This window comes from Sapajus apella, unplaced genomic scaffold, assembly GCF_009761245.1.
Source record: "Sapajus apella isolate SASKATOON/1434 unplaced genomic scaffold, GSC_monkey_1.0 scaffold92, whole genome shotgun sequence".
In the NCBI taxonomy this organism is placed as follows: Eukaryota; Metazoa; Chordata; class Mammalia; order Primates; family Cebidae; genus Sapajus; species Sapajus apella.
Genome location: NW_022437032.1, coordinates 5,484,309 through 5,539,865, shown reverse-complemented (window position 1 = coordinate 5,539,865; position 55,557 = coordinate 5,484,309). Strand labels below are relative to the sequence as shown.

The window sequence follows — 55,557 nt, the reverse complement described above, 5'->3', positions numbered from 1 at the left end:
AGACTGTGCCGTCCTTAGGAAGGGGCTCTCAGACTTAGCTGCCCACTAGATTTGCCTGGTAACCCTAAAGATTCCTATGCCCATGCCTACCCCCAAAGCCACTGCAGTGGATACTCTGGGCAAAACCCTGTATTTATTTATTTATTTTTTTAATGAGACAGAGTCTTGCTCTGTCTCCCAGGCTGGAGTGCAGTGCCACAATCTTGGCTCATTGCAACCTCTGCCTCCTGAGTTCAAGTGATTCTCCTGCCTCAGCCTACCAAGTAGCAGGGATCACAGGTGCCCACCACCATGCCCAACTAATTTTTGTAATCATAGTAGAGACAGGGTTTCACCATGTTGGCCAGGCTGGTCTTGAACACTTAACCTTGTGATCCGCCCATCTCAGCCTCCCATAATGCTGGGATTACAGGCGTGAGCCACTGCGCCTAGCCGAGACTCAGTATTTTTAAAATGTGAAGCCTCAGCTGAGAACTGCAGAACAGGGGAGTATGGCGATCTCAATTCTTTGTCCCCAGAGGGGAATTCATCCTGTAATAATGTTACAAGGGTAAACTGAGAACCAACTATATGCCAGGCACTGTGCTCAGAGCTTTACCCACATTACCTCCCTTTAGTCTCAAATACCCTCGTGTGGTGAGTAATTTTATAATCCCTATCCCATAGATGGGGAAACTGAGGCACGGAGTGGTGAAGTCAGTGACCAAGGACTCACAGCTATTCAGTAGCAGAGCAGGCTTGTCCTCAGCACCCAGGGCTGCAAGTCTGACAAAGGAGTCCTTGGCACTGCCCCCCTCATGTGCTTTGGAGTTGCTCTCTCTGACGCCCTTTGACTCACTTGGTTCGGCAACCACAAGGAATTGTTGTTTCCCATAAATTCCTCGTGGTCTTTTTTTTTTAAAACCTCAACACACAGGCAAACCCCACATCATGAAGGCTGATCGGCTTCTGAAGGCGAGACCTTCATTCCAAAGGTCACAGCTGTATGAGCCGTGTTTATTAGAGCTTATTTTAAATTGCTCCCTCAACCCTGTGAAAGGCGGGAAGTCTTAAAATTACTTCTCCCCAAAACTGGCGCCACCCTGCCCTGGAAGTTCTCTGACTCGTTTCATAAGGAATTATTAATTATGATTTGTTTTTATAATTGTCCACTTTGAGTCTTGGATGACACACGCTCAGACTTGCCCATACTTTTTTAAAAGGAGGAATAAAAAGTTCATGGAAATCAGTTATATTTAATGAGTGGAATCACTTGGGCTCAGCCCTTGAATTAGCTGTGTGATCCTGGGCAAACCCCTTTGCTCTCTGAGCCTCTGTTTTTCTAGTTGTAGAAGGAAGAGCGTAGATTAACATCTCTCATAAGATTTAGAATATGTATTTCCCACTGGGCACCGTGGCTCATGCCTGTAATCCCAGCACTTCGGGAGGCCAAGATGGGAGGATCATTTGAGGCCAGGAGTTCAAGACCAGCCTGGCCAACATGGCGAAACCCCGTCTCTACTAAAAATACAAAAATTAGCCAGGTGTGGTGGCACATGCCTATAATCCCAACTACATGGGAGGCTGAGGCACAAAATCATTTGAATCTGGGAGGCAAAAGTTTCAGTGAGCCATGAGCCAAGATTGTGCCACTCTGCTCCAGCCTGGGCAACAAAGCAAGACCTTGCCTCCAAAATATATATGTGTGTGTGTGTGTGTGTGTGTGTGTGTGTGTATTTCCCTACCATGAACATGCCAGGGGCACATGAAAGCGTTATAAGTTGTACATGGACGGATATTTTATAAGCTGTATTTTTTATTTCAATTTTTACAGTTTAGTAGTATTCCAACATTTCATTTGTAAATGCAGGCATTTCTTGTTGTTGGGATGGTCAATGAGGAGGAGGAGTTCTGTCTCATAAAATCAGTCACTCAGGAATCTGACAGATGGGGGCTCAGTCACCTGCAACAGACGCTTCCAAGATCTCCCTGAGGATCAACATCCAGCCAGTCACCAGAAGAGGAGAAGTGGTGGAGGAGAGAAACCTATGCTCAACCAGCTCAGCCAAGAATGACATACACCTCAGTTCCCCTCACATTTCACTGGACAGAATTTATCACATGGTTCCACCTAGACACAAAGTCAGTTGGGAAATGTAGTTCCCTGGCTGGGTGGCCACTTACCTACAACATACAGGAGGAGGAGCATGAGTCTTTGGTGGACCCTCGGTCATCTCTGTCTCACTATTCTCTTTCTATTTTTATTTTATTTTACTTTATTTTATTTATTTATTTTTTTGATACCAAGTCTTGCTGTGTTGCCCAGGCTAGAGTGCATTGGCGTCATCTCAGCTCATTACAAACTTTACCTCCCGGTTCAAGTGATTCCGTGCCTCAAGCTCCTCAGTAGCTGGGATTACAGAGGTGTGCCACTAGCTAATTTTTGTGTTTTTTTAGTTGAGAGAGGGTTTAGCCATGTTGGATAGGCTGGTCTCAAACTCCTGACCTCAAGCGATCCACCCACCTTGGCCTTTCAAAGTGCTGGGATTACAGGCATGAGCCACCACACCTGGCCAGTAAGTTGTCAGCCATGAGATTCGAACCCACGCCTCTGAAGAGATTGGAGGCTTAATCTAGCGCCTTAGACCACTCGGCCATGCTACCTCCATGAAAAACATTATTGTCTCTTTAAACAAATAAATTGATAACAAAGATTTGCCACCCCACTTCTCAAAGAATTAAAATACAATATACAATTTTCTATAGGTGGGAAGACACATTGGATGCAATGCTAAGGTTTACTGTTTAGCTGTGGTAATCAAGACAGTCTGGTTGGCAGAGGGACAGATGCATACAACAGTGGAACAGTGTAGAGAACCTAGGAATAGACACACACAGATGTGCCCAAGTGATTTTTGACAAAGATGCAAATCAATTCAATGGAAGATGAAAAGCCTATTCAACAAATAGTACTGGAACAATCTGACATCCACATGCAAGAAACAAAGCGCATTGACTCGAAGCTCACACGTTACACAAAACTTCCCTCGAAATAGATCACAGACTTAAACATAAAACTATAAAACGTTGAGAAAAAAGCAGGAGAAAATCAGTTTTCAGAATCTAAGGCCAGGCGAAGAATTATCGCATGTGAAAACAAAACCACGATTTATAAAAGGAAAAAATTGATAAATCAGACCTCATCAAAGTTGAAAACTTTGAATCCATGAAAGGCTCTATTCAGAGGATGAAAAGACAAGCTATAGATTAGGAGAAAATATTTACAAACTGCACATCTGACAAAGGACTAGAACCTAGAACCCTCAAAACTCAACGGAGCTCTCAAGAACTCTCAAAAGTCAGTAGTTAAAAAAATCCAAATAGAAAATGAACAAAAGACACAAATAAATATTTCACTGAAAAGAACACGCAGATGGAAATAAGCTCATGAAAAAAATGTTCAACATCATTGGCCATTAGGGGTATGCAAATGAAGACCACAATCGGATATTGCTACACACCTATCAGAATGACCAAAATAAAAATGATGAGAAGTCTACTGTTCCATCACTGGTGAGGAATGGAGACACTAGATCACTCACACATTCCTGGTGGGAATGCAAAACCATACCATATTCAGGAAAACAGTTTTTTAAAAACTGCCTTGTGACTTGGCATTTGCAATCCTGGACATAAAAATGAAAACTTATGTTTGTGCAAAAACTTGTGCTCAAATCTTCATAGCAGCTCTCTTCATAACAGGCAAAAACTGGTAAGCTACCCCAAAGCCTGTCTATGGGTGAATAGTTAAAAAAAAAAACAACAAAAAACCAAAAACTGTGGTATATCCATACTGTGGACTGCTACTTGTAATAAAAAGGAATATTGATAACACGCAATAATTTGAACAAATCTTCAGAGAATTATGCTGCGTGAAAAAAGCCAATCCTCAAAGGTTACATAAACTATATGATTCCATTTATGTAACGTTCTTGAAACCACACAATTACAGAAATGGAGAACAGATTAGCGGTTGCCATGGCTCAGGGGCAGGGTTGGGGGTGGGAAACAGGTTTGGTTATACAAGGGCAATGAGGGATCCTCATGGTGATAGAAATGTTATGTATCTTGACCATATCACTGTCAATATCTTCATTGTGACCATTAGCATTTCGGGGAACTGGAAAGGCTATATGGGATCGCTCTGTTTATTTCTTACAACTGCATGTGAATCTATAATAATCTCAAAAGAATACATTTACAAAAGAATACATTATACAATTTTCTATACCCAGACGCTACTAAATATAATTATATCTTTGGTAACACAGACACTCTGTTCTCAGATATCGGAAGTAGTGTGGCGATTATGTGTGGGCCTGACAACGGGATGGGCTGGCTTCACATCTCCGCTACCAGTCTCTTGGCCTCCTTGGACCTCAGTTTCCACACCTGCAGGTGGCTGAGCAGTGAGAGGACCTGCCTCGTGGGGTTGCTGGGGGGACACGATGACATGATTCGGGAGCCATGTGGAGCACAATGCTCCCTTGCAGTGGCTGCTCAGTAAGCGTAACTGTCACTTCTCAGGGCTGTAGAGAAGGTGACAGGGAGGCAGGCAGAGGATTGAAGCCGAGCGTCCTCTGAGAGGTCTAGATTGGGATCACACCCCGCCAGCCAGGGGGTTTGTTTTGACTCCTTTCTCACAGAGAAGTGTCTGCTGAGTGGTCCGTTCACTCCCCAGAGTCTGGCCTGGTCACGCCTGTCTGCCCACTGGACCCTGGTGCAAACTTCCATGGTTGGCTCTCAACGAAGGAAGAACACCTGGAGCCTGTGTTTGGGACTGCTCAGGTGGGGTCACAGCCCGGTGGGCGATCCTCTGTAAGGCAAAACAGAGCAGGAATGGAACTCATGCCTCCTGACACCTACTGGGTGCCTGTGGTTTGCGTGCTCCAGCTCACAGAATTCTCCCAACAACGTTGAGTGATGGACGCTATGACCACCTCTGGGTGATCCAGAGAAAACTGAGGCACAGGGAGGAGAATGGACTTGTCCACGGTTGTGCAACTAGGAGGTGGCAGAGCTGAGAGCTGAGCCCTGGTCTATCTGATTTCAATCCAGAATCATGTTCACTGTTAATAATAACCTTACCACTTATTAAGTATCTACTAGAATAATTAACACGCTAGCTCTTTCCATTGAGGTATGATCACCCTTCCCTTTTAGAGAAGAGGAAACTGGAATTAGGCGAGGTGCGTCCCCAAGATGGTCAACAGCTCTGAAAAAACAGCCAGCCTTGAAAAACAGCCAACGGGCAGCCTTCTCGTGTGCCCCCCAACCCCACCTGTAGCTCCAGCCCAGCTCAGCCAAGATCACTCAAGCTTTGGGACTTTTAAATGCTGAGTCAGCAAACCGCCACTACCCTGAGACGCGCTGCCTAGGCAGGCTGTGGGCGCTGGCACTTCAGCTTCGGGCGTCCGGGGTCAGCGGGGACAGCAAGAGCTCCCCCTGGGGGCTGATGGGGTCATCGGGAGCCACTGAGAGACCCCTTCCTCTCGGCCTGGCAGACAGAGTGGCAGTTGGAAGAGGCTCGAGGTGGCGGTGGTGGTAATAACTTCCTTCTGAGTAATAACATTTACTGAAAAGCAAGTCTGCTTTTAGCACCAGAAGTTCACCACCCTTGCAAGCAGGCGCCTAATAATACCTTCATTCGACCACAGTTCAGAGATTCACAAACTTCCTTTTGCACTACCTCCAGGAGAGTTTCACATTTGGGGTTGAGGGAAAACCAAATACCACAATTATTGGAGGGGGCGGGAGGGGTGTTGAGAGGGAGGTGACGCAAAGCGGGGCCAGGTGGCATCAAGCACGGCCCCCAAGGGCAGCAGGCAGCCTCCAGGCGCAGCTCAGCCGCTCGCCCTCAGTTACTGGAAAGACAGCGGACGGGCTCAGAGTGAAACTGAGGGGCTGACAATTTCTCTTCCTTTTTACAAGAAAAAGAAAGTGATTGTCCTTCAAACAAGCATGACTTTGGAAGCCAGGGACTTACCCTGGCCACTCTGCAAATTAGAGGCAGAGCCACGCTGCTCTGGAGACCCTAGCCCCTGCCTGTCACCCCCCATTAGTGGGGGAGTTCTTTAGGCTTGTTTTTTTCTACTGCCCCCAAATCCAATCTGCGCTTGGGAGGGGATGGCCTTAACCGCCAGGCACTCACTCCAGGCAGCTGAGGGTGGCTGAGGGCAAGGGAGAAGGCAGGGTGGGGAAGGAGGGGATGTGCCAGGCAGAGCCAGGAGCCTCCGAAAAGCGGTTGTAGAAAGGCTCTCCTCTCCCAGCAATCCAGCCTCCTGACTCACGCCAGACACACAGACAGCTGATGGGATGGAAAGAGGCTGGCTTTGGGAGCCACGGGGATGTGGGAGCCACCTCCAGCTCTGCAACTTGCTGGCTGTGTGACCTTGGGTGTGTAACTTCACCTCTCTGAGACTGTTTCCTCACCTTTTTTTTAATTTTGAAACGGAGTCTCACTCTGTCGCCAGGCTGGAGTGCAGTGGTGCAATCTCGGCTCACTGCAACCTCCATCTCCAGAGTTCAAGCAATTCTCCTGCCTCAGCCTCCTGAATAGCGGGGAGTACAGGCTCTCACCACCAGGCCCAGCTACTGTTTTGTATTTTTAGTAGAGACAGGGTTCCATCATGTTGGCCAGGCTGGTCTCCATCTCTTCGCCTCACGATCCGCCCGCCTTGGCCTCTGAAAGTGCTGGGATTGCAGGCGTGAGCTCCTCGCCTTTAGGATGGCGGTCAGTGTAGAAGGTTAGGGCCTGGCCTTCCTGTGTTCACAACCCTCCCATTGCTCCTGCCTCACTTGGCAGAGAAACCAAAGATCTCTGAGGTCTACCAGCTCCTACAAGATCTTTCTCAAGCTTTCCTTACAACCTCATCTCTCTCTCTTTTTTTTATTTTTTCTTTTTTTGAGGCAGGGTCTGACTTTGTGGCCCGGGCTGGAGTGCAGTGGTGCGAACGCATCTCACTACAGCCTCCACCTCCCAGGCTCAAGCCATCCTCCCACCTCAGTCCCGCAAATTGGTAGGACTGCAGGCAGGTGCTGTCATGCCCGGCTAATTTTTGTATTTTTTGTAGAGACGGGCTTTTGCCACGTTGCCCAGGCTGGTCTTGAACTCCTGAGCTCAAGTTACCCCCCAGCCTCAGCCTTCCAAGGTGCTTGGGATTATAGGCGTGAGCCACCGCACCTGGCCCACCTCCTCTCACTCCCTGGTTCCCTCTCCTCCTGCCACGCTGGGTGCCTCTTTGTTCCTCCAACATGCTAAACACACACCTGCCTCAGGGCCTTTGCACGTGCTGTTTCTGCTGCCTTCAGCATCCTTCCTCCAGAGAGCCACAGGGCTTCTTCCCTCTCCTGACCTGGGCGTCCGCTTAAATGGCCCCATGAGTGCTGCTCTGCCTCCCCTTCCAAATTGCTCCCCTCGCCTTACCCCTTCACCCTGCATGAATGTTTTCCTGTAGCACTGACCACTACTTGACACAATCATTTGGGGACTTGACGACTCCCCATTGGCCAGGCTGTAAGCTCCCTGCAGGCAGAGTCCAGTTCTACATGTTGTCCATCAAATCTTCAGAGCCTGGCACGTCGTGGGCGCTCAGCAAATGTTTGTTGAATGAACAAATGCAGGGTTGTGTGGTGAGGAGGGAAGAAGGACGTGGGTGGCGGATTTAGCGCCAGCCCAGGGTGCGTGCTCACCAACTGTCACTTCCTCTCTCCTCTGCCCAGCACCAGCCCCGTGTCACGTGCCGGTTGAATTCCTACAACGGAAGGATGCATTTGACAGAGACAGAAATGAGGCCGCAGAGCCCAAGTGGCCTGCCTCAGCTTGCAGTGGGGCGAGGCTTTCAATTCTGGTCTGCGGGACTCTTGGCTGCAGGACAATGGTGACAGTGTCCGGTGTGACCTGGGTCTGGGTGAGAGAAACGGCTGGTGGGCCCATCGGACTCTCGAGAAGGGCCCTGGCTTTGAGGATCTCCAGCCCACATCGGGGCTTAGGACTGGGGTTCGTACCATGCTCTCCTGTCCCTCAGTCCCACATTCGCCCCCAAAGCAGAACGCAAGTTCCATCAAGGAGGCTCAGAGTTTCCAGAGAGAGGCTTTCTCGACTTTCTGTTTCTGGAAAGTCCTGTCCCAGCTCCGCTTGAGGAGCCCCCGGAGGGGGCAGAAGCCTCCGAGAATAGGAGACCCCTGGTGTTCTCACTCTCTGGCACCCAGCCAGTTCCTGAATGCGAGGGACTTTCCGGAGAAGTCAGCCTTCTGGCCGCCTCCAAGCCTGCCCAGGGCTGGCAGGCCCAAGTCTCCATGAGGCCCAGCCCTGCCTCAGTTTCCCTGTTTTTAATTTCTTGGAGAGGCCAAGGAGTTTGGAGGTGAACAGCCTTAAACGAGCACTAATTTCCCCCGGGCCTGGTGCATAGGAATTTTGGAGCCATAAACAGGCTTCTCACGGCCCCAGGTTGAGTCCTCCCCACACTGCCATCCCTACCCTGGACTCTGGGTAAGGAGTCCCTGGGCTGAGCTGGGAAAGGAGCTGGTCTGGGGTGGGCTGGCAGTTGCCTGCGGGTACGGCTCAGAGCTGGGGGCGCTACCTCTGCTCTTCTGTCTCCCATCAGAGCTGCCTCAGCTGTATGAGAACCCCTCCCACGACTGCTACAACAAAGGGCACACAGGTGACACCAGGAAGAACTGTTTCAGCTTCGTGATACTCAAAGGTGTTCGTACCCATCGAGCCTCCTAGAGTAGACCTCCGTGACAGCTGCCAGGGGCCAAGTCTATTCTGGAGATATGTTTCGTTTGGCCCTTGAAGTACGTTTTTTTAACGTGAATCAGTTGCCAACATGTGAAATGCCAGGAGATTTCACCTAAAATCCTTTTCTCTGGCTTCTCTTGAAAAATGGGAAGATGTGGCCACACTGGGCTGGGAGTAGGGTCGTGGGTGCCCCTTTCCTAGTGGCGCATAGTAGGTACTTTCCTGTTCACGCAGTCCCTGCGTGGCCCACTTTCCTCATATAATTTCCCTACCAGGGTCTTGAAGTATGAGTAGGAGCGCACCGGAAAGGGGCAGTGGAAACGCATTCCAGCAAAGGGGAGCAGCGCGAGTCGGTGAGATGCACCCGTTCAGGATGTGCTCACAAGTATGTATTGATGCTTACTGTATACACAAGGGCATACAGCAGGAGCCAAACAAATCCAAATACCTGCCCTCTGGCAGCTCATTGTCTCAGCCAGTGGTTCTCAACTAGGAGCGGTTTTGTTCCCCAAGGGACCCTTGGCTACGTCTCGAGATGCCTGTGGTTGTCACGGCTGGGTGGAGGGAGGGCGCTATCGGCATCTAGTGGGCAGAGGCTGAGGAGGATGCTGAACCAATCCTACAAAGCCGGGGCAGCCTGCATGCACAGAATGATCTGGCCCCAAATGTCAGTCAAGCCAAGGTCAAGGGTCTGGGGGCGCAGACAGCAAACTGGGCAAGCCAATGAGCGCGAGCCGTGAAGCCAGCGGCTGATGAGCGTGTTCTGAGGAAATGAGCCAAGCACGGTGAGGGGACGAGGACGGGTGCGGCTGCTCAAGTAGGTGCCATCTGAACAGGGGCAGGTCCTGAGAAGATTGCGGCACCCCTGGCAGGGTGGCCCTGGTGTTCACTGAGCGCCACTCTCTATTTTCACCCTGCCTCATCTTCATCATGGCCTTGCTGTGGAGCAGGGATCTGTGTTCCTGGCCGGGCGTCACAGCCATAAGAGGCTGACCCAGGGCCCTTGAACACTCAGCCAGTGTCCTTGCGCTGCCTGGAGGTAGTGATGGTCTCTGCATTGCCTCCTGTCATTCAGTCAGTCAACAAACATCTAACAGGAGCCCACTGGGGCACACGGGGATGGAGAAACTTTAGGGTGAACTGCTTAGCTTACGACATGCGGTAGGTACACAGGAAAGACTGGCCAAAGGAATGAAAAGAAGGAATAAGTGGATAAATAAGCCTCAGTCCATTCCAATAGTGACCATGGCCAGCACCGATTGAGCACCTACTGTGTGGCAGGCCCACCCTAAGCCCTGCGTGTATGAGTCTCGAAGAAGGAACACTTCTGAAAGGAGGGGTCAGTGACCATCCCCACTTCCAAGGTGAGAAGGCTGAGGGGCAGAGAGGTGATGTCAGCGGCCCGAGGCCTAGTGAGAAAGCCGCAGGGCTGTCGCTGCAGCCTGGGCCTCCCAGATCCCAGGCCGCAGCTGCTGCCCCAGTGTTGTGTATGTTGTGACTCGATTCATTATGCCTCCAGCCCTGTGAGGTAGGTGCTAGCATTACCCCATGTTACAGATGAGGAAACCAAGGCTCAGAGACGGGAAGTGACTTGCCCCAGATCACAGAGCATGTGTGTTTGAATCTAGATTTCACACTTTAAACTGGCAAATCCTGCCCCTCCTAAGCCTCGGCTACCCCGTGAGGAGAGTGTGAAAGTCCCAAGGGGCCGGGGAGGGAAAGTGGGCCAGGGAGCTAGCCCCCCGGGGTCTGCAGGACCAGGCAGGAGGCTCTGGAGGAGGCAGGGTCCCCAGTGGGCAGATGGGAGCAGGTGGGCCTGGGGAGCCGCCAGCCTTCTGCCCCCACGTGCAGGCATGCCCGCCAGGAGGGCTGTGCAGAGGCTGCCCGGTGGTGTGTGCCAGGCTGACAATGGGTCCTTGAGTCTGTGCCGATGGTGGGAAAGGAGAGGTATTGTTTTCCATGACACCTTCCCGCCAAGGCTGGCTGCAGGCAGTCCCTGTCCTAGGACGCTTGGCACAGGCGCTTCCGGGCGCCAGAGGGAAGTGTGTGTGTGCATGTGTGTGGCTGGGTGTTCTGGGCCACGTTGGTGCTGGCCTGCGACTCCCTGGGTATGCCTGTGCATGTGTGTGTGGGAGCGAGGGCACGTGTGTCTGTCTCTGAGTGTGGCCATGCACGTCTTGCACGCCTGTGGCCAGTGTGTCTGAACAGCCTTGTGGCTTGGGGTGTCTGTGCGTCTCCCAGGGTGTGGCTGTGGCTGAGACTGTGTGTCTGGCGCCATGTGTCTCTCTGTACCTCTGGACTGCATGCAGCTCTGAGCAGATCTGGTCTGCGTGCCCATGTGTGTCTTAGCCTGTCCCTGTCTCTGTGGCTCCACCTCCCTAGGGGTCTGTGTGTGGAGCATCTTGATACCAAGGGGACAGGAGAGCCTCTGTCTCGGAGTTCGGCTGAGTTCCGCTCGTGGCTGACAGGTGAGGGTGGGGGCTTCAGGCAGAGGGAATGGCGGGTGCCCAAGCTCGGGGCCAGGACGGAGCTGGCAGATCCGCAGGAGCAGCTAGGAGGCTGGGAGTGAGGGGAGGTGAGAGGACATCAGGGGCCGCCCGCAGGCCAGGGTCGGAGGTGAGGTGCAGCCATGGGGGGATCTGTTGGGACCATGACGTGGTGTGTTTCATGGTGACGCCTTTGGCTGTGGGTGAAAAATGGGTTGGAGGGCAAGCCTGAGAGGTGCTGGGGGTGGCTGTGGCCAGTGTTAGGAAGCAGCTCCACAGCGCCACCTCAAGGAACCCCCACTATGTGCCGGGTGTTGCAACTTCCCCATTTTGCAGAGGTGGAAACTGAGGCTCAGGGAGGAGAAATGCCTCCCATTGCAAGACCTGCAGTCTGGGAGCTGGTCCGATGCTAAAGTGACTGTCAACCTCCTCCACGGCTGCCTGCCCCTCTGCAAGGCCTTCCCCATCTTGAGGCTCTAGTGACAGCTGTGCTAAAGTCAGAGAACCCAGAGTCCTTGTCAGGAGCCAGGACTCTGGAGCCAGATGACTCAAGTTTGAATCCTGCCTCTGTAGCTCTGCCACCTTGAGCAAGTCATTTAGCCTCTCTGTGCCCCAGAGTCCTCATTTGCCAAATGGGAGTGGCTGGTCTTCATTACCTCCAAAGTGCTGTGCCACTGGGTCCCACTGTGGCAGCCACATCTCCCAGCTGTGCTTTATTTTTCTCCAAAACACTCATCACCTTCTAGCATCCTACATCCTGTGTTTACTTCCGATGACCCCGGAGTGTCAGTTCCACGGCCTTTTGGGCATTTTGTTCATGAGTATTGTCTACAACAGGATCCTGCACGTAGTTGGGGCTCAGCATGTTTTTATTGCCGGAACCAGGTAACACATGCGACATATGGGAACATGGCCTGGTGCGTAGTGGGTGGAGCAGAGGTTTTCGCTCTTGTCATTAAGTGGGGAGTGGGCATTTGGAAGCATGAAAGCCCAGTCAATCCCGATGAGGCGTGGGGGTCCCACCCCTTTTCTGCACGTCCTTCTTGCCTTCAGGATCTGCTCAGCCCACTCTGGCCCAGACGTCTCTTATCTTTGGTCTCTGAAAAGAGGGAGGCTGGCAGGTGCTATGGGCTGGTGGTTTCATGCCTCATGAGGGATCAGGGACTCAGTTTCCCCACCTGACCACAGCTGAGCCAGAGGCTTTGATGGTCTCTGCTCTCTCAGGACTTTCCCCCGTTTATAGTCCCCCTGACCACCCACTGCCTCATAGCCCAGTGCCTCTGCCAGTAAATCCAGTTGGCAGCTCTGGCAAAAATGTCCTGCCAATGAGTCGTTGGTGAATATTTAGGAAGCCCAGTGGGTTTGTCGAGGAAGCAGCTTCCTGAGTATAAATCTTTCTAAGAAAGAATGAGAGGAGGGGCCTAGGCCTCAGAGACCATCGGGTGGTGTGTTGACCTCCGAAGGCGTCGTGTCCAGCCCCCTGCTGCCTGGTCATCGATTCTAGGTGCCCATTGGCACCTGGCATCCTGGTTTCCCGAGAAGAGTCAGGAGCTGCAGGGGGAGTCCATGCCCAGGCAGAGACAACCTGTTCTGACCTCTCACTTCCTTCCTGCTTTTCTCCCGGACTCCCATCCCTGGCTGGGACATGCTGTGGTCGCCAGAGGCTGCACAGGAGAAGCAGGCTGGGGGCTGGCCAGGGTGGCCATGGCTTCCTCGAGGACCCACGGTGGTGTGGGGGCTTTGCTCAGCATAACTGGATAACCTTGGTATCGGCCCTCCCCTCCTGCAGCTGCCAGGGTTCAGGCCCCTTCTCCCATTCCTCGCTCTACCCCACATTTATTGAGCACCTACTATGTGCCCAGCCCTTGGGTACAATGAAAAGACATCTGCCCTACCTTTACCCTGGTTCTGATGCCCAGTACCTGTCCTGGGACAGTTGTGACAGCTGCTCAATTGTCCCTCTCAGTCTCTCCCTGTCCCAGCACTTCCCCTTCCACAACTGCTGAGTTCATCTTCAGAAAACACAACTCCAGATCCTGCTTCTGCTCTGCTCTAAAACCATCAATGGCTCCCCGCTTTGACCCGCTGAAAGTCCAAACGCCCTGGCTGGGTGAGCCTGGTCCTGTTCTGTGGAGCCTGACTGCTCTCTGGAGCCTCGTTCCCCACGTAGCCAGCCACGAGGATGACCCCTTGTTTTTCAAACACACCCTGGCCTCCCCCTCCTTACTCCTGCTCAAGCCTTTCCTGCCAGCCCAGTGCCCTTTCTCAGCCCACCTCTCGTGTCTGTAGCCTTTTGTTTGCTTCTTTCTTTCGGGACACATCACACCGTGCTTTGAATTACACTTATTTATATCTTCCCTTCCTCTCAGAGGGCAGGAAGGTGCCAGATTTATTTCTGGGCTTGGCACCAGCCTCAAAGCAGGTCCTGGTTAGGTTTGTTGGCTGAGCTGGTGAGGATGCTGCATCTGCGCGTGTCTCGGGCCACCCAGCACATATCCCCCTCCTTCTGGAAACCACGTTGAGTTTCCCCTATGGTGCCTCCACCCCCTTGGTTTTGTGAATCAGGGAGGTTCACTCCATCCATCCCCAGGGTCGACTCAGGGCTGCAGGCCTGGCCAATCAGAAAACCCCAGGCCCCTGACCACAGGGATTGGTTCAGGGGTGAGCACGTGATCCAATCAGGGCCAAGAGATTAATCCTGTGACTTTGAAATAGAAAAGACATTGCCGCCTTGAGGTGGCTGAGCTCACTGTAGGATGTCAGCTTGGAGCAGCCAAGGCCACTGTGCTGCCCTGAGAGGAGAGACCACCTGAGAATGCCAGTGACATGGGGCAAAGCACGGCCAAGAGGCACAGACAGCCCCCTGACGGTGCTCCTGGATCCAGCTGTATCTGAAGCAGGCATGGCTTTCTCATTCTCCCTTTTAAAAACCCACCCTGGATTGGGTTTAAATAAATCCTGACAAATACCTGACCCTTCTGAATATACCTCTCATCATCTTACTGTCCACACTGTCATGGCCCCACGCAAAATTCTCTCTTGGGGAACCCCTTCGAATAGCCAGAGCTGGAGGAGGCGGTTCTTCCTCCACGGAGCTCAGGTGGTGCTAGTTCCTTTTCTCACTCACGGACAATACGAGCAACGATCACTGGCTCTGGCTGCCTCAAGCTCCTTTTGGAACAAGGAAGAGAGCAAGTGGAATAACCTAAAGGACTAAAATGTGCTCGAGTTCCCAGGGGCTAAGGCTGGGCCCTCAGCCGCTCTGCTGTTCAGCATGGACAGGCACACGGCGGGTGCTTCTGCTCATTCACTACCTAACCGTGCAAGGCCAGGGCTCTCAATCTGGGCCCTGTGGGCATTCCGGACCGGCTGCTTCTTTATGAAATACCCCAGGATTGGTTAGGAGTGAGTTTCTCAGTCTCTGTTCTACTGACATTTGGTGCCAAATAACTCCTACATGTGGACTGTCCTGGTCGTGATGCTGTCATTTAGCAGCATCCCTGGCCTCGATACCCGCTAGATGCCAGCAGCACCCCCTGCCCTGAGTTGTGACAGTCACACATATCACCAGACATTGGCAAATGTTCCCTGCGGGGCAAAATCACCCCCTGGTTGAGAATCTCTGCTGCAAGTAAAGTGCTTCTCACTGGACCCAGCACATAGCAAGTGCTCAATAAATATCAGCCAAGATGCTTCGGTGACGATGATACTGAAGAGGATCACTTAGGAAATTTGGTGCCTCCGTGAGATCCAGATTTGGCTAACTTAAGTGGAAAGGAAATTTATTAGAGGAACATGAATGAGCTTATAGAATGTATGAGAAAGTGGAAGTGTCAGTTCAAAACAGCCCAGAAACGGAGGCAGTTCAGTAGATCCCGACAGCAAGAAGCAGATTTGCTGAGAGCGGCAATGAGCTATTCCCGTTTCAGCCCTCCCCCCACTTCCTCCTTCCTAACAGAACTGATTTTGCTCATTTTGCACAAGAACACCCTGCCCCCACCCCTCCCATGGGCTCCAGGAAGATGGGCCTCAGCCACACCCCACGGGACTGATTCCCGTTGCTCTAAGCCAGTCATGGTGCCCCCACCCCCAGCAAGGCCAGCGATTGATTTAGGCTGAACATGGAATGCGGTTTTGGCCAATGAGATGTGCTGAGAAATTTGTTGGAGGCTTCTGGGACAGGTTTCCTTTTCCTTCGAGAGACATAGAGGCTCATTTCACTTTGCATAATACAGGATTTTCTTCTTTTTGAAGGCTGCATAATATTCTATAGTATGCACATACCACGTTCTCTTTCTTCATCCATCCTTCGATGGAAATTCGAGTTGTTTCTGCATCTTGGCTATTATGAATAGTGCTGTAATGAACATGGGACTGCAAATCTCTTTGAGAGCCTGACTTCAGTCCTTTTGGATAAGTATCCTGGGGTAAGATTGCTGGATCATTATGCTGGGTGAAATTAGGCAGTCACAGAAGGACAAATGCTGCGTGATTCCGACAGCCAAACTCACAGAAGCAGACCGTGGAAGGTGATTGACAGGGGTGGAGGGAGGCAGGAATGGGGAGTTCAGTGGGTATGAAGCTTTGGTTATGCAAGATGAATAGTTCTAGAGAGTTGTTGTGCAACATTGTATCTATAGCTAACAATGCCATATTGTACACTTAAAAGTTTGTTAAAAAGGTAGCTCTCATGTTAAATGTTCGTACTACAATTATAAAAAGCATTTATAAAACATTATGTGGCGTTCCCAATGCCACCTGCACTTAAAAAAAATATTTATGAGAGTGCTTAGATAAAAGAAAAAAGGAGAAGGATGTTTTATCTCACAAGTGTTGTCGGAGAAGGGCTGTGTTGTCTGGAGCAGCAGCAGTCATCTCGGGTCAATCAGGAGAACCAGCTGGAAGACAAAGCCTGAGTTCCAGGACCTGAGTCCTTGCTGACGTCACCAAGCTGCCAAATTAGCCAATCTCTGATTCTCCACACTTCCAAACATCTGGTCTCTGAGATGATAAAATTTCCTTACTTCTAAAGCCTCTCAAGGTTGAGTTTCTACCTGAGGATTGGACCAGTGTGCCAAAACCTATGGATTAGTGGTTGCTTCCAAATTGCCCTTGACATTGCCCACCTGCCTTCTGAGTAGTGCAAGGGGACTCTCACTGCCAGGGAGGCTGAGCACCAGAGGCTCTATCTGGCCGCCTAGCATATTTGTAGCCTGGAGATGTATTCAGGGTTCAGACAGGAGGACTGCCAGAGACTCCCCTACCTGCCAGCTCCTCCCCTACCTGCCAGCTCCTCCCCTACCTGCCAGTTCCTCAACAGAGTTCAGACTCTGCCATTCTGAGCTTCAGTCTCCCCATCTGTGAACTGGGGATGGTAATGAACCACCAATGTCACCAGGTATTATAAGGATCAGATGAGTTTATTTCAAGTAATGAGCACAATGGTGGCACATGGTAAGTGCTCAGTAAATCTGAGCTATTAGTGTTATTGTGTTGTTATTGTAACTTGGGGAGAAGGATGAAGGAACCACATAGGCCCCATGTGTATGGCCTGGGCAGAGAGAGCCTGGCAGACTGTGGAGGTGAGATCTGGGTGGAAATGAAGAACTCAACCAAAGCAAGTAAATAAACTGCCAGAAGCTTGCACCCCTGAGAATTTTCCGATGTCTGGGGGCAATGCCAGGATCTCCATTTTTTTTTTTTTTTTTTTTTTTTAATGGAGACGGAGATTTGCTCTTGTCGCCCAGGCTGGAGTGCAATCAATGGCGCCATCTCAGCTCATCACAATCTCTGCCTCCCAGGTTCAAGCGATTCTTCTGCCTCAGCCTCCCAAGTAGCTGGGGCTACAGGTGCACACCACCACACTTGGCTAATTTTTGTATTTTTAGTAGAGACAGGGTTTCACGGTGTTGGTCAGGCTGGTTTCGAACTCCTGACCTCAAATGATCTGCCCGCTTTGGCCTCCCAAAGTGCTGGGATTACAGGTGTGAGCCACCGCACCTGGCCGGATCTCCATCTTTTGAAGAACATGACTTTCTCCTCTAGGCAGGTGGGAGGCTGAGGGACACCCCAGTGTTAAGCCAAAAATAGCCAAGGCAGTATTCATGCCTTCTCTTTCCAGAGGCCCCTTGTGTTCCAGGGCTGGGGAACCTCTAGCTCGAGGCCGCGGCAATCCCCTCTGCCATTCAGGCCCGGCCCCTCTACACTGGGCCCTGAGCACGTACCTGGCTCCCCCAGTGTACCACGGGCTTTGCTGTCACCGGATGGATTGAGCAACTCAACCGAGTGTGCATTTTCCAGTTCATGCTAACCACCATTCAGTCACTTCCCCTCACGTTCATGGACCGGTTGGTTCCTTGTCATTTCTCAGGGGACACCATGACCCTTCTTGTGAACTCTCCATGATGCAGGCAGGAACCTGAGTCACCCAGAGATAGCAGCCCTATTCCCCCTTGTCCCCTAAGCCCCTGGCCTGGCTCTCAGATGGAAACAAATAACAATAATGACTTCAGCCACCGATTCCCACAGCGTCCTGAGAGCTTTCCAGGTACCGGTACTGACTTTCAGGTAGGTACATGCTTGTCCCCATTTTCTAGATGAAGAGACTGAGTCCCAGAGAAGTCGAGTAACTTGCTTATAAGGGAGGGAGGAGCTGTGGTTTGAAGCTAAGCAGTAGCACAGATAAATTCAAGCATGTTTGGTTCGACATTTAACAAAACACCTTTGCTGAAAAAAAGTGAAAAAGTCATGAAGAAAAAGACTGGAAATTATTATTATTATTTTTTGAGATGGAGTTTCGCTCTTGTTGCCCAGGCTGGAGTGCAATGCACAATCTTGGCTCACCGCAATCTCCGCCTCCTGGGTTCAAGTGATTCTCCTGCTTTAGCCTCCCAAGTAGCTGGGATTACAGGCATGTGCCATCAGGCCCAACTAATTTTGTATTTTTAGTAGAAACGGGGTTTCTCCATGTTGGTCAGGCTGGTCTCAAACTCCCGACCTCAGGTGATCCGCTCACCTTGGCCTCCCAAATTGCTGGGATTATAGGCGTGAGCCACCATGCCCGGCTGGAAACTATTTTTAAATGTATCACCAGCTCATTCATTCAGCAGACACATATTTCCATAGTCGACATCTTGTGCTCAGAAGGGTTTCACACAAGGGCCATGGGACTGAGCCAACAGCTGAGGTCCCTCCCCACGGAACTCAATCTAGTGAACACAGTCAGTCCATCTAGGATTTGGACATTTGAAATTAAGGCTGCCCTGTACCTATAATTATCGGAACTGTATGAGATGCTGCAGTGGAAAGACAGTGACTTACTTCTCTGGGCTTTTTGGCTCAAACATAATTCTTTTAAGAAAGAGACCTTTGCCTCGGGCTCCCCACTGCAGAGTGAGGATATGAGAAAGACCGAAGGACCACAGGGACCGTGTAATGTCACAGAAGGCACAGGACTGCCAGGTGCAGCAGTAATCCCAGCACTTTGGGAGGCGGACACGGGAGGGTTGCTTGAGGTCAGGAGTTCAAGACCAGCTTGAGCCACACAGCAGGACTCTGTCTCTGTAAAAAAAAAAAAAACGAAACCCAAAAAAACCACAGGGCTGGGAGGTCAGATCAGCTGCCTTGAATCCCAACCGAGATCCTCAGAAGCATGCGACCCAGGCAGGCTATGTGCTCGCTCCTCAGGCAGCCTCAGCATTCTCATCTAGAGACAGGGACAATGAATCCCTTCCAGGATCACCATGAGAATACAGGTTGAACGTGTCTAATTCACAAATCTGAAATCCGAAATGCTCCCAAATCCGAAACTTCTTGAGTGCCGAGCTGACACCGTCAGTGAAAAGCCAGGTTGTCTGTTGTCGCTGTGGTCTCACAGCTGAGCCCTGTATCTGCCGATGTCACTGTTCTGCTTGGTCACCCTGAACTCCTTCTTTTTCCACTGTGTTAATGCTATGTCATGCTTTTTACCGTGGAGTACTTATGAGTGAGTAGACGTAAGACAGTGATTGCTTACTGGTAGCATATAAATTCAGAGTCAGGAATAAGGAGGCGCCAAACAACCACAGCTTGTCCATGCGGGTGGCTGAGGTAGGGACACCTTTCTTCCTGATGCTGCAATGTACACAAAACTTGTTTCATGCACAAAATTATTAAAAATTGTATACAATTGCGTGCAGGCTGTGTGTAAGGTGTGTATGAAAGGTAAAGAAATGTCATGTTCAGACTTGGGTCCCATCCCTAAGATATCTCATTATGGGTATGCAAATATTCCAAATCTAAACTGGTGGAACAATTCTGGTCCTAAGGATTTTGGATAAGGGATCCTTAACCTTTACCCTGTGTCAATGTGGGATATACTATGTAGGAAAATGTATTCATGGTTCAACTCCCAGGCAGCCTGAGGGAAAGTCAATTCCAGAAAGGCCAAGTGATGAAGAATCTTCATCCTTGTGGCCTTCATCTGGGCTCCAACACATGTTACAGACCTCAGTGTCAAAGGAGCCCCGAGGTCCCTTCAACAAGGGAATTGGCTGGAAGAGGACTGTGGTGGCCTGGAGGGCAGCCATGACTCAGCCTCCGCAGGGAACGCATCCAGTCATGCCAGAAAGCCTTTTTCCTCAAGAGAAGCTAGTGATCCTGATTTTGATAAAAAAAAAAAAAAACTCCCCCAATTTTTAGGCCAAGCATGGTGGCACACGCCTGTAATCCCAGCCATTCGGGAGGCTGAGGCAGGAGAATCGCTTGAATCCAGGAAGCAGCGGTGGCAGTGAGCTGAGATCATGCCACTGGACTCCTGCCTGGGCAACAGAGAGAGACTCTGTCCCAAAAAATAAAAAATAAGAAAGTCTCCCAATTTTTAAATGTTTCCCACTAATAAAGGCGAATCACTGACCTACCACCTTGCACTTTCTGTGACGGCAAATGATAAAAAAGACAGACACTAATAAATGTGGACTAGGGCGTGAGCAATGGGGACTCTCAAATCTTGCTGGCGGGATTGGAAAAGGTGCAGCCGATTTGGAAAATGGCCGAGCAGTTCCCCAGGAGGGCAGACCGAGCTACCGTATGACCCAGACATTCCCCTTCTAGGTATATACCCAAGAGATATGGAAGTATATGTCTGCACAAAAACTCACACACAAACGTTCATAGCAGCACAATTCATCATAGCTGCACAGTGAAAACAGCTCTAATGTCCATCAGTTGATGAATGGATAAGCACAATGCAGTGGATCCATACAATGGAATATTATTCGCCAATGAAAAGGATGAACTACGAATTCATACTACAGTGTGAATGAACCTCGAAAACATGATGCTGAATGAGAGAAGCCAGACACAAAAGGTCACATAGGCCACTATTCCGTTCCCATGAAATATCCAGACGTGGTAGATCTATAGCAACAGCAAGTAGAGTCCAGGTGCAGTGGCTCACGCCTACAATCCCAGCACTTTGGGAGGCTGAGGCAGGAGGATCACCTGAGGTCAGGAGTTCAAAACCAGTTTGGTCAACATGGAGAAACCCCGACTCTACTAAAAAACATCACAAAATTACCTGGGCGTGGTGGCTTATGCCTGTAGTCCCAGCTACTGGGGAGGCTAAGGCAGAAGAATCGCTTGAACCTGGGAGGCGGAGGTTGCAGTGAGCTGAGATCGCGCCATTGCACTCAAGCCTGGGTGACAAGAGAGAAACCCACTCTCAAAAAAAAAAAAAAAAAAAAAAGAAAGAAAAGAAAAGAAACAGCAGATAGATTGGTATTTCTTGGGGAGAGGGTGTGTAGGGAGTAGGCATGGGATATGGGGTGTTTGGGAATGTGATGAAATGTTCTCAAACTGATCGTGGTGATAGTTGCACAACTCTGGACTTAAAACCATTAAATTGTGCATCCTGACGCCGTGAATTTTATGATAGGTGAATTATATCTTGATAGCGTTGTTAAAATGCAGAAGTGCTGGCCTAACAGAGCCCCTTGGTGGGTTCGAGTCAACCCCATGCCACACTTTTTCCATTCCTTGATTCCGGAGGCTCTCCTCAGTTATCCAGAAACTTCAGCTACCTGGAACACCAGTTCGTCACATGAGGACGGACTGTCCCAGAAGGCAGAATTTCCCCATGGGGCCCAGCAGCAACAGAGAAACGCCCTGGAATGGGAGGTGAAGGGTGTTGCTCCTGACACTTCCCTTTTTGCTTTTTTGTAAAAATAAGCCATTAAATGCAGGCAGAGAAAGGCTCTGTTGGCAGCTTCTAGCCCCAAACAGGAAGGAAGTGGGGTGGGAGAGCTGGTGGGAAGACACTGGTGGCAGAGGCCAGGTGAGGCCGTGCAGGTCCCAGGTGGCCTGAGAGGAGGTTCCACAGGGCAAGCGCTGACCTGGTCACCAGCTGCTTTAGCCCCGTCACTGATTACATGTCCGGCCCTGTGCTGGGTGGTGGGCGAATGTCGCATGGGAGCATCTTAGGGACATCCACACAGGGGAAGGGGCTGGAGAGAATCTGGGAAGGCCTCTCAGGGAGGTGACATTCAGCTGGGACTTGAATGAAGTGACACCTGGGGCAGGGGATCGCGTGGAAAGCAGGAAGTGCAAGCGCACAGGCACTGGGCTGCAGCGTGCCTGGCCCCAGAGAAAGAGCCTGGAGCAGCAGCAGCCAAGGGGGAGAGGAAGAGATGGTCCGTTAGGAGGTCAGGGAGGCCACGAGGGAGGTCCCAGACCAGGCAGGGCCTTGCGGGCTGTTGTGAGGACTTTGGCTTTGCTCCAAGAGAGGTGGGAGCCATGGAAGGCTCTGAGCAGAGGCCCCGACCTGACCTAGGTGCTAATAGTAACCCTCCAGCCCAAGGGGAGGATGGGTCGGGGCAGGGGCAGAGCAGGGAGGCCAGGTGACTGCAGGAGGCCAGAGGAGAATAGGAAACAGAGGCTGGTCCAGAGTGGTACAGGCTGAGGGGGAAAGGAGCTGTTTTTTCCCACTACACAAAGTACCTGCTGCCAGAGATATAGGGCAGGTGAAACCAGAGATTCCACACAAATATTAGAGACACACACACAAACACACACACTGTCATGTCCTATGTAGATATGGATTCTATACACATATTAGACACACACCCATATATGTCCTACGTAGATACAGATGCTGTGCACATACTTCACGCTCATATATGTCCTACACGGCTGTAGAGTCCACATGCCTATTATACACAAATATATATATTCCACATTCATATAGGTTCTACACATATATCACCACATATATATTTTGCATACATATAAATTTGGCACATATATTAGACACACATTAGTATACACATAGATTCCCTATCTATAGGATATCTATTTGTTTGCATTCTATTTGTATGGATTTGAGATGTATGTAGACACACACATATAGAGATTTGACACATGTACTGTGTGCACACACTCGTAGACTCTACATACACAGATTTGTCACACATATTGTAAACCGAGTTGACCCTGAGTTCTGGCACCCGGGCTCTGTGAGCTCAGGTCTTGGAAGGGGCACAGCTCTGGAGTTAGGGAGCGCAGGGCGTGCCGCTTGGAGCTAAGGGACTCAGGCTTTGCTGCTCTGAACCTCATTTCCCTCATCTTTCAAATGGGATGACAATACCCGCCTCTCAGGGTTGTTGGGAAGAGTTGGTGAGATCACCGTTTATGCAAAGCAGCTGATCTGGCTCGGGAGGACGACTGAATAACCGTCATGACACTAGTAATGAGGTCTGTTTCGTTTTAGGGCCAAGCACAGCCCACGGAGCACCTTCCTGGAACACAGGTGCGCACTCACACCTACACGCCCTCTCCCGCTCAGCCTGAATGGGAAAAGGAGCAGGCCTGGGGCCTGCCTCTGTTTGGGAAGGATGAACCAAGAACTCCAGTGGAAACCTGTGAGTCAGCGACAAGTATGAAACAGTTAATGGGCGCGCCGCCTCAGCTGCAGTAATGATGGGGAGATAGAAGCCTAGATAATGTCCAGAAGGCAGGTGGATTAGTCAGGACTGTCTCAGTTGCAAGGAACAAAAATCCAACTAAAACCAGTTCAGGTGAAAGAGAATTTATTAGGTCACATAAAAAAATTCCAGGGGTGCTTGCTTCAGGCATAGCTAGATCCAGGTGTTTGAATAATGCTGTTTTCCACATCTCTCTGGACGATGGGGTTAATCAATATATGTGAAGCACTAAACAGCACCTAACACCCCTGGTGCTCAGTAAGCAGTAGCTGTTATGTTATTACTAAAACTGCTGCCGCGACTGCCGCTGTGACTGTGACCCCTACTGTCGCTAACATGACCCTATCAGCCCAGCAGCTGGAGGGAAACCCCAGCGTTCTTTCTCAACCTCTCTCAAAGGCTCCGGACTGGCTCTCACTGGCTGTGACTGGATCACGTGGCCATCTCTCACCACACCCTGTGGCCCAGGGCCAGGTCCTCGGTCATGTGAACATCCATGAAGCTGGAGGTGGGGTCCACTTTGCTCAAACTCCACAGACTGAGGATGGTAGAGCGAGACTCTCCTCAATGGAATATCAGAAAGTCAGAGAGTGGAGACCGGCAAGGCACAGCCATCCTTCATGTGGGCCCTGGCGGGGCGTCTCCGCTGCCTGCCTGTCCCCCACATGCACGTTGGCTGTTCCTGGCCGGCCATCCGCTTACGCTCTAGGCAGTCTTCCGTCCCTCCCATCACTTGGGAGTCCTGAGGCCTAGAATTTTCCACAATGTTACTTTCATTGCACAGAAGAGGCCTCTGGAGTTGAAAAGACTTAGGTTTGCTGCTCAGTTCCATTGTTTAATTAGCTTTGCCTCCCTGTGCCTCGGTTTCCCCATTTGTGATATGTGGATCACCTCCTTAATTCAGCAGGTATTTTATGGAACACTGTTTCTGGTACTTAGTGGCTTCCACCTGCTTTAACACTTTCATTTTGACTCTTGCAACAACCCTGAGCGTTCAGCATAACCATCCATTTTTACAGATGAGGAAACTGATGCACAGAGGGACACAGTCACTTGTCCGAAGTCCCCCTGTCAAGGAAAAGCAGAGCTGGGATTTGAACCTGAGGTGATCAAGCTCAGTGGCTGTCCATGTCATTGGTGCTTTGCCTGAGGAGGCTGGCAAGGCATGTCCTCTTTCACCTGCCTCAGTTTTCATTTGTGAAATGGCCTCATGGGTTTGAAGCAAAGAGTATGACAGATAAAAGGGACCAATGGGCCAGGCGCAGTGGCTCACTCTTGTAATCCCAGCACTTTGGGAGGCTGAGGCGAACGGATCACGAGGTCAGGAGTTCAAGACCAGACTGGCCAATGTGGTGAAACCCTATCTCTACTAAAAATACAAAAATTAGCTGGGCCTGGTGGCTCGTGCCTGTAGTCCCAGCTACTTGGGAGGCTGAGGTAGAATTTCTTGAACTGGGACCCAGGAAGCGGAGGTTGCAGTGAACCGGGATCATGCCACTGCACTCCAGCCTGGGCTACAGAGCCAGACGCCATCTCAAAAAAACAACAAAAGGGACAAATGACACAGGGATCTCCATTTGTTTAACAAGTACTTATTGAGGACCTACTGTGTGCAGGGCGCTGAGCTAGGCTGTGGAGAAAACAGAAGCAGGTGACGGGACGCGACAGGTTGAGAAGCTGCTCGGAGGAGGAGGCAGCTGAGCTGTGAACTGGAGCAGGTGGAGGGGCCTCCCCGGGAAGATCTGGGTGTGGGAAGCACCTGCCAGGCAGGGGGCACCTCAAATGCAAAGGCCCTGATGTGGGGACAGGTGAGACAAGACCAGGACAAGCCCCACTCGTGCTGTTGTCTGGAAACCAAGGCCCGAAGAGGAGGGGACGGAGCCAAGGCCATGCGGCTGGCAGAGGTGGAGCTGGGATGTTAGGGGAGGCTTCATACCCCACCCCTCACGCCCAGCTGGAACCTTCCAGAAGGGTGGCCTCCTCTTCCTGAGCTGCCCCAGCTGTTGCGGGGGCTGCTGCTGTCCTGGTTCCCTTGTTTAATTACAAACATTTTTTGCCCTTACTTAATTATGCAACCGCCGTCCGTGGATCTGCCACCATCTGGCCCCACTTTCTGGCTTGAGAGGATGAGTCCCAGTGACTTCGAGGGCTGAGAGGGGAGCATGGGGGAGGCACCCCAGCCAGGAGGGCACCGAGCTTGGCATGGCCTCAGCTCTGTGATGTACCTGGCCACGCCTCCGAGTCCTCACCTGCAGAGTTGAGACCATTGAGGGCTGGTGTGAGGGTCTGTGAGACCAGAGCTGCTTGGCAAAGAGGAGCCCTCAGCCCCAAAGGATGCCATCCCTGGGAGGCAGTTAATCCCTTCTGTGTCTTAAAAGTAGAGAGGGTGCCATTCCACCTTCAGGTGACCTGTGCGGGCCACAGAGTTCCCATTCTGCAGATGGGAAGAGTGAGGCTCCAACAGGCTCTAAGAGGCTCAGGAACTTGCCCAAGGCCCCGGCATCTGAGTGTAGGAGTGGCTCGTGGCTCCAAAGTCCTCCCTTTCTACACCAGTGTCTTGCAAGCTGCCTTTTTTTCAGGCTGTCAGTTATGAGGGAACAGCCCTCCCCTGGTTTATCCCCCTGGGAACTTGGTGTGGGGCTCTGTGCGTCAGCTACAGACGTCCTGGCTGAAGCCAAAACCGGCCCTTCCAGCTGGGGAGGGGAGCAAATGTGAACTATTTTCAATGCCCTAATTAATAATAGTAATATTCACTGACAATTATCGAACACTCCGCACCAGGGACTTTCCATCAGTTATCTGATTTTCAAATGATCACCAGCCTTCTGAGGGAGGCACCACTATGCCCACCCACAGGTAAGGAGCCCAAGGCACTTAGAGAGTGGTGGCGGAGGCAGGATTTGAACCCAGGTCCCGCAGACAGCAGAGATTGCTCAGGCACTGCTAAGAGTCGACGTGGAACAAGGGGCTTTTCCTAGCTCTGTCCTCTTCTGGCCTTTTTTAAGAGGCGGCTCCAGCAGCTGGATTCCACTTTTAGATGCAGGGTGTCCTGGGGTTACAGCTCTGGGAAAATCCCAACAGTAAGCGTCCCCGGCTGCCTCCTGCAGATGCGTGGGGCAAGGACATCCATGCAGAGGCTGAGCTCGTCCAGGAAGGGGTGGGAGGTGCAGATGTCAGGGCCCTCGACCCCCAGGAGCCATGACGTGAAAAGAGATGCCCACAGTCCTGACCCAGGCCCCCTAGCCAGCTAGAAGCTTCTGAGCCTCTTCCAGTCCTCGGCCTATCATCCCTATCAACCCCACAAGCTGGGCCCGCGGCCACACCCCTCAACATCTCACTCCAGCACCCTGCCTGACCTGGCCCCAGCCTCGCCTCCTCCTCATCTCCCTGCGCTGCCCTCACCCCTAGGATCCATTCTCCACACGCGATTAGAGCCTGCTAGGACCCAAGGCTGATGGTGCCCCTCCCCTGGAGAAGCACTTTCAGGGGCTCCCCATTGCTCTTGGACTAAGCCCGTGTCTTGCTGCAGCCTCCACGGCCTTGCATGGTGTCTCTCGGGAATCTCTGACCTTCACCCATGCCGGCCTCCCCTCTGTGTCCAGAACCCCCGCAGCCAATTTCCACCTCAGGACCTTTGCACTCTCTGTACCCTTTGCTTCAGCTTCTCTGCCACCAGATCATGCAGCGTGTCACTCTAGTCCACACTGCGGCCAGAGGGAGCTTCCTGGGCCCTGACTCTCAGCAGGTCCTCTGCTGCCTAAGTCCTCTCTCGGGCTGGACACCCCCATCCCCAAATCCAAAGTCCTGGATGGGGCTGAGGCTGTCTGGGTCCCCTCCAGCCTCCTCTCCTGAGCTTCGTTTAGTGCCCCCAAAGGCCTGCCTCTGTGCCAGGGGTTCTCAGCCTCGGGCTGGGCCATCCTCCATAGCGGGCCTGTCCCCTGTCCTGTGCGCTGCAGGATACTAAGCAGCCTCCGGGGCCTCAGTGCACTGGAGGCCAGTAGCACCCTCCCGAGTTGTGAAAGCGGACATCTCCAGGCAGCACCAAATATTCCCAGGAGGAACAAAATTGCCTCAGTCAGGACCCCCTTGGGCCAGCTTTTTTCCCTGCTGCTCTGTCTTTTGGGAACACCCCCCGCCAGCCCTCTGCACCCACCCTGCCCCCCCCGTATTTCACAACCCTTAGATGCCACCCACGAGGAACCTTCCCAGCCCAGGCAGACCAGGAGGCTTCTGGGTGCTCCCACAATGGCTTGTGCTCGTCATCGGAGACCTGATGATGCCATCTTGTAATTGTCAGGGGGCACGTTTGCCCCCTCCTACCCCACCGCTGGGATGTCAGCTCTACAAGCGTGGACTCTGTGTCCACTCTGTCCCCCGCCGCGTGATGCACACAAGGACTGGCACGAAGAGGACGCTCTGTTCACATTTCACCATCTCTCCACCCGTCTCTGCCTCTGTCCTCATTCATCAGAAACGCACACGTGCGGGCGCCACGAATGCCGAAAAGAATCAGACGTGGTTCCTGCCCTCAGCCCACGCACACTCTGGTGGGCAACACAGCACAGCAGGGGACCCTGGGGGCCCTGGCAGCTCCAGAGAGGCATCCGATCCAAACTATGGGGAAGACGGGAGGGTCAAGATGGGCTTCCTGGGGGAGGTGACTTCTGGATACCTGGAAGGATGAGAAGGAGGATCAGCAAAAACAGTGCCAGGATATGAGCTGCCCAACGTGGTGAATGTCCTAAATCCCACTGAGTAATTCCCTTTAAAATGTTTAATTGTGGCCGGGCGCAGCGGCTCACGCCTGTAATCCCAGCACTTTGGGAGGCTGAGGCGGGCGGATCACCTGAGGTCGGGAGTTTGAGACCAGCCTGACCAACATGGAGAAACCCTGTCTCTACTAAAACTACAAAATTAGTTGGGTGTCGTGTCACATGCCTGTAATCCCTGCTACTCGGGAGGCTGAGGCCAGAGAATCACTTGAATCTGGGAGGCGGAGGTTGCGGTGAGCCAAGATCACGCCACTGCACTCTGGCCTGGGCAAACTCAGTCTCAAAAAAAAAAAAAGTTTAACTGCACGTTACGTGAATTTCCCTTCAGTTTTTACAAAGGAAAAAGTCCCAAAAATAGTACAAACAGAGTTCCAAGCAGAGGGAACAGACTGTGTAAATGTCTGGTGAACAGAAACTAAAGGTCATTTCACCAGAGCTACAGGTCAAAGGAGCAGATATTGGAAGCGGTGATGGGACAGGAGAGCTGGCCAGGGGCCCCGTGTCCGCGCAGAGGAGTCTGGGTTTTTTCCTGAGTGAGTGGGAGCCATGGAAGGTTGCAGGCAGAGGAAGAAGTGTGGAGAAGAGAGTGGGTGAGGCTGGAAGCAGGAAGAACAGAGAAGGGGCGATGGCCACAGTCCATGGGTGAGAGGGAAGGGCCTGGCCCAGGCTGGCCTGGGAGGAGAGGAGATGTGGTTGGATATAGGATATTTAGGGCATAAACCTGACAGTGACAATGGTTTAGATGTGGAGGGTGAGAGGGGAGCATCAAGGACCACATCCATGCAGCCCAGGTCAGGAACCCATCCAGGACCTGCCCCCACATTCTCCAAGAGCCTTCTGTGGCAGGGCAAGGGGGCAGGTGCAGGGACGCAGCTCTGTGCCTTCCCCAAGGCTCTGTAAGGGGATGATTCTCTGTGTGACCTCTGGCCAATCTCTTGGCCTCTCTGGGCCTGTTTCTGAGGCATCTTTGTCTACCCTTCCGGGAGGAGTGAGAGGTGCAGGAAGCCACTGCTCAGGAGGACCCTGAAGAACCTGTCCTGCCGGGCGAGGTCCTCAGAAGGTGAGGGGGCATCTGGGGCACAGCCTGGGCAAGAGGCTCAGCTCCACCATGCCCTGCACCGCTGACCGGCCTCTGCTTACCTAAGGGACCCTGGGGTCCAAACCTCCAATCCCAGGGGCTGTACTCCCAGGCCCAGTCTGGGATTCTGAGCCCCTCATGGAGGCTACATCCCACACAAGTGGGGCTTTTCCACATGGAGTGGGTATGAGTCCCAGTTCATACACTGGCACTATAGAGTTTCTTCATTCTTTTGCAAATGGAATTGATTTTCCATCTTGTGCCGTGGTTATGCCAGATTGGAGGAGGCCTCATCTGACCGTGACTCCCACCCTTGCCACCTCCCCAGCCCACTTCTCCTGGGAAGGCCCTGGGTCCCCTGGCCTTTCGTGAGGCCAGGGTGTTGGGGACAGGAATGAGGATGGGAGCACTGGGGTTCGATGTTGTCTTCCCACCAGGCATTGCCTGAAGCAGGCTGGCCTGCACCTGAGGCCTTGCATGCGGCTTGCCGGTCCCTTCCCCATCTGCTCTGCTCCTGGGGGTCATTTGCTGCTTCCTGCCTACTTCAAGGGCTGGTTAGAGGCTGCCTTTCCAGAATCCTGGAGAAGCTGCTTCTACCTGAGGTTCTGGGTCTCTCTGGGCTCAGTCCCAGCCTGGGGCCACCTGTGACACGCCTTCTCTGTACCTATCCTTTGACCCTGGCTCTGCTTCTGGGTGGGAGAGCCTTGCTCTCTGCAAGATGTGAGATCTTCCTGCTCCTCTCAACTTTTGAAACTAAAAAGCCAGGACCTCCTGGATCCCCAGCCCTTCCTGGAGACGCTGACTACAGACTTACAACGGGGAAGGGCGGAGGGGAGAAATGAAATGAGCAGGGGCTGGCAGCGTGCGGGGTGGGGAAGACACGTCAGTTCTGCAGGCTTCCAGATCACAGCCTCGGGATCCCTTTACGTTTTAAAACACTGCTGAGGGCTGGGCACAGTGGCTCACGCCTGTAATCTCAGCACTTTGGGAGGCTGAGGCGGGTGGATCATCTGAGGTCAGGAGTTTGAGACCAGCCTGGCCAACGTAGTGAAACCCCATCTCTACTAAAAATACAAAAATTAGCTGGACATGGTGGCGGGTGCCTGTAATCCCAGCTACTCGGGAGACTGAGGCAGGAGAATAGCTTGAACTCGGGAGGCGGAGGCTGCAGCGGTGAGCCAAAATCGCGCCATTGTATTCAAGTCTGGACGACAAGAGGAAGACTCCATCTCAAAAAATAAATAAATAAATAAAACCTGCTGAGAACCCTAAGGAGCTTTTGCTTGTGTGAGTTCTGTTAGTGGACATTCATGTTGGAAATGAAAACTAAGAAATGTATAACATTTATTGATTCACTCAAATATAATAATAAACCCACTACCTGAACATAACATTTTTATAATAAATACCTATGTATTTCAAAACAGACAAATTTAGTGAGAGAAGTCGCATTTGTTGTATTGTGAATATTTCTGCATCTCTCTCTAACCACTGGCCTCTGGGGAATAGAGGGTCCTCACGCCTGCCTCTGTGATGGATCTGCTGTGAGACTTTGTTCAGGCTCAAGTACTTGAGGAAACTTGGCTTTCCAAAAGCATGCAGTTGAAGAGAGGGAAGATACTGTCACATTGTGAAATATACATACATACATACATTTATATATCATCCATATATATATATATATATATATATTTTTTTTTAGATGGAGTCTCAGTCTGTCACTCAGGCTGGAGTGCAGTGGTGTGATCTTGGCTCACTGCAGCCTCCGCCTCCTGGGTTCAAGCGATTCTCCCACCTCAGCCTCCCGAGTAGGTGGGATTACAGGTGTGAGCTCTGGGCCATGAATAGTCTTTTTAATGCTACACCGCAACTGGCCAGCGATAATGTCTTAAATTCAGTTGCAATGTGGAATCTAAACATCTATCAATGAACTTTTCAAACTCTTTACACTCGTGCGAGGATGAGAATAAAAAGAACGAATAGTCCTACGGACCCTTGAATGGGCCTTGGGGACCTCTAGGGATCCTTGGACCACATTTTTAGAACTGTTGCGTTCTCAGAGAGAAGTATCCCGGCAGTCAGAAAGCTGCGGGCTGACCTGGGGACAGGCCAGGATATGATGAGAACACAGGTTCGATCTCCATTTCTGCTGCTTCCTGGCTGTGTGTCCCTGGGCAGGTCACTTTGCTTCTCTCCATCTCAGTGTCCTCATCTCTAAAATGGTGATAACAAGACCTACCTTACAGGCTTGTGGTCAGGACCATGAAAAGCAGGGTGTGAATGCAAAGCCCCTACTCATATATGTTCCTTCCTGCCACAGGACCTTTGCACAGGCTGTTCCCACCTTCTGAAACCCCTTCCCTCCTGGCTTTGCCAAGGGAACTTCTTTCTCTTTAGCTCTTGGCTCTAGTGCTTCTTCCTCCAAGAAGCCCTGCAGCAATCTCTCGAGCATCCAGGCTGGCAGACGCCCTGCTCCCTCCCACTCTGCCTCCAGATGGACTCAGTCAAGGATTTCTTCTCCCTAACCCCAAGCCGACTGTGTCTCTGTGTCCCTGTCATCATGGCACCCATCCCACATCCTCAACTTCCCCAACCAGGCAGCATGTTTCTCAAAGGCCAGGACTGTGCAGTCATCATCTTTGTCCCACCAGGATCAGACACTGGGCCTGGCGTCCAGTAAGCGTCTGATACATGTTTGCTGAGATGACATGAACGCAGGAGTCTGGGAGAGGTTCCTCTTACTGAAGGAGGTTGTACAAGTCAGCTTTGAGCTGCAAGGAACAGAAACTCAGATCACACTGATTTAAAGTGTCAGAGGGACTTATTGGCTTGTACAAATGAAAAGCCTAGTAGAAGGGTGAGCTTCAGGCTTGGTTTGATCAGAGCTTTGACTCTTCCTCTGCGATTTACCCAGCTCTGCTTCTGTGTGTTGGTTATTTTTTTTTCCTCTGGCTGATTTTCTTCACGGCGTTAAAGCAAGTGTGACAATTCCAGGGCCTATGCTGTCCAGACGATCTCTCCGAGCGGCTGCCTGGAACGCGCCTTTTCCAGAGGCCCCTGACGTTGATTCTTTTCTAGACTCAGACTACCTGGTTACATGCCTGTCCTTGAACCAGTGTCTGCAGCTGAAGGTGAGATTTAGAAAATTAGCTTAGATTTAAAGTCAGGAAGGCAGTCAGCTCCCCACAAAGGGGGGTCACAGCAGAGAAGCGTGGCAATCCCCTCAAATTTGGAGTAGTTACCAAGAGAAGAAAAGGTGGGCGAGATCATCGAAGCGTCCACTCTAGGAGTTTAATTATATTCAAATCCATAGCAAAAAAGAAGCTGTTTTTCCAGCAAAAACCAACCCAGGGAAAGCTTTGCTAAATGCCCAGATATTTTACCAGACCTTTGTGTCGAGCATAAGAAGACAACAGAGTTCTGTAGTCTCTGACTGAATTTTGCTGACCAAATCCAAAGTCAATTCACAGAGCCACAGATGACTTTTCTGAATACTTTTTAAAAATGTGTTTGTTTTTCTGATTATGATAACAATACATGCTTGTTGTTAAAATATTTAAATAATGCAGAAAAGCATTTAAAATAGTGGTTCTCAACCAAGGGTGGTTTTGACCCCTAAGAGACATGTGGCAACATCTGGATACATTTCTGGTTGTTGGGATTGGGGGTGGGGGCGCTCCTGGCATCTAGTGGGGAGGGGCCAGGGCTCCTACTAAACATCCCCCAGTGGCCAGGACAGTCCCCTGCAATAAAAATGATCTGACCGGAAAAGTCAATAGTGTCAAGGTTGAGAAACCCTGCTTTAAGGGAGTGCAAAAATTACCCCAAATCCTCCAGCCCAGAAATAAACGCTGCTGACATTTTGCCAAACATCCTTTAGAATACTCTTTCCAATATATACCCATTGCACGCGCCACTTCGTACAAATGAGATTATGCACCTGAAAACACTTTTGTCTACAATGTCATGGCCATCTCTCTATGTTGCCATTTTAATGAGTATTTTTAACACAGTGTAACACAATGTTTTGTATTTACTGAACACAATTTTACAAATTTTTAATACAGCATTTCATTATGTGAGGATGATTGTTTGCTTAATGAATCTTCCATAGTTTGGCATTTCAGAATGTTTTCCCCCAATTTTTCACTATTATAAGTAATGCTGCAATGAACGGCCTTCCACATAGAAACTATTTGGCCTCTTGTATCTTAGAATAAACGCTCCCAAGTTAAATGTCCAGGTTGCTTTAAAATTTCTGCCCAGCGAACAGCATGGTGTTTGTTGCCATTCTGCTCCCGGAGATCCCTGCGGAGTCCCTGCGGGAAAGTTCGAGAATCCTCATTTCCCCAGACTCCACAACACTAAGAGTTGCCAATCTTTTTTGTCTTTGCTAATCTGATAGGCAGAAATGACATATCATGGTAGCTTTTATTTCCATTGCCTTGATAACTGGTAGGGAACTTGTTTTCACATGTTTTGTACTTCTTCATTTGTGAATAGTTGGTATTTTTCTTTCTTTCTTTCTTTTTGAGACGGGATCTCTCTCTGTCTCCCAGGCTTGAATGCAGTGGCAAAATCTCAGCTCACTGCAGCCTCCACCTCCCAGGCTCAAATGATCCTTCTACATCAGCCTCCCAAGTAGCTGGAACTACAGGAATATGCCACCACACCTGGCTAATTTTCTTATTTTTTGTAGAGGCGGGATCTTGCTATGTTACCCAGGCTGGTCTGAAATTCCTGGGCTCAAGCAATCCTCCCACCTTGGCCTCCTAAAGTCCTGGGATTATAGGCGTAAGCCACTTCACCTGCCAGAATAGTGGATTTTTATAACGGGTTTGCCTCTTATTGTTTTGCAATAACTCTTTGTATATTAAGGATATTAACTCTTTCTAAGAATCCTATAATTGAGGATAAAAGTCTCCCCCTCCCCCCCCCTCACCTCCCTCCCTTTTCTTCCTTCCCTTCCTTCCTTTCCGCTCCCTTCTGCTTTCTAAGGATATGCTGGAGGTTTGGCAAGAATTGCATGAATTATATTAGGAAATAACTTTTGTAACAAACCCATTTAACAACCATTCTTTGTTCCCCGCCTCCTGATAATGCTCAGCGCCACAGCAACAGCCTCTGCCCAACTCCATGTCATTAACCCTTGATCTTTTCCTGCTGAAGAGCAGATTGCTTTCCGGGGCTGGCAACGCAGTTTCATTTTCACCTTCCTGCTGATAGAACTGCCCTGGCTCTGTGCCAGACAACTGTTTACATAAAAAATGATTTGATTATATTGTACAACCAATAGCAGCCTTTCTCAGAATAAAGAAGCCAGAAACATATAATCAAAGCCATTAACTGTGTACAAAGAAACTCAGCCCACTCTAAATTTCCCACCAACCATAATCACAGTTTTCCAGAGAAAAATAAGAACAGGGTTATGGCTCCCTACTAAAAACGTGTTAAGGGAAAGACTTTTCAAAGAAAATTGTGGCTATAGCTCAGTTACACCCTTGAGCCTTGACTCCAATCCCAGCTCTGTAACTCACTGTCCTTGTGACCTTGGGAAAGTCATTTAACTGCCCGGAGCCTCCGTTTCTTCATTGTAAAATGGCTGTAATAGTAATATCAGCCTCAGAGATTTACGAGAGGATTAGGTGAGACAGTGCATATGAACACTTTCTTAGTCAGAATGTCTTCAGCTACAAGGAACAAAAACTTGACTAAAGAAGGCAAAAAAAAAATGACAGAGGATTTATAATTTCATTTAACAGGCTTGTTTGATTTGGAGGCATAAAGATGTAACCAGTGATTCACATTCCTTTCATCTTCCTGCTATGCCATTCTCAGCAATGTATGAATTCCTCTCCTCATGGTTTCAAGACAGCTGCTGTGGCTCCAGGCATCACAGCGGGACATGGTAAAATCAAGCAAAGAGTAGGAAGGCATTTTTTCCTCCTGGGTCTCCTTTTATGATGGAGAAAATTTTTCCTCAATTTCCGCTCTGCAGATCTTCAGACTTCTTATTGGCCAAGATGACATCCCATCTATAATTCCAAAGCAATCACTGATGGAGGACTGAGAATGACCACAGTTGCCTTGGACCTGAAATAACTCACTCTGAAGCCAGGGCAAGGAAGAGACACTGTCCCTGAGCTCCCGAGTAGATGGAAGCTCGACAAAACTGAACCCTGTCAGCAAAGAGAGGACAGGTGGGCAACCACTGTGTCTACTGTAAGCACAGTTCCCGCACACATGAGGTACCCCCAGAGGCTGGCATTTGGCAAGCTCGAGACTGGGAGTCCACACAGTGCTCCGGGTGGGAGGACCGCAACTGTGATTGGCCAGAGAGTCCCTCTGGGCGCCAGACTCAGCATCTCCGCTTGACTGGCTTATGGGAACCTCAAATCCAACACACTAGATTTGAACTCATCATATTACCTCCCCACTGGCCTCCTCTGTTGGTACCCACCTTGCTCAAGCCAGAAGCTGGCTGGCCCTTGAGAGTCCCTGCTTTCCTTCCTCATCTGTGCCCACATCTCTCCAGCTCTGCCATCATCTTCCACCTGGACAACAACCAAGCCCCCGCTCTTCCTGCTGCTGTCTGGGCATTAACAGCCCATGCTGCTCCCTGTGAACAGAACTCCTCCTGCTCCATCCGGTTTCCCTGTCACCTTGTGCAGGAAAGCTCTTCTGAGCCCACCAAGTTGAATCCCTGTTACAGACTTGACATCCTGGCACCCCTCCCTCCATTGCCCTGATCACACTTGATTTGCTTATGTGATTAGTTCACTCATGTCTCGCCCCACCTGCTTGCAAACTCCAAGAGGGTGGGAGTTTGCATGGCTCCCCTTTATCCACAGGGCAAAGTCCAAAGGGCTTAACTTGGCTTTTCCTGGCTCCTCAAAGTGGATTCTGCCACCTCTCCAGCCCCGTCTCACCTGCTCCCGTTGTCTTTTATGGGCCAGCCATCCTCCGCTTCTTCAGGTGCCTGGAAGTCTCCATGTTTTCTCTCCTGCCCCGGATCTGCCTATATGCTATGACTCTCCTAGAAACTTTGTCTTAAAAAATCTTCATTCTCATTGTCAAGGCTTTAAAAGTTGCCTCTTTGGGGGAAGGTTTAGTTCTCCAAGCTCATTCTGGAAATCTAAGTTCCTTCTATCTAGTTGTTCTGTCATCCCCAATCCATAGCTTCCCATCAGGTCCAAAACAGCTGCTATAGCTCTTCCATCACATCTACGTTCCAGGCAGCGGGGAGACAGAAAGGGTCATTCCTCTTAAGGGCATGAGTCAGAAGCGGTGCCTATCACTTCTACTTAATCCGGTTGACTGAAGCTTAGTCATACGACCACACCTAACTGCAAAGGAGGCTGGGAAATAGTATCGCTATCTGCTGATTATGTTAGCATGTTTCCCACTAATGCTCCAAAATTCTCTCATTATGAGAAAAAAGCGGATGGATGCTGGTGGACACTGGTGGTCCCTGCCACACTCACCCCCACCATGCCCAGCATAGCGTTCTCTCTGCCCAACCAGACTGTGAGCTCCCTAAGGGCAGGGACCATATACGCTGGCCATTGAAGCAACCCCTGCAACTCACAGAGTGCTGGTTATGACACGTGGCAAATAAAAGTGAATGGCAGAGGCCACAAATACAAGGTGGAGAAACTGAGGCAGGCCCCAGTTGAGTTCCACACACATTTGCTGAGTGCTGATTACACATAAGACCCTGGGCTCGGTCCCGGGGCCTATGGGGCACAACACTTGTCTGGCCTGGCAGCATCCCAAAAAACACCGAGTCTGGGGCTGCAAGACCCCACCTTTCGGGGAAGCTGCCAAGGCCCAGGGAGTGATTCAGAAACAGCAGAGTCCACCGTCAGAACAGGAGGCGCCATGGGAGCCTACAGGTGAGGCAGGTCCTAGGCCCTCAGCCCACCTGGCCCTGTTCCCCCGTACGTCCAACCACTCCCCAACGTTATCTGGCCTTGGGCCCAGCCCTGAGCACCTGCCCTTCCCTGCTCTCCTGAGAGGCCTGAGCTGGGGTCCCCCTCCCCTGTCCGCTGCCATGGGAAAGGCCGATGGGAGCTATCCAGGCTCGAGCCCCAGACCCAAGCTCCAGCCTCACAGCTGCTGTGCTTGCTGTTCCCTCTGGCCAGACCTCCCTTCGTGCTGCTTGGCTGCGGCTCTCAGCTTAGACAGCACCTCCTCGCCCTCTCCGAAGACCGCCGCCCGCCTGGGTGCCTCTCCACCACGTTGTGTGTCTTGCTGCTTCCCATCTGGGTCTGTGTGGGGTCGTCAGGGAACACTGCTCTTGTTCATTCCTTTGTTGGTTTCTTCGCTCTCTGTCTCCCCAGTAAAGGACATGGACCTTTTCTGTCTTGCTTTCTACTGTATTTAGAGCCTAGCTCAGGGCCTGGCACAGTAGGTGCTCAGGTAATATCTATGGACTGACTAAATAAATACACAGTGAGGAAAGACAAGAGAATTAGCACTCACTGCACTCATATGACATGCCAGCCGCATACACAGTTGTTGGAAACAGAGGCTGCACGAGAGTACCCTTTCTGCAAGAAGTAAAGATTGCCTTGCTAAGAGATCCTTTGTCTCAGTGCTGATTTTTCTTTGCAGCACCGAGCACCTGTTTCTAACAATTATATCACCACCTGGGCAAAATCATTATCCCCATTTCACAGCTGAGGAAACTGAGACTCTGAAAATGAAGTGACTTGAACAAGGTTGTGCCAGTAGGAAGGGCGGAGTCTCAGATGGGGGAAATATTTACGACTGAATGCAAAGATCTTGGAGCTGGTGGTGGATTCCAGGTTGTGAACATCTATTAAATCTCATCAAATTGTACACTTTAAATCAGGGGTTCTCAGCCAGGGTTGGTTTTGCCTCCTGGGAGACATTCAGCAAAGTGCGGAGACATTTGGTCATTGTGGGGGTGGGCGACACTAGTGGCATCTGGTGGGGAGAGGCCAGAGATGCTGCTGAACAACCTGCAGAGCTCAGTTCAGCCCCCAGAGCAAAGAACTGTCTGACCCAAAATGTCAATAGTGCTGAGGCTGAGAAACTCTGCATTGAAGGAATGCAGTTCACCGAACGTAAATTATATACTCCATTTATTAAGGCATAATCGATGCATTTCTTGAAAATAGAAAAGATATGCCGGGCGCGGTGGCTCATCCCTGTCATCCCAGCACTTAGGGAGGTTGAGGCAGGCAGATCACTTGAGGTTGGGAGTTTGAGACCAGCCTGGCCAACACGGAGAAACCTCGTCTCTACTGAAAATACCCAATTAGCCAGGCATGGTGACGCACAGCTGTAATCCCAGCTACTCGGGAGGCTGAGGCAGGAGAATCGCTTGAAGCTAGGAGGCGGAGGTTGTGGTGAGCCGAGATTGTGTCATTGCACTTCAGCCTGGACAAAAAGAGTGAAACTGCATCTTAAAAAAAAAAAAAAAAAAAAAAGTGTTTGTTGATTGGCTCAAGTCCCTCTTGACCCAGGCAAAAATGCCAAGAGGAAGATGAAGGGGCATCAAGAGGTTTCTCTCTGAGGTGTTGAAGGAGAGTTAGGATGTTGATTTCTTAGGGAAAGCTCCGTTTTCCTGAAAGAGGACTAGAGCCTGAGTCTTTCACCCAGGGAGGCTCAGGGTCAGTCCATCCAGCCCAACCTGGGCTGCCCCTACTTCATAATTGGTGGCCCTCTAGCCTAGACATGCCAGCCTCCAGGCGGTGACCCGGCTGCCTCTCCCACCTGTTTGTCCTCTTCCCAGAAGCAGGACGCTCCCTTTATCTCAGGCCAAAGTCCCCCCCGGGGAAGGGGAGAAATGCCACCTGTCATCACGGGATGGGTGAGTCACCTCCTACTGGCTGGAGGCCATAGCCAGCCCAACCCTCTCTCTTTTGCCCCCCAGCTCTCCCCTGTGGGTGGGGGAGGATGGGAATATCACCCTAAAAATCGTGACAGCAACAGCTGCTGTCTCTGTGGTGCTGGCATGGAACCTGTCCCTGGGAGCTTAAGTACGCAGCCCTGGGTTCCCAGCCCAGCTCCCATGTTCTAACCTGGTGATTTGGGGGAGTCACCCCTTCCTGATCCCCATTTATGCATTCGGCAAATATTTATTATGCAAGCACTCTGAACCAGACAGGGGGTGCTGAGGATGCCACAATGAACACCCCCAAACAATCCTGCCCTGTGGAACCCATTGGGTAGAGACGTTCAAAAGTAACAATGACGATAATGTTCATAAATTTTTAAATTCTGAGTGTCAGTTGGTGATGATGTCATGAAGAGAAGGTGCCAGGGGTGCTAGGACCCCTGCTAGTGCTGAGGGTCTTGTTCACATGACAGGCAGTCCGGGACACCCTGAGATACATTGAAAATGGAGGAAAGGGCTGGGTGCGGTGGCTCATGCCTGTAATCCCAGAACTTGGGGAGGCCAAGGAGGGCAGATTATCTGAAGTCAGGAGTTTGAGACCAGCCTGGCCAACATGGTAAAACCCCATTTCTACCAAAAATACAAAACTTAGCTGGGCACAATGGCAAGTGCCTGAAATCCCAGGTACTCAGGAGGCTGAGGCCAGAGAATCGCTTGAACCCAGGAGGTGGAGGTTGTAGTAAGCCAAGATGGCACCATTGCACTCCAGCCTGGGCGACAGAGCAAGACTAAGCCTGAAAAAAAAAGAAAAGAAAAGAAAATGGGGGAAAGACCTGGAGGAGGTGACAGAGGGAGGCTTGAGGCTCTCTCCGGCACAGAGTCCCAGGAAGAGGGAACAGCAAGTGCCAAGGCCCTGAGGCTGCTGTGCCTGATGTGTTCCAGGGGCAGGGAGGAGGCCAGTGCAGCTGGAAGGAAGGTGTTGGAAAGGTGAAGTGGGGGCGCAACCAATCGGGGTTTAGGGACACTGCCAGGACCCTGCCTTTGACTCTGGTTGACGTGGGAGCCAGAGGAGGGTGCTGAGCAGAGCGGAGACGTGATCCGACTTCCTTTGGGTAGCCAGACACTGACAGACCAGGAGAGATAGTTTGGAAGCTATGGCAACAATCCAAGCACATACTGGTGGTGACTCATGCCAGGGCGGGGCTGCGGAGCTTGGAGGGTGGTGGGATCCTGGACGCAGGCTGTGGATGGGAGGTTGGGGGCAGAGGCTAGAGCAAGAGAAGGGTCAGTGAGGACACTCAGGTGTGTGGCCTGAGCCCCTGGAAGGAGAGAAGTGCCACTTTCAGAGGCAAAGACAATGCAGGAGAGGTAGAATCCTGCAGGAGGAGAAGTTTGACTTCTTACCTGGGTCGTCTGAGATGCCTGGTAGGCATATTGAATGGTAGCTGGATATTCAAGACTGAGTTCAAGGCAGGAAATGTATGTTTAGAGCCTTTTAACTTGGAGACAGTATTTAGAGACTCAGTTTCTTTGTCTGTAAAATGGACATTAAACAGCATCTGCTTTGCCAGGTTGCTGTGAGCCTGGGTTGAGCAGTGAGAGGCCTTGGGCAGGTAGCAACACACAGGTAAATATCAGTTCTGTTACTTCCATGCCCAGCTCGCCCAGTCCTCATGAGGTCGTTGTTATTGCCATCTGCTTTAATTTTACAGGAAGTGGAGGTTCAGAGAGGTTAAGTGACTGGTCCAAGGTCACACAGACTGAAAACGGCACAGCAAGGATCCAAGGCTGAATCTAGAGTCTTGTTCTTGGCCTTCTCCCCTGCCGCCTCCTCCCTGCTCACCCAGCACCAGGCCCTTGGATCCTGAACTGATCAGACTTGGGGGGCTCCCAGTTGGGTAGGCAGATGGGACCTGAACCTACCCCACTGGCGGACAAACTAGAAGGGGGCTAGTGAGGCAGCACAGCCATGTAGTTAAGAGAAGCACCACGGACCGGGTGCGTTGGCTCATGCCTGTAATCCCAACACTTTGGGAAGCTGAAGCAGGTGGATCCTGAGGTCGGGAGTTCAAGACCAGCCTGACCAACATGGAGAAACCCTGTCTCCACTAAAAATACCAAAAAAAAAAAAAAAAAAAAAAAAAAATAGCTGGGCATGGTAGCGCATGCCTGTAATCCCAGCTACTCAGGAGGCTGAGGCAGAAGAATAGCTTGAACCCAGGAGGCAGAGGTTGTGGTGAACTGAGATTGCGCCATTGCACTCCAACCTGGGCAACAAGAGCAAAACTCTGTCTTAAAAAAAAAGAGGGAGAGAGAGAAGCACAGCCATGCCCAACCACGTGGGTCCAATCTGGCTCCACCTTCACTAAGTGTGTGATCCTGGAGATGTGACTCCTGTTTTGTGTGCCTCAGTTTCCGCTGTTGTGAAATGGGATAACACAGTTGTTGGGAGGACTGAATGAGTTGGTCCATGCAAACTTTTTAGAACAGGACCAGAAACTCAAGAGGTGCTCCAGCTCGGTTTCCACCAGACGTGTGCCCCCGGGGCCTGGGGCCACCTGCCATGCCTTTGCGACCCCATCTGTCCCTTGCTCAAGGTTCACATCTTGCCTTGGCTGCTGTGAGCTATGTGTTTTTGGGTTTCTCACCCCACTTCCCTGCACCCACACTTCCTCTGACTCCAAAGTGGGTACAATATCTACCGGTGGGGAGGATCAACAGACACAGCGCCTGCAAAGGACACTGGATTGTGACTGTGACAATCCCTGAGGGGTGCTCAGTGTGCACAAATGTTCATGACAGCTGGAAACCCAGATGCCCCCCTGAAATGGAACACTACTGGGCCACAAAAAGGAGCAAGTGCCTGATATTTGCAACCAAGCAATGAATTTTGCAGGCATTGTGTTGAGACCAAAAAGAACGCTCCTGGTTTTTGAAACTCTGAATGAAACACGCCTAAACTATGGTGACTGAAGGCAGATCTGTGGCTCCCTCGACTGGGCCAGGGATGAGGAATTGTGTGGTCAGGGACATTAGGGAACTTGCTTTTGGGTATGTTTTGAATGTTGCTTTGGGTGGTCGATTCGTTGGAATTCATCAAGCTAACATAAGCTATACATTGCATGTTCATCACATCCCACTTTTCAAAAATGTTTTTTTTGAGACAAGGTGTCACTCTGTTGCCCAGGCTGGAATGGAATGGCGCAGTCACAGCTCACTGCAGCCTTGACCTTCCCGGGCTCAGGTGATCCTCCCACCTCAGCCTCCTGAGTAGCTGGAAACACAGGCGTAGGTCACCACACCCAGCTAGTTTTCTCCTTTTTGTAAAGATGGGGTCTCAAACTCCCGGGCTCAAGTGATCCTCTGGCTTCAGCCTCCCAAATTGCTGAGATTACAGGTGTGAGCCACTGTGCCTGGCCCCCAATTATTTTAAAAAGCAACAAAAAAGTTTGTCATTGTCATCATCATAAATGTGTTTTTATTTCTCCGACTATTCTATGGCACCAAGTGTCCCCTTAGTCCCCTCTCTTGATGCCAGCAGAGAGCTGGAACTAAGTTTGGGGTGACTTTTCCCCACCTCTGATCCATCAAAGGCCTCTACCACTTAAAGGAGATGAGTAGGCATTCTAGAAAGAGTCTTCAGAAACAGGTGAAACCTAGCTCTGGCTCTGCCTCATCCTTGGTGTCTGCCCCCAGGTGGATCATTTAAACCTCAGTTTCCTCATCTGTTGAATGGGGCTAATAGTGGCGTCCTGCTTGTGAGGTGGTTGCAGGGATTCATGGAGGTGCGAGGTGCGCAGGGCCGTGGATATTGGAGGCTCACAGAGGCAAACAGAGCAAAACAGGAAAAACAACCCCGAAACCACAACAAAGCGAAGCAGCTGGGAGAGGGTGGGGGTGACAGAGCGCAGCGGCCTGGAGCCAGATCGCTGGGCGTCAGGTCCTGCTCCTGGGCCATTCCCCTCACCTCTCTGTGCCTCAGTTTCTGAATTTGTAAAGCAAGGATGATACCAGCACCCACCCATAGGCTGCATGAGGCCTGAGTGGGTCACTCATGGAGACAGAGCGGTGCGTGCATGGCGCGTGCTACTGTTCTACTCGGGGTTGGGAAGGGGAGGAGCGCACCACCTTGAGGGTAACTCAGAGAGCCCAGTTCCTCTTGAATTGCTGCCCGGCCCAGGCCATGGTGTCCCAGCAGGTGAAGGGGTGAGCAGTCCAGCCCCTGGCTCTGTCAGATGCAGCTGCAGGGGCTGTGGCTCGCCAAGGTCCGGGGCCCTTTCTGGGCTCCTTGCTGGGTTCCCTGTGGCCGGGACAGGTTGCTGCCTTCCTCTTTCCTGGGTGCCAGGCAGGCCCAGAAACCACCTGATGTCAGCAGAGCCTGCCCACCCACTGCTGGGGAGGAAGTGGCTGGGTGCCAGGGGACAGATGAGCTGGGCAGACGAGCCCTGAGGCAGCACAGTCAGGGCTGACGCGGGCATCACAAACCCCAGGGGTTTTGGAGCTGGCCCTGGTCGTGTTTGCCCACATCAAGCAGGTCAGAGTGGAGAGGGACAGGGGCCCTGGGGTCAGAGCATGCAGTGACCGGGCGTCTGTCCCCACTCCTCAAAACACAGCCAGGAGATGAGTGCACTGGGCGGTGGCCCATGGAAGAGGGACAGGGTGTGTGTCCAGGTGTGGCTGGAAGTGGGGGCTCAACTGTGTGCGGTGTATGTGTATGGAGGTGACTGTGTGTCTGGCATGTGAATGTAAGATTTTAGTAAGGGGCGTGAGCTTGTGCCCATGCGTGTGTGCGTGTGTGTGTGTGCATGTATGTGGCTGAGCATGTGTGGGTGAGTAGGCATCTGTGTGCCGAGTGTGTGGGAGCCGGGCAGGGGCAACGTGCATGGCTGCGTGTGCCAACACATTGCTGAGCATGTACTCGTGTGTGCCTGGGTGTGTGAATGACAAAGTAAATGTATATGGTGAATTGTATGAGTGTGAGTGTGGGGGGAAAGGGATGTGTGTATCCTTGACTGTGGGAGTGTGTGTGTGTGCACATGCGCCTGCGATGCTGTAAAATGTTCTGCAAGAAACCCCCCCTTTTTAAATTTTTTAAAAATTTATTTATTTTTGAGATGGAGTCTTGCTTTGTTGCCCAGGCTGTAGTACAGTGGCATGATTTCAGCTCACTGCAACCTCCACCTCCCAGGTTCAAGTAATTCACCTGCCTCAGCCTCCCGAGTAGCTGGGATTACAGGCATGTGCCTCCACACCCTGCTAATTTTTTTGTAATTTTAGTAGAGACATGGTTTCACCGTGTTAGCCAAGATGGTCTTTCTTAAAATTTTTGAGATGGAGTCTTGCCCTGTTGCCCAGGCTGGAGTGCACTGATGCAATCTTGGCTCGCTGCAACCTCAGAAACCCAGGTTCAAGCAATTCTCCTGGCTCAGCCTCCTGAGTAGCTGGGATTACAGGCACGCGCCACCATGCCCGGCTAATTTTTGTATTTTTTGTTTAGTTGAGACGGGGTTTTGCCATGTTGGCCAGTCTGGTCTTGAACTCCTGAACTCAGGTGATCCACCTGCTTGGGCCTCCCAAAGTGCTGGGATTACGGGTGTGAGACACTGCGCCCAGCCAAGAAACCCCTTTTGCATACACAGCTTTGCTCCTTTGTACGAGAATGTTCATGAACGGGGGGGTCAGCTGGTGGATGCATTTAAAATCTTGACAGAAGTGGCCAAGGAGCTCTTTAGAAAGGACAGAGGGAGCAGTGATATCCAAGTTGATCCCTGACCAATCAGAACAGGTGTCAGCTGCAAACACCCAAGTCAGCTGAGCCAGCCCTGGTCACCCCAACTTCTGTTCCCACCAGCATCATCCAAGAAGGCTTGACCTGTAGTCATTCTCAGGCCGCCCCCAAAGCAAACCAGCAAATGCTCAGCTTTATAATAACAAAGTCAACATATTATAATCTCATGGGCTGTCAATTACAATGGCAAACATTCATTCATTCACTCACCAATATTCGCTGAGCACTTACTATGTCCCAGACACAGTTTCCGGTGCTGGGGAATGCAGCCGAGAACAAGATGGACAGAAATTCCTTTGCTGGTGGCACTGGTGAGAACAAGCAGATGACAAAATAAGTGAACAGCCTGTGGAGAGGGTTAATTGGTGGCAAGTGCTGTAGATAAAAATAAAGCAGGAACAGTAGATCCGGAACGCCAGGTGGGTTTGCGGTTTTAAAAAGATTGGTCAGCTGAGGCTTCGTGGAAGCAGCGTTTCGGCGAAGACCTGAAGGAGGTGAAGGCTGAGCCGCGTGGATCTCTAGGGGAAGAGCGAGCCCCCAGCAGAGGCCACGGCAAGGGCAAGGGCGCTGAGCACACACCTGGCTGGTTCAAGGAAGACAGAAGGGGCCATGTGGATTTAGTGGCTTTTTAAACTGATGATAAAAGCAAATGGTGCTTGTGGAACCACCATCCAGAAAAATGAATAAAAGAGAAATTCAAAGTCCACACACAGTAGGCCGGGCGCGGTGATTCACACCTGTAATCCCAGCACTTTGGGAGGTGGGTAGATCACAAGGTCAGGCGTTTGAGACCAGCCTGGCCAACATGGCGAAACCCTGTCTCTACTAAAGATATAAAAATCAGCCAGGTGTGGTGGCGGACACCTGTAATCCCAGCTCCTCAGAAGGCTGAGGCAGGAGAATCGATTGAATCCAGGAGGTAGAGGTTGTAGTGAGCCGAGATCACACCACTACATTCCAGCCCGGGTGACCGAGCGAGACCCTGGCAAAAAGAAAGGAAGGGAGGGAAGGAGGGAAGGGAGGGAGGGAAGGAAGGAAGGGAGGAAAAGAAAGAAAGGAAGTCCACAGTCCCTGAAGGGTGGGAGCAGCAGAGAGGGACTAAGAGCTGGGTGTCTGGTGTACGGTTCACTTGATAATCAAAGTGATTTTCCGTTTTGACAAGGTAACGCCGAAATACAGCAGCTGCGTCCAAACCTCCCAGCTGCAGCAAAACACTCGGCGTTTTCACAGCTCGCACCCCGGCCCTGAGCCGAGCCAGGCACATCGTAGGTGCTCTCTCTGCCTTCTACATCCTCCAGTTCCCTGGGTCCTGAGGGGATGAGGAAAGATGAACACAAACCCCTAGTGTACAGACTGACTTATCCCCAGATCCCCACGGGTCGCCAGCCAGGCCCTCAGCAGCCCCGGAATGACGGCGTCGTCTCTTCTTCCTCCTGCTCTTATGAGCTGTGAAGGAGGCTTGTCTCGTGTTGCACAATTGCCCCTTAATTGCTATTTCCTCTCAGTTATGAATTATGTCATGGATATAGCCGCTCACGTTATTAAACTTCCACACAGGCCTTATCGCCTGGAGTCCGGCCAGCAACCCAGCCTGACCTACTTTCCCACCGGATTTCAAAACAGCCTCCCTTGTCCTCTCGTTGGACTTTTCCTAAGGAGAGTCTACTGTGCCCAAAAACTCAACGCCAAAAATAAAAACTAGAACGGAGAAGGGGGGCCACAGCTGGCCCCACGGAAGACTCAAGGCTCAGAGCGGCCCCTGGTGACTGGGGCCAAACCCCTCCCTGCCTAGAAGCTTCCTCAGGAAATCTGTCCTTGGGATGCAGGGGTCCCAGCAGGACAGGCAGGGACACCAGTCCCAGGTCCCCTGGGTGATCAGACCCTACTGTAGCCTTTCTCAGTCATGGCCGGGATGGCTGACTTTGGAAGCAGGAAAACCTGGGTTCAGACCTTGGCTCTGACACTGACTAGCCCATTCATTCATTCATTCATTCACTCATTCCAGATATTAACTGTCTCCTGAATGCTGGCCCTGTGCTGGGCAGTGGGGAAATAATTGAGAATGAGGCAGAGACTATGTCTGTGCCCTCATAGAGCTTTTAATCTAGTGGGCAGAGATGGCACAAAGCACAAGTTTTGAAGTTAGGGCAATGAAGAAAATAAGATGGTGCGGTGGGTTTGAGAGGAGCAGGGCTGCTCGTGGCGAAGACGGTAAGGGAAGTCCATCTATGAGGAGGGTCATTTGAGCAAAGACCCCAGTCATGAGAAGAGCCAGATCCGGGAGGCAGCCCTCATGACGGGAGCCTCGGGAGGTGCCTCACACGCAGGATAGAGGGAGGTGCTTGCTCTCAGGCTCAGCCACGTGCAGGTTGGCATTTGAGAGTGACAGCCTCCTGAAAGCTTCACCCTGGGGACCTCACTTGCCCCACCCTAGTCCTGGGCCTGCTGGGAAGGAAGGCATCTGAGCAAAGCGCTCCGCGAATGCAAAGGCCCTGTGGTGGGATGAGCCTGGCGTACTGGTGCAGACAGCCAGGGAAGAGTGCGGCGCAGGAATGGGGAGGGGGCGGGTGGAGAGTCGCTGGGTGCAAATCATAGAGAGCCTTGAAGGCCGTGCTAAGGATTTGGTAAGGGAGAGGCTCTATTGTGAGGGTAGAGCCAGTAGTCCTCGTGGGTGAGGTGATATTCGCAGGGCAGGTGCGAAGACTCAGGACGCATTTCCAGGCTGGATGGAGGCTGGTTTCTTGATTGACATAGGAGAGATTAGCAAGTGCTTCATTTCTCAGAGCCTTTAATATTCTTCATCTGGGAAGTGGGAATAATAAGATCGACCTCCCCAGGGAGGGTGCTGTACTTAGCACTGCGATTCGCCTTGGTCACCCAGGAAGTTCGTGGCACCGCCAGGACTGGAACCCAGGCCCTGCTCTCCATGACGATCGCCACAGGCAGGGGCTGGGTCTTGGCATGAGATTCTCCAGCGATGCCACCTCCCAGCCAAACAGGCCTTGGCAGCAGGGGTTGGATTATTTTCTTTCTGGATTGTGCTTAGGCGTGGGGCTGTTTATCTAAGCTGGCTGAAGTTAACTATTATAGAAATGGTACATGTTCGCGGAATACAGACTTGAAAATGAAAATAAGCAAGAAGAAAAAGAACCGAGAAAGAGAGAGGAAAGAAGGAAGGGAGGGAGGGAGGGATTTAAATCAACATATGTACACCTAGACGAGTTATATAAGGACCTTCATTGTAGCATCCTTGGACATAACAAAAGCCTGAAGGCAATGTGAGTATGCAAGAATACGGGTCTTGGTCGCTGTATGAATTCAATATTTCAATCTTGTGCTGAGACTGATGTGAATAAAGCAGGTATCTCTGTACTGATTTGAAACAATGGTCAAGATGTAATGTTAGCCTAGAAAAATGAGATGCAAAACAACGATTATAGAATGCTACAAAGTGTGTGTGTGTGTGTGTGTGTGTGTGTGTGTGTGTGTGCGCGCGCGCGCCTTAAAGAGAGAGCGAGGAATGTGTTTACCTGTTTGCTGGTAGATGCACAGACCGTCTATCAAGGAGCCACAAGGCTCTGGTTTCCCGACTTTTCTGGGGGAAATGGCAAGTCAGAGATGGGAGGAGGAGGATTTTGGCCTGTCCTCTTGCACTGTTGGAAGGGAAACTTTTGGCTTTTGCTTTTGTTTTGCTTTGCCATGCACATGCCTGTCTTCTGTGCAACATTTTAGCACTATCTGAAAAATCAGAGACTTTTTGAAAGGCCTTGGGATAATCTAGGCTGGCATTTCCTGAAAGCTCCCCCAAATCCCAGGATTCCAGCGAGGTGCCTGTGGGCCACGGGGCTTGGGGAGGAGCCGCAGGCGGCCTGACCCTCCTTACCCAGAGATGTTTCTCTTTCATCTTTTATGGGTTGGACAAGTAAAGGTTCAGCTGTCAAAGGGTTTTGCCTGCTTTGAAATGAAATTTTTGAACAGCTTTGATCTTGAATAATCTCTTCATTCTACTGATGAGGAGACAGGGACCCAGAAAGGAGAAAAAATGACAGTCTCAGAGTCAAGCGGACCTGGGTTTGAGTCCAGCTCTGGCTGTGTGCCTCGGATAGTAAATTTCCCTCCCTGAACTTTGGCTTCCTCCTCCAGGGAGAAACAAGCTCCCAAACATGACTAGTCCACAGATATCAAAAGTGGAAGTAGACCCTGAGTCCTTAGCTAAGGACCAGAACGATCTTGGCAGAAACGTGCACAGGAAGTCACATGGCCTCTGCCTCACCGTCCTAGGTCTCACAGTCCTCTGCCTCACCGTCGGATGTTCCAGGAATGGCAAAAGCGCTCCTTTTTCCCCATGTCACTCAAGCCTAGAATCAGGCATCGCAGTTTGTCAGAAGTCAGCTCGCTACAAAACCCAGGTGTTCCCTGGACACATTCAACTGCAAGGGGCAGGGAAACTCAACTCCAGATGACTTAATCATTAAGGAAGCGTGTCTTCCTGTAAGTTCAGAAATGCAGAGATGGTGTGGTGGCTCTGACACGCATGCCTTCAGCTTTGAGGAACACACACCCTGACCCCTGGCAGGGTTTATTTATTTTGTCCCCTGCTACAAGAAATCCAGAGGCACCCAGAGCTGGTGGGGTGACTCAGGGGTGCTACCAGGGCCTCGGGCTCTTTCCCAGGTTTGTTGCTGTTGTTTCGTTTTTGACAGAATCTCACTCTGTCGCCCAGGCTGGAGGGCAGTGGTGCGATCTCGGCTCACTGCAACCTCTGCCTCCTGGGCTCAAGCAATTCTCCTGCCTCAACCTCAAGAGTAGCTGGAACTACAGGTGCCCACCACCGCGACCAGCTAATTTTTGTATTTTTGGTAGAGACGAGGTTTTGCCATGTTGGTGAGGCTGGTCTTGAATGCCTGACCTCAAGTGATCTGCCCATGTCAGCCTCCCAAAGTGCTGGGATTACAGGCATGAGCCGCCGCACAAGGCCACTTTCCTGGTTTTTGCTTGGCCATCTTGAGCATGTGGCTCCTGTCGCCATGGTTGGCCATGGTTGCAGCATGACATTCCACCCTCAGCTCAGATCCACACCGCAGGTGGGAAGAGTGGGCAAGGGCTGGGCAGCGTGTCCACCGTGTTTGTGTCTTTTCAAAAAGTTCTTCTGGGGGCCCCACTGGCAAACTTGGCTTCCTTATCATTGGTCATACTGGATCACGTGGCCACTCCTGGCTGCAAGGCAGTCTAGGGGAGTGAGTGCCTTTTGCTGGCTCATGGCTACCCCAATAAAGTCAGGGTTCTGTCAACAAGGAAGAAAAGGAGTGAGGGCATCGGGCAGGCCCTGGGTAGTATCTGCCACCGGAGTTCAAGGATCGTTGAAAGACATCTTCCACAACCTGTGTTCTCTTTCTTTTTCTGTGCCACCCTCCTCAGTGTGTGGACTCCTGCCCTGAGACATGTTTTATCCCCTCAGTTTCAGGAAGGGGTCACTTCCTTGAAGGCATGTGCTGATGTCCCCTCAAATAAAAGAAGGTTCTCCCAGCAGGGAGGAGAGTTGGAAGGAGCTGTAGCTGGGCAGTTGATGACATCTGTTTCATGTCTATTCACGGGTACTCCTTTTATCCCACCCTCCTTTCGGTTCAGCTCATTGCAATTTCATTTCCATCTTACAGCATGGATCAGTCACCTACGCCTACAAGGGTGCTGCCAGGGAAACCACTCCCAACCTGTTATTCTCTTGAACAGGGAGTTGGGTCCAGGTTGGTGGACCTTGGCTGGACCCATTAATATAGCTCCTGCTCAGCTGGAGGTCGGCTGTCTTGGCTGGGCTGGCTCTGCTCTGCCCCATGGGTCCCTCATCCTTCTCCTGGGACCAATGGGCCATTCTGGGCATGGCGGTTGATAGTGGGGGCACAGGCACAATAGCCGTGTAGAAACATGCAAGAGATTTTGTTGTGTTTTTTTTTGAGATGCAGTCTCACTCTGTCACCCAGGCTGCAGTGCAGTGGCGCGATCTCAACTCACTGCAACCCCCGCCTCCTGGGTTCAAGCGATTCTCCTGCCTCAGCCTCCTGAGTAGCTGGGACTACAGGCACGCGCCACCATGCTCACCTAATTGTTTTGTATTTTTAGCAGAGATGGGGTTTCCCTATGTTGGTCAGGCTGGTTATCAAACTCCTGACCTCGTGATCCACCTGCCTCAGTCTCCCAAAGTACTAAGATTACAGGCCTGAGCCACCGCGCCCGGCCACATGCAAGAATCTAAAGCCTGGTTTCAAAATGACACACTATCCCTTTCATCACATGCTATTGGCAAAAGCAAGTCCATGGCCAAACTCAAGTCAGGGCTGGGCGAATACACTCCACCCGTTGCAGAGGAACCACAAAGCCACACGGGTGGCTCGCCTCCCTCATCTTTGCTGTTTGCTGATGCTCCTCCGACCTCTGTTTGTTTGGGTCTCGTTTATGGGCTCCTCTCCTCTCTCCCTTCAAACATCAGGGCCCTAAGGCTTCCATCCAGCTCTTCTCTTCGGTCTCTATGTGTGGTCTCTGGGCCGTCTCAACCATTCTCTAGTTTTCAGTCACTGTGTTGGCACTAATGACCCCAAATCCATAACTGCAGCCTTGGCTTCTCTCCTGAGTCCAGCTGCCAATGGGGCGTGCCCACCTGAACATCTCACAGAACCCCTAGATCTTTTTTCCGCTTTGACCTCAGCACCCTCAGCCCCAGCTGCACCCCAAACTCCCTCCTCCTTTATTCCCATGGCACACGACCCCTTCCGTGCAGCTGCCCAACCCGGGAACCTGCATGTCAGCGAGTCCCCCATCTCCACAGTCCCGTTCATGCTACAGCTGATGCTGATCATGATCACTGGCTAAGCGCTTCCTGTGTGTCAAGGGCGGGGCTAACCCTCATCCCAATATTTTCTGATCTGATTCCTGAAACACCCAGTCCGAGGAGGGAGGCACTGATATCAAGTTGTCTGTATTTTATGTGGCACATGCCCTCATCAGACAGGTGGCTTCTTTCAGAAGCTGCAGTGAACGCTCCTAAACCAATTGATTCTGCCAATCCCCAGGGAAAAATCCTTCAGAATCCTCATGGTCCCAGAGGCCCAGGAGGAACCCCATGCTCTGAAGTCATTGGGGCCAAGATTCTTTTGTTTATTCACACAGCAAAGGAAATGACTGCACTCACTCCATGTGCCAGTCAGCCTCTGGGTCCTGGAGAAACACGGGAGGCCCTGGAAACTTAGGCCCAATGGCAAGAAAGAAAATCATAAATATCTAACATGTCAGATAGTGATGAAGAGATATGAAGACAAATAAGGCAAGGCAAGGGGAGAACGATTTACAAGGGGTCACGATTTCAGGAGGGAATTCAGAGCCAGCCTCTCTGCTAGGAAGGGATTGCCATGAAATAAGCGGGCAGCATGTGCAAAGGCCCTGGGGTGGAAAGGGGCTTGGTGGCTGCCTGTGCAATGAGTGTGAGAGGTGAAGGAGGCCACAGCACGGGCGTGGCTTCTACCCCGAGTGAAGTGGGAGCCGTGGAGGGTTTTGAGCAGAGGAAAGCCCTGCTCTGGCTGATTTTCACAGAATCCCTCTGGCTGCGTGTGGATAACAGTCTTCACGGCAGCCAGGACGCAAAAAGCCTGCAGCAGGAAGCGAGGTTTTGCAGGCCTCACGGCGCTTAGATCACAGAGGGGATTCAGGGGCTTGAGCGACATTCTCAAAAGGCACAGGAAAGCCAAACAGGATTTTCTGGTTAACCAGAACCTGCCAGAAGATGGATGGTGCCCGGCATACCCTGTCCCCAGGCACCCCGTCCTCGGGCCTTTTCTGCGGCATCCTCGGCCCGTGTGGACGCTGCGGTGCTGGTGTTGCTGGTGGTTTTCCCCCGTGCCTGCTTCCTGGCTGTTGAGGACAGTGCTGGGGAGGATGTCAGCGCTTAGCACCCCAGCGTGGTCTGGGTGACGGTGGCCCAGCTCCCGCCAAAGACGCTGACTTCTCTGAACCCGAGAACAAACAGTGACGTTTTCAGTTCTGAAAAAACAAAAAAAAAGCCCTGTGTCCATGTAGGCTGTATCCCCCATCACCAAACTCACTTATCTCGCTGCACACGCCTTCAAAGAACAGCACAATGTATTTATGTCTGTGGTTTAGGTTCCCAAAACCTGTGGCATCAGATAAGTGCGATGTTCACAAAAACAAACACAGCAGAAAGGGGAAAAAAATGACCAAAAAGAAGTTGCTGGTTTCAGCCTCGACTTCCTCTCCCAAGAAAAAGGGGCTCTAGCTGGTTGAGGTTTCAGTGTATGGAGGCTGGGGCTCAGAGGAATGCTGTCCTGCCCACCGTCCGACTGTTCGCCTCTCTGCCTTTGACGTGTGACCTTCTGAGCCTGAAAAATCTCACCTGCAAAATGGAATGCCGAAATCCACCGCTTGGGACTAATAAAATTAATAATAAAACGATAATAAAAATATACCGATCATTGCTCATCTTTGGATCAATTGTGTTCCCTAGGTCAATTTCTTAGTAAATGCTCACATTGGCCTGTGTTTTGCCTTCACGTGGGGTGGCTACGGAGAACGTCTCCAGTTGGCAGACAGGGAAACAGGCTTCAAGTAGGAGAAATCAGCAGTTGTAAAACACTGCATGGCTGCTTTCGGTTTTCAGAAAATACAAACATGTAATATATCAATTAAACAAATAAATAACAAAATATAAAAATATAATTAGGCAAAAAAGTTTGGCAGGTTACATGCCCAAAAGTCACAGTGGTTTCCCGGGTATTAGAGTGACCGCTGAGACAGGAGTCCCACGGCTGTCTCTTTCTCATCATTCCTGTCTCAGGAAAATGTCACCTCTGCCAAGAGGCCCTCCTGAAGTTCTTACCTAAGGTGGCCCTCCAGTCCCCACTCTCCTTATTTGATCTCTATATGTCCTGGCTGTCGCTGGAGTGCACCATATTTTTTCATCTGTTTCTGGGCTTACCACCTGTGTTCCCTGCTAGAGCTTCAGATCCACAAAAGCAGGAACTTCACTCTGTCCTCAGAGCCTTGCCCAGTCCCTGGCACTAGTGGATCTCAATAAATATTCCTGGACCAATGGATGGTGTTTTCTCATTTTTAAAAACTTTACTTTGCCCACTGGGTGTGGTGGCTCACGCCTGGAATCCCAGCACTTTGGGAGGCCGAGGTGGGAGGATCGCTTGAGTCTAGGAGTTTAACACCCACCTGGGCGACATAGTGAGAACCTGTCTCTATTAAAAAAAAAAAAAAAAAATAATGTATTAGTGGGGCATGGTGGTACCTGCCTGTAGTTCCAGCTGCTCTGGAGGCTGAAGTGGAAGGACTGCTTGAACCCAGGAGGTCGAGGCTGCAGCAAGCCATTATCATGCCACTGCACTCCAGCTTTGTGACACTAGACTTGTCTCAAAAATAAAAATTAAAAATTTGCTTTGCTTTTTAAAAAGCAAAGCACACCATGTGGGTTATTTTTAATTGTTGTTTTAAGCACTGGTCAAAAATGAGCTGGCAGGAGCCTCAGCAGGAAGGCATGGCCTCCGAGGCCTTATCTGGCCGAGTGTGAAGGAAGTGGGCACCCTGGCTTCCCACAGTGTGGGTCAGGCAGCGGACATCCCAGAGTTTCCCAGCCCAGCCTGCCCCGAGTTCTCTGGCGCTGGAGATCTCCCCGCCTGGGACAGGGTTATCTTTGAATGACGGCGTGTTCGGTCTCCCCCTGAATCTCAGGGGCAACAGGGATCCTCTGGGCCAAACACAGCTCCCAGGAGGTGCTGCTTGGCCCATGTGGTTCAAACAGCTTGGAATTTTGCCATTATTTTAAAAATCAGGAGATTTTGTAAGAAAACTAAAAAAAAAAAAAAAAAAAAAAAAAAAAAAAAAAAATCCTCCCAAAGGGGACCAAATAAGATGAGAATAGTTGGATGGGAAGATTTCACATACTTCAGATGACAATTCTGCCAACATCCATAAGCTTAATGCAATTTAAAGTAGTGACCCACGGGGTTTTTTAGTTGAATAAAGCAATCTTTGAGTTCATGGAGAAAAAAATATAAAATGAAAGAACGGTGGAAAGGATCAGGACAAAGATAATATTTCAACTCACTGCGAAATGGAATATTTAAGCCAGAACGCCAGCAGAGCCCACTATCAGCAAAAACTAAAAATGAACTCCCATCTTCTACTACAAATCCAGAGATTTCACATGAAACATCTGTTGTTCTGGCTTGTCCAAAAGTCCCGACCACACTGGGCCCTCATTTTTGCAAGGCAGTGATGGGTTGATGCTGAGTTGCAACTTGGGGACACTCACTGCGCTGCAATCCCCACCACTCCCTGCTGCCTCCCACCTGACTGCCTTCAGTCATCAGTGTGTCTTGCTTGGGTGTTCGTAGCCTCTGAACTCACCACACAACAGAAGGACTCAGGGAAGCTTTTGAAGTTTTTGAAGCTTTGAAGTTGGATTTCTGCTGTTAGCCACCTTTGCACTGTTTTCATTTTTCTGAGTGGAAATACATATTTAGAGGAGCACTGTGGCTTGAGGCATGATTAACAGCATGGACCTGGGCTGGGCTCAGTGACTTATGCCTGTAATTCCAGTGCTTTTGGAGGCTAAGGTGGGAGGGATGCCTGAGGCCAGGAGTTTAAGACCAGCCTGGGTGACAGAGTGAGACCCCGCCTCTAAAAAAAGAAGAAAGAGAGAGAGAGAAAGAAGAAAGAGAGAGAGAAAGAAAAAAGAAAGAAAGAAAGAAAGAAGAAAGAAAGAAAGAAAGAAAGAAAGAAAGAAAGAAAGAAAGAAAGAAAGAAAGAAAGAAAGA

The 55,557-nt window shown here is 50.9% G+C and overlaps 1 long non-coding RNA gene across 1 annotated transcript; it reads left to right on the top strand.

Annotated features, from left to right (window-relative positions):
• The first annotated feature begins 17,199 nt into the window (after positions 1–17,199).
• On the top strand, positions 17,200–28,059 carry LOC116535177. The gene is made up of 3 exons (XR_004262073.1): positions 17,200–17,835; positions 23,012–23,162; positions 24,842–28,059. It is a non-coding gene; the product is annotated as an uncharacterized LOC116535177 (long non-coding RNA).
• The last annotated feature ends 27,498 nt before the right edge of the window (positions 28,060–55,557 follow it).